Source organism: Adiantum capillus-veneris, chromosome 14 (genome assembly GCF_014529385.1).
Source record: "Adiantum capillus-veneris isolate H3 chromosome 14, ASM1452938v2, whole genome shotgun sequence".
Taxonomy (NCBI): domain Eukaryota; kingdom Viridiplantae; phylum Streptophyta; class Polypodiopsida; order Polypodiales; family Pteridaceae; genus Adiantum; species Adiantum capillus-veneris.
Window position 1 is genome coordinate 24329629 of NC_140944.1, and position 72089 is coordinate 24401717.

At 43.5% G+C, this 72089-nt stretch overlaps 1 protein-coding gene across 5 annotated transcripts; it reads right to left on the reverse strand.

The window, feature by feature from the left end:
• Positions 1-12678: 12678 nt before the first annotated feature.
• LOC147442099 (clathrin adaptor complexes medium subunit family protein) lies at positions 12679-51700 on the reverse strand. 5 transcript variants are annotated; one of them, XR_015190169.1, is made up of 8 exons: positions 51471-51700; positions 51231-51386; positions 50784-51101; positions 50409-50701; positions 49336-50240; positions 13471-13527; positions 13147-13327; positions 12679-12993 (listed from the first exon to the last, which is right to left on the reverse strand). XR_015190169.1 is itself a non-coding variant. In XM_086528397.1 (7 exons), exons 1-7 carry the CDS (start codon positions 51536-51538, stop codon positions 13208-13210), a joined length of 1917 nt encoding a protein of 638 aa, XP_086384523.1. In that variant the 5' UTR covers positions 51539-51700; the 3' UTR covers positions 12679-13207. The 5 variants fall into 5 exon arrangements, 2 of the variants coding, with proteins under 2 accessions (XP_086384523.1, XP_086384524.1); XR_015190170.1 differs by having other exon boundaries at positions 12679-12996; XR_015190171.1 differs by lacking the exon at positions 12679-12993 and adding an exon at positions 15320-16105 and having other exon boundaries at positions 13245-13327.
• Positions 51701-72089: the final 20389 nt, after the last annotated feature.

Below are 72089 nucleotides of genomic sequence, written 5' to 3' on the forward strand. Positions count from 1 at the left end.
AGATAGCTCCCTGTGGCACTACCTTGGTCATCTGGGGCCATCCGTTCTAAGTTGCACACACAGAGTTCTCCAAGCATGGTTCTGCGGAGTTGCTCAAGTGCAAGGCATTAAGTGCCATCCTTGCTGAAGATTCCCATACCCTTAATGCTCACAAGTGTATCTTGGTGGATCGAGAGGCCACATTGTATGCTTTTACAGGAAAGCACCCTGGGTCAGTCCTCTCCCACTGTGCCTTAAGCCTAGTTCAAGGGGTGACAAACCCATAGGAGATTGTCAAAAATTTTGGTGTCAAGTCGGCCATTCGCCCTATACCAAAAGATGTAATTTACAAGAAAACCAACCAGCCATGATGTAATATCCAAAGCAATATACAATAATTTTGTCTTCTGTCTTTTGTTTGTCAGTTCACGGTGGGCGTCCCACGTCAGACGGGTGCTTGGATGGTCGAGGAGGTGAAATCTAACTACTTGATTGATTCAAATACTTCAACAATAGAAAGTACACAATTAACTATTAGAGTTACACCGAATGAGAGAAAATCGAGTCGTTTATATTATATTGAAAGATTACAAATCTGATAAACAGAGATTACATGGGAAAACTAATTCTTATGGAGGCACCCTTCATTCCTCAGATTGAGCGCTAGAGCTAGATCTGTATTTTTTAATGTAACTCGCTTTGCATACACCATACAAGATACACCATCTTGGAACAATTGCACCAGAATGTCCTTGGCGGCATCCTGTGAAGCCAAAAGAGCCGCACGCTGGATACGTGTAGCTGAATCTGAATATTCCTCCATTATTTCTCTTACCACCCAATAAAAAACTGCCTTTGGTATTATTAGCTCCGTGCTCTTTTGATATTTGCATATCTCACGTAGAGCAACTTTTCCAAGCTTCCATCACCTTTTCTTCTGCGTTGTTGGCGGTGGTGGAGGAGCCGCTTGTTTGGCCCATTGAGAAGGGTCATTTTTATACTTCTTCCTCCTCTCTTCTTGGGCTTGTTGCTCTTCAAGTGTGAGCTTGTCCTTTTTCTTTTTCGCACATTGTTGTGCTCTCTGAGGAATTTTTGTTGGTCTAGAGCTCCCAGCCTTTGCTTCTTGGGCGGCCTGAGCCATATCCTCTTCCGCTCTCTTCTCGGCCTCTTCTCGTGCTTGTAAATTAGCCAAGTGGACTCTCTCAGCCTCGACTCTCTACCATTCTTCCTGCTCCCTCTGCCTTCTTTGTTCTTCATGCAATTTCAGTGCTTTTCTATCTATTGCCTCTTTCTTTTCTAACTCTCTCATTCTCTTCCTCCTTTTGGCATCTCGTGCTATCGAAATAGGATCACTGGGTATTACCTTGATCACCCTTTGTTTAATTCGCGAAGCGAATTTCCACGGTGTAGTTGCGGCTGCTTGAGCTTCATGTGTTGTCGTTGCTTGATCTCCAGTTGCTGCCGTTGCTTGATCTTCAGTTGCTGCCATTGCATGAGCTCCATGTCCTATTTCCTGTGTTGGTCTGTCTTGAGCTGCAAATGCTCCGAAATCCAATAGAGTTGTGCAATTTGCTTGCTGTAGTGGCTAGAGATCACCAAATATCTGTCGCATGGTGTTTTGATCCTCTGTAGTTGAAGGTTGGGGGAGTGGTTGGGTATTAGGAGCTAGTTCTTGTGGTTGAGGCTGTGGATTTGAAGCGGTGGATTCTGTACGAGGTTGAGGTTGCGGATTTGCAGTGTTGTCAGTGGCAGCGTATCATCGTTGTGCGTGGTGGTGTGCTCTTGTGTATCGTCCATGTTGTGCAAGATATGAGTGCATGTACGTTTGGGCTTGAGAGGATATTCTAAAATGTGCAAACAAGAAATGAACTTTGAGTTATGAGTTTTGACTTATATAGTACTTAAACTTTTAAAAAAAATTAAAAACTCAATAAAATCACTAAAAATTAAAAAAGATTCCAAAATAGATGAAACTTGAACCATGGGACTAATAATTGTCGCCTTTACAAATCACTTTGCATGATAATGCATGTTTACAATAGAAATAGTTAGTGTCAAAAGAAAATTAAATTTTCACCCAACGCCTGCCATCACGCCGCCTTGTCTCCAATCAGCGTCGAAATCGATCTTTTGCACTCGAAGCATGATATAATTGTGATCGCCTCAAGCTAACCACTTTTTCTATTCTACATTTTAAACTTCTTTGTTCTCTTGTGTTTTTTCTCTCTCTCCTTGCCATCAGTTCCCATTGAGACTTTACTGTGGCAGCAATAAATGCATGGAAAGAGGGTCATTGCACCTTGCTTGCACCCTAACATACACGAGTGTTTTCAAGTCTCCTACCAAATGCCACTCAACTTGGAACATTCCCAGACCTCAAACATGCTATCTTTGTCCTTCTTGCTGTTGTCGAATGACATCAACGATTGCTGTGTGATTGAAATACCATTTGAGACTCTCATGTGTCTCATGTGGGAGATGAAAATCTCCCAGCCACCAAATATTTTTTGACTGAACACCTAAACGAGTGTTTCCCTTCTCATTGGAATTTAGCTCCACATCAACACCCACCAAGGCCCTACTCATCAACGTAACACTTACCCTTTCAAGCCGTTGACCTTTAACAACTTGGCACTCATCAAGTTTCATAACAAATATCACTTTCCCATCACACTCTTCTTGTGTCAACCCATAAAATCTTATCATTGACTCTTGGAGCTTCAACAAGTCAACATACACATTGTTGAACTCGTTGTAGCGGAATACTTTCTTGTCATCTAATGACATGTCATCCTTCACATATTGAAATCCGCCCAACAAGCTTGCAACATCATTGTTGGCGCACTTTTTTGCAACACTGATACTGTAAGGCGTTGGCAGAAACTGAAACAAACTTTTTGTCCGATGACCGAGTGTGACACTTTTATACAAAGCTTCATAGGCCTTGAAACTTAGTCCTGCGCTGTCACACACATCCATCATCTCTTGAGGCGACACAATGTCCTTTAGCTCACTGAAATACTTCTACCGCAAAACATTAGCAGTGGCAGCATTGGATGGATCATCTAGTAGCTCAATCAACTCCTTTGGCTTGATTATATGCTGCAGCAGAGCACGTCCGGTTGTTTGAGCATCGGGATCAATTCCCATCATCATTCAAGCCAAGTTTCTGCATATTGAATTCCCATTACACAAACCTGTAGAACATATAGAAAATCAGAATCTTGTATCAGTATTCTTACCGAGTTTGTCGGACACGTTTCTTTTGAGCTCTACCACTTGAGGATAGCAAGGAAATCGCTTGTCTCTTGCACTTACAAATGTGGTAGCCGAGGGGAATGTGTGTGAGATTATCGATTCGCCGACGCATATGCGTGAAGTGTGTTGTAGTTGAACATAATTTTCTAGTCGACGCTCCTGCTCTTTTTTTTTTTGTTGTACTTTTTCATTGAGATTCGTCATCTCATCGTTCAGCTGCTTCATCTTCTTGTTGGCTTCCTCTCTAACTTGTTGTAGATCTTTCGCAGAATTCTCTGATAAATAGGTAGCCAGAGATGTTTACTTGCTTCCCTTCCATTGACAAAAGCTGAATACAATCTCCAGCAGTAGCCAAACAGTTCGCCTCTTCCATCTCCAATAAAACGCAGAAGCTCAGTGACATTACGAAAGGGTAGTGGTGCATTAGTCGTTGGATCACCTGGATAAATGTGGCCATCAGCTCATAAGTTGATTGCCTTGCACCCAATGCTTCGTAGCTGATCTGCAGCATTGGGATTCAATGTGCCAAGTCGCACAGTAGCATACGCCTGCTCCAAATCAGTGTTTAATCGATATCGTTTTGGCCTGTTAGTAATGTCTTACAGTGGAGGGAGATTGAATGACATGTTTGTTAGCTAATCAAGAAAAATAGTGAGAGAATGTGTAATGGTGACTGTTGCAAGCAGGAAAATCTGGTTATGGAGGGAAAAAGCGGAAGGTACTCAGAGATAGTAGAGAAGGATTATGTTGTGGAGGGAAGAAAGAGAGGGAGTGTAGCTCAATCTCTTTTGAATTCAAAATATTGATCATGCAGGATTTAGAGAGAGAAATGCAGCTGCACACAGAGGTAATGGAGTTCTCCATTGCTCTCACCTGAAGCTAGAATAGGAGGAGAGAGAGCCTGAGAGAGAGAGAGAGAGAGAGAGAGAGAGGGAGAGAGAGAGAGAGAGAGAGAGAGAGGGAGAGGGAGAGAAAGAGAGGGAGAGCCTGAGAGAGAGAGAGAGAGAGGGAGAGAGTGGGGGAGAGAGAGACACAGAGAGAGAGACAGAGGAAGAGAGTGAGAGAGAGAGAGTAGATCTGCAGGCTTGGAGGATTTGCACTTTCTGTCAGATGTAGGCAGCATAGAATGTCCTCTTCATGATTGGGAGGTGGAAGTGACAAGAGAGAAAAGGGGGGGAAAGAGAAAGAGTTGGCTCACATTTTAGAGAGATAATACAGAGAGAGAATATGCAAAATCTGCTTTTTGGTCGGGGGGGGGGGGGGGGGGCTGAAAAGTGCTTCTTTCAATGAGAACTAAGTGAGAGAGAGAGAGTGTTTTATATGTTAGAGAGAGAGGAGAGATGGGGAAAGACATTTTAAAATTCAGTTACGCACCTCTCTTTTGTGTTAAAGTAGCCTATTTTCAAAATACAAATGGTATTTTTAAAAATCTCAGCATTGGCCTTTTTGCCCTCTCTTTTAGGCTTGGTCAAACTTGACTTAAGCTTTAAGCATTTCCTTAAACTGCCAAATAAAGAGGCCCTCCTATACCCCATTCCCTTCCTAATGCCAACAACAACAAGGCCAAGAAGAAAGGAGCTTACAAAAGGTGAAAATAAGCTCTCTCCCAAAGAATTAGCGGCCTTTTATAACGACCATAAATGCTTTTAAGTGTGGGGAGCAAGGACATAGTTATTGTTCTTGTCCCAAAAGAAATGTACGTAATGACACTCCTAGAGCTTCCATGGTTGAAGCTCCAAAAGAGGATACTCATTGCAAAGGCTCATTCGTCTCCTATGCTTGGGAAAAAGTAAGGGAGCATGATGCCCTTATTCTCTTTGACCTTGGCTCTACTCACAACTTCATATCCATGGAGTTGGCCACTAAGTTGGGCATTCAAGCTTTTGAGATGGGAGATACTGTAATTGTTGATACAGATTTCCCATGCTTCTCCTTATGCGGGGCAAAGAGGGATTCCATAATCTACTCTTTGAGGAGTAAAAATGTATTTTTGTTGGTCTACCATGAAAAATAAACAAATAAGAGTATGTTTCAAAATGCGTGGTATACCAAAAATTGAAATTTGATCGAGGGAAGCAAATTGGATTGTTTCAATCGACAGGCTTAGCAAGAAAACAAGTATCATGGCTTGCCAACATCCATAGTGTCGGACAAAGATCCTAGAATGACCAGTAATTTCTAGAAGGGTCTCTTTGAGAATCTAGGAAGTAGATTAAATTTCTCTTTCGGCCTATCATCCACAAACGGATGACCAAAGTAAAATAACTAATCTAATGGTCCTTAAATTTACTAAAAGCCTATGTCATGGAATGAGAGAAGTACCTACCTCTTATGGAGTATGCGTACAATGACATTGTACATACTTCTATGGGGAAATCACCTTTTGAGGTTAAAGAGGAAAGATCCAAAAGTTCCTTACTACTAAAAGTACATGGGAAGATCTTCGCTGCTGATGAATATAGCCAAAACTTATAAGAATCATTTCCAAAGATTAAAAAGGTTATATCCATCTCATAGAAAAGGCAAAAAGGGTTGCTGCTAATAATCACAGAAGAGCCTTAGCCTTTAAGGAAAATGATTGGGTCTTGCTAAAGTTTCTCAAGGCTTTTCTAAGGCATACTACGGGTAAGAATCGTACGAGCCACCAAAAGTATTATGCTAAACTAGCAAAAAGATACTATGGTCCTTTAAAATTCTTAAGCCAACTAAGAAGCCCAATCATTGGCTTATTCACAATGCTAACCATGTGAGCCTAATCAAGCCTTACAAAGGAGAGCCACCAAAAGAACCAATAATGGAGGACCCGTCAGAGATCAACGATCAAGAAGAGGTATTGCAGCCTGAATCGATTCTTTGACACGAAGACAAGGTACGAAGAAACGGTAACATTATCCAATGATATCTTGTTAAGTTGAAGAATTATCCTTTTAAATATGCTAGATGGATACAAGGAACCTAGCTTAAGGATAATATGAACCTTGTCAATGCTTACAATGCTACACTAAAGTAAGCAAATGAAAATGCAGTTTAAATGAACAATGTTTTTGTCTTATAGGACTCATTCTCTTTCTTTTATTGTGCACAAAATTTAAGAATTTTGCATGCTTAGAATCATGTTTGTGGCGACGATGTCTCCCAAACACCAAGTAGAACTTGTCACTCTACTTTGGAAGTATGATATGGACTAAAGAGCAGACATGCGTGCGGCAGCTAAGTCTCCCGAGCACCAAGTGGATTATTCATCCATTCTCGAATGATGTCGTAGGGTAAAAAGGGATCCTCTACCGTGGAATAATGACTAGGCTTTATCTTCTCTACCTCATAGTTGAGGACGACTATGACTTCAAGAGAGAGGTAATGTCATAAAATACAATATCTAACTTTACCAAATGATTTTCTCATATTAAACTATCACTTAATATGGGAAGATAAAAGGGAAACAAGAGTTAGGATACAGATATGTGCTTCTAGACCTATTAGGGGACCAAAAGGAGAAATGGTTGCTTCTCAATAGGGGTCGAAAAGGAGACGGTCTACCAAAGAGCAATGTGTAATAAGTGCTTCTAGATTTACCTCAGCAACGGACCAAGAGGAGAGATGGTTACATCTCAATAGGGGTCCAAAAGGAGGTAGTCCATCAAAGAGAAATGTGTATACAATGGAGCTTAAAAGACCTTAGGGTTAGCTTCATTAAAGACCTCCAAAAGTTAGTGTTAAAAAGTCCTTTGACCTTAGGCAAGCTAGGGCTAACCTTGAGGTGGTAATCCTATCCAAGCATGAGATGCTAAGATGCTTAAAGATTGTGGGAACCTTGCCCAAAGCTTGAGGTGATTTTTAAGCTTAAATGATTAAGGTTCTTGAAGTGTTCAATTCAAAGATAAACTCTCTAGAGGCAAAAAAAGTTTCCATGCTTGATTGATTAAGTGCTTGAAGTATTCAATTCAAACCAAATGACTTAATAAGCATAAAAGACACATGTTCAAATGATCCTCCAGATGTGGCCCTCATGATGTGTTTGAATCCTATTGGATAGGTTTTAAAGGGTTCCAATGAGAATTTAAATATATAAAAATAAATAATTAAGTTCTTTCTCTCAAAGAGAAAAAAGAGGACGTATATCCAAATGAAATAATTAAATAATACGGAGAGGGAGGGAGAGAGAGAGAGAGAGAGAGAGAGAGAGAGAGAGAGAGAGAGAGAGGGAGGGAGGGAGGGAGAGAGAAAGGTGTGGACCAAGCATGAGAGGGGGGTATACTCTCCCACACACACACACACACACACACATTATCTAATTGTGTGGACTGCAAAGTGCAAGAGCTCCATCTCCTTCTCCAAGCTTGTTGAGAAGTGGAGAGCCTACACCAACACTCTTGGCTATGGAATGCAAATCAAGCCAAGAGCCATGCTTCAATGCTTAAGCTTGCTATCTTCTTCATATTCATTACTATGCTATTATGTTATGCTAAGCAAGAAGAGTGATGATAAGTGAGGAACTATTTCTTTCTCCTACGAATGATTCTTCTTCCTCTTCCCTACCCTCATTCCCCGCTAGCATTCTCCACCTTCGAAGGTGTTTGAGGCATCGGGACTGAGGCTTGGGATAGTTAATGCTTTTTGCAAAGTTTATGCTATGCTCGTGATGCATGAAGCTTTCCATCTTCATAGCATCACCAAGGTCACAAGGAACACAAAGATTGTATGGTGCCAAGTCTCTCTTGATGGGAGAAAAACACCTTTTGGAGGGGGGACTGGCTCCAAGTAAATCTGGTCCTCAACTATTGTCATATTCTCTAATACTCTCTCTCTTGCAAAAGTATTGTTCATTCCAAGTTAATTAAGTACTATGTTCATGTTGCTACCATCAATTAAGTTCACCCTCTATGTTCTCAAAATAATTTCACAACAATGCTCACTCTAATTCTCTTAATTCCGCTATTCTCAAAGTTCATAGGCCATTTCCATTACAAATTGCTTCATGGAAGATTGAACTATAGACCACAACACGTCCAAGAATCCCCATTCATGAATTATGAGCACATCACATCCCAATTTTCCTAGACACTGAACTTTTGGAACACATCCTATCCATAATCCAACCAACAACAATGTCTAGGTCGCATTGGGTCCTTGGCACATGCAAGATACATGTGCCTTGAACTCCACTCACAAGTTCAAACACCGATAACTTGAACTCCAACACATGGGTCCAAATCATACAAAGGGAGCTCCATTTACCCCTCTCTATGGCATACAAGCCTCTCTCTAGATAAAGCAAGTAGTGGCAATGGTCACCTGACTAGAAATCTATCATCGTGGCCATTGTGGCTACCACCATGTGTGCCACGTCAATTTCCTGAGTTGAATCTTTATCTCTTTTATCCCTATCAAGTTTTCTTTTCCTTTGTCCTTTATAGCTCTTTCATTTGCCTTCGGCTTCACATTTCCGAGCCAAACAAAGCATCTTTTCGCATTTAGAACAACGCCTCTCGGACCTCGTGGGTACCGAGGCAATTAACTAAGCATTTGCAAATGCCGTTTCCATAGCCAAAAGTTGATCTTGGTTCAGATCTTGGTTCACCTTCGCCGCTGAAGAAGCCGAGAACATTTTTGTCGATCGCCTCAGTGCAAACACTATATTTGCCATCCTCATCAAGCTTGCGTTTCACTTTGTCCTTTATGAAACCTCGAACCTTGCCCTTGAAGACTAAGACAACTTCCACCTCCACAAGAAAAGAGCTTCGATCTTTGCAATCTGGCATTTCCTTCATGATTTGAAGGCATAATGGCTTAGCCAACTTCTCTTACTCCCTAGGCAACTCCGAAGCAATTAACCAAGGACCTGGCAATGCACTATCCACAGCCAATTCTTGATCCAAATCGTTGAAATCGTTGGATCACACCATGGAAATAAGCCACCAATATTTGGCACAAGATTGGCCTTTAATACTGCCTGAGGCCCAATGCCACCACTACACCAATCAAGACGCTCTTGAAGAGCACTAAACTTGCACTCAAGGGTGTCGACCGCAACTCAAGATGTGTGGCGCAATGACGTCCCATCGAAGCTAGCATCTCAAAACACTATCGAAAAGCTTTCTGCCCTCGATCGAGCTAGCGTTTCAGAACATAATTGCAAAAGTGTGAAACTCCTCAAAGTTGTTGTTGACTTTAGAACTCTCGTAAACGTGCGTTTTGAAATGCTCCAATGTGAAGCAGCTACCGTCTGCACCTAGCGTTTGTATTGCCTCCCCGCCATGGGCGTCTCGAAACGCTAGAGAGTCAAAGCTTCAACTTCCTACACCTAGCATTTCGACGGTGAGTTCCGTAATTCACACACATGAAACTAAGCATGATGCCTTGAAAAAAGGGGCAAAGGATGCGTTTGGGAAACTTTTTAAATATGCAAAAGTTTCAAACGCTTAGTACTTTCCGAGCTTCTAGGCGTGAGAATGACAAGCTCATTCCCCTCGCCCTCAAATGTGAAGAGGGCTAATTTCACGAAACTAGGAAACTCATCGTGTGGAGGCTCTCTTTAGCTTTAAAGGCCACCGTCCAACACGTGATGTGAAACGCTACGCCGGCACAATAACGACTTCTTAGCCACCGACCAGCTTCTCTTGCAGCCTTTGAAACACTTCATCGAGAAGTCGTTCGATGCACAAGCATAGAACAGAGAGAGAGAGAGAGAGAGAGAGAGAGAGAGAGAGAGAGAGAGAGAGAGAGAGAGAGAGAGAGAGAGAGAGATGAACCAACCAACTAGGCAATGAAATATATTATAATAGAATGGGGTTGGGTGCCACTTATATACTACTTGGGGACCTTAAGTACCCCCTTCAGCAGATTTACATACCCAATTTCTTGTCAAATAAGTAAAATAAATACCTAAAGACAAAATAAATATTCGGATCACATTGGGCTATTCACTTGAGATGCCATAACTTTAACAAAATGTGAGGTATTTCTAACATCAGGAGGGGTGAAAGATATTCCTACACACCCAAACCACCAAAACTTGGGTGCTTCATTGACAAGACCTTTGCAAGGAAATTTGAAGAGGATACTAAAGGCCAATGAAGAGAAAGTTGGAGAAGATCAAGGGCTATAGAGACAAGATAAAGAAAAAGAGGAGGAAGAGCCCACACATAACGATGGGGGGCACGTTGATGATCAATTCATGTGAAAAATCAATCAATTCCCTTCAATGGTCCTTTAGGCTTATACCTCCAACAAAATTTGTCACAAGGAGTCATATTCAAACTTGTTAAATCCATAGAGCAAAGAATTATTAAATGAATTTAAACTTCCAAATTGACATCCTTCATAAAGTGTTGATTCTTGCTCATATGGTCTTTGCTACATCATCAAGCCTAATCACCGCGAAAAGATGGAGCAACTAATGCAAATACAACTCTTGCAAGTATTGCACACAATGCACACACACACAAAACCTTGCAAGAATCCTAGCATTGAAAGTTTTCTTCTCAAAATTCAGAAGCTGGAAAATGAAGGGAAAATTACCAACATACCCCTCAAATTTCAGATATATCCACGATCATCCTCATAATTTCCTACAATGCCGAATTTCTCCAAGGTTTCCAAATACTCCTAGTAAATCCCACAATCGTCTCCAAAGAAAAAACTATATGCAATTGTGCATAGGAAGATTCGGTCTCCCTCCATAGCAAATGTTACTAGCATTTTCGATGGTATTATGGGCTCTCAAGATGGAACGTTTCATCATTTGTCAACACAAATTCTCTTTTTGGGAGGTCATTGGTGAAATTTTGTGTAAGATAGATCTCTTTTGTCAAAATATTAGACCATGGAGGAAAAATTGATTCAAAATCAGTACAAGAATCTCTTGGGAATTTTCAAAAGTTTAGGGGCATTTTGGGAATTTCGAAATTTCATGGGCTTTTTGGGTAAATTTCCACCCCAAAAAAGAAACACTTGAAATGCTTACGACAATGTGTGGAAATGTGTTAGTGAGAAATGTGTTAGTGAGAAATGTGTACAATATGTGGAGAAGACAATTGGGGTCAGGGCTAAATCGATTTTGACTGGTTGATCAATAATGGAAAGAAATCGAACATATTGCCATGCCATTATATTGTGAACTCGTGTCAAAAAGCAATGAGAGAAAATGCGGATGAAAGATTAAAACTTTATGCATTCGAACTAGTTCAGCATCATGTGTGTCATCTTGATCAAGTTACACGTTACTAGCATGGAATTATCAAAGAAGATATTTGCAGTTGGCACCAATTCTTAGTGAAGACCTACTTATTAAAAGAAAAGAGCTTCTCTTGATAGAAAGTTCCCTTTTCCTTGCTCTTGAAAAATGTCAAAAAAGATTTCCATCACTATTTCAAGTCAAAGATAATCCTGCATCATAACTTCTACTGCTTGATATTTGGGGCTCAAATTGACCAGCTATAAGTGAATATAAGGCTCGGTATTCCACTACGCATGTGAACGTAGCAACATGGCTTATAAGAATATTAAAACGGAAACACGCACATATTTTGAACAAGGTGAAGGTTCACATTGGCATTCTACAAAAATAAAATGAAAGAAAAGTCATCTAAGGCTGTGAAATAATGAAAAGATAAATCAATTGACAAACTCGACACTAAAAATTTTCAACTATTCACGTGAAAAGGTAGGTCCAATCAATACTGAAGATAATATAATTTCAATTGTCCGCCTTATCTCTTTTCCTCTTAAGGCTTCTTTTAGGAAGCCAAAAAGAGCAATTGAGACCTAAAAACAAACTTCTAATTCAACAAGTAGCTATGCTTCAAGATTATAATCTTGAGAGGGCTTCTAAATCTAGAATTCCTTAATTGGTCAATCAAGTTGTGATTTGATTGATATTGGAAAAGTTGTGCAAATCATAGCTGAAACAAATAAACCTCCAAAAGGCACGAACTTTTCTGTGACTTAAAAACTCTCATTAATCTGCCTTTTTTATTAAGCAATTATGTCAACAAGTATCCACCCTAACTCTCACTCGGAAACTTGTAACTATACTGATAGAACCCTTGATCGACCTAGCGAGGTGAAAATACTACCATACACAAACAAAGGTGCCCCGGCCACAAGGGTGCAACCACCCCATGAACTGTTTAACCAGTCCATATTTCACTTTTGAAAGGCTAGCTCAAACACCTGCCAAGGGCTAAATTGCTCCATGTTCTATTGTGAAGGTTCGCAGCTCATCTGAAATGTGCATCTAAGGTTTCCTCTCTATCTGCATTTGCTTCTACTGTGGTGTCATACAACCACTCTTGACATGAGAGTTTAGCACGTGAGATCCTGTTACAAGGAAGATAAGCAAAAGAGATGTGAAGGCTAACTTGGGGTTTGGCATGCTTGAATGCGACTTTGAAAAAACTAAAAGCCCTGTGGGCCTGTTTAAACAACAACCCCCCCCCCCCCAAAAAAAAAAAATTGTATACATAAAAGTACACATTTTTGTGTAATAATTATCATATGATACACATTTTGAAAAGTGATGGCCCCAGGGTTTTGGAAGCGCCTTTGAAAAATTAAATCAGAAGTCCCCAATTTCATTCAATATGAACACCATTCTTCTAGTTTTTTTCCGCTTTCTTTCAATACCGACACGATTCTTTCACTGGGAAAAAACCACGCCAGTTTTCTATTATTACAAACTATACAATGCCCATTTATCTTGGTATCTCATCCACCAATTTCTGGATGGTCCCTCCAGAGCAATCCCGCAATTTCCACCTACTACACGCAATTGATATCAGTGTGCCAAAAACTCCATATGCAGATGCTAGCATCGTCATCAGAATCAAAATCCCAACATCTTCATCAACTGCAGCTCACATCACATGACCTTGAATGTATGTACATCACTGATCAATGGAAAAGGAATACCTCAAGAATGACGGAGAAAAAATGAGACGATTCTTCCGCAGCCTACTTAAAAAATTCCTGGTCAACTTTTTCTAGGGGCAACATGAGGATATCTTCCCAGTGAATTCCATAGAATGTAATCTCCTGATAGAACCTGTGCTGAGACCTCTGCAGGCACTTTCACAGCTGGATATACGCCCACCTGAAATCATAAACCATACAAAAACAAGGAATCAACATCACACTTCATCCAGCAAGAAAAATGCCAAACTTAAAGACTTCACCAAAAGATAACCAGTCGCTTTAGAAATTCCGCATGCTGCAAAGGAGAAAATTTTAACTTACATTCTTTGGGTCTAGTACTAATCCAGACATAGATCCTCCAACTAGTCTAAATGATACCTGTCACAAAGAGTATGAAAAGCTCAAGCTCTCTCTCTCTCTCTCTCTCTCTCTCTCTCTCTCTCTCTCTTCTTCTAGGGTGTGTGTGTGGGGGGTGTGTGTGTGTGTGTGTGTGTGTGTGTTTTGCTAATAAGAAGAGAAAAATGGTATAACCTTTCTATCACCCAAGTATGGTATGCCATTTTCCTCTTGACTAACGGGTCTTGAGTTCAACTCTCCTCGTCGGATAGATCTTTAAGGACTCTTGGGATAGTTTCCTACAACGTTAAAATTCTCTTCTTCTTCTTCTTCTTCTTCTCTCTCTCTCTCTCCTCCTTGGATAGATCTTTAAGGTCTCTTGGGATAGTTTCCTACGACGTTAAAATTCTCTTCTTCTTCTTCTTCTTCTTCTTCTTCTTCTTCTTCTTCTCTCTCTCTCTCTCTCTCTCTCTCTCTCTCTCTCAAAAGAAGGGGGGCTTGATATCCTTTTGTATTACATAATAAAATGTAAGGTGCAACGGATGTGAATGTTGAACTTTGCTCAAGATGAGTGCTCCAAATTGTGCTCAAGGATCCTTTTACTTACGGAAGGGAGAGCCTTCCGTTCCTTTAATGAGAGTGCAAATGATCACAAACAAAGTGGATAAACACTGTGAATGAAGGTGCTGAGACTGAGAGATAGAGAGAGAAGAATACGACACCAGAATGTTGTCAAACCCTCCTCCAAAGGCCCCACTCTCTATGGCGAGAGCGGTCTACTATTAATTGCATAAATCTCTACAATGCAATGGATTTGCCGACAATGTCGACGACGATGATGACGACGACGAGACGGGCTGAAATCTGAAAACGGTAAGGGCTGAAATCTGCAGATCTTGTATCTGTTGAATTCTAACTCTATGTCGGCGATGACGACGATGCGAAGACGACGCGCTGAAAACGCAAATGCTGAAATGTGCGTTTTCCGGGCTGAATCTGCAAGTGCTGGCAGATTTGCAAGTGAATGCAAAAACGCTAGGGGTTCTAGGCCTTTCTTGCAAGGATTGCGATGCGGCGAAGAGGCTCTGCAGCAGAGCAAGGTCTCTTTGTTCTTTAGGCTGAAATCTGAAGGTTCTGTTGCGTTAGTGGATGATCCCAAAAACGGTGGCTGAAACTTGTACTTGGCTGAGTTCTGCTAACGATCTGCAATGCAGCAAAACGCTAGGCTGGCTGAAATCTGCTAACAATCTGCAATGGAGAAAAACGCTAGGCTGGCTAAAATCTGTCGCGTAGAATCTGCTAGTGCTTGGTGATCTTGCTTGTCCAAAAACATTGAGGCTTGAAGATGGTTTGCAAGCTGAAAATGTTGGACTTCTTATTGGCTGAAAACGCTAGGTTGACTGCTCGGGGGGGTCTTGCTGAGAAGGTGCACTATTGAACACTCGGTTCCTGCTGCCTCTTTTGCCTGACAGTGCTAGCGCTAGGTTTTCTTATACACATGCTTGTCAAAATTGCCCTACCCAATTTCCCAACAAAGACACTTATTAATAATAAGTGATAAATGGCTAAAATAAGGAAAACAGGTCTATGCACTGTAAAAATGCTCTTGATGGTTCTGATGGTAATCTGAAGATCATGATGTGTGCAACCAAAGGTTATGCATCTACTCTAAGTGCCTAAACATGCACGGTCCGCGGACAGACTCACAAAAGTGCCAGAACACTTCTTAAGCTAACTGAACTGAACCCTAGACATGAAGTAGCTTGTCCACGTTACACATAGGGTTAGAATGTGCACGTGACATCCCCTCCTTTTCAAAGTGAGGTACTCGTACCGAACTCTATGGCGTCGAGGGAGATCGCCAACGGTGTCTGGAATCCTCTGAAGGACTCTTCGCCGGCCTACTCCGATACGTGGATCGTGCGATACTTGAACTTCATAAAGGTCTGCAACGCTTGCTTCTTTGGGCCGCGCCTAAAGCGACACAAAGTCATCTGTGGCTCCTTCAATGCTTCAACTTCGTCTATAGTCATGCGTCTACCTTCTTCAAGAAACTCCGAGGATGAAAATTCCTGAAACCACTTCCAACACAAAAACATGAACATACCCATTACATGTAAAGTGACTAGAAAAACTAGTCTTCTTTAAAGACTGTGCATGCAATGTAGATGAATATATAGACAGAGTGCCAAACCGTTCATCAAACACACGCAAACAATGGAATCGAAACTTGTCTTTCTGATCTAAATCTATCAACTGTGGCAAATCACAATGGAAATGCCGATGCTTGATGCTCAATCCTTCTTGTGCTCTTTCGGATTTTGTGTCATGCCAAGGAAGAGACATGGAATGTGAATTCCTTGGGTGCAAACATTTTATCTTTTCATGAGTAATCCGCATACATCCGTGCTCATTTATGAGTGAATGGTGTTCATCGTACCATATGGCATGCTTGTGAAAGGGATCACATAAGGACGGTGACTAAAATACACAAAAACATCACGAATGAAACACTCGAACAATGCGTGCTGACTAATCATTCGTACACATAACACTTCCTGTGGGGGTTCTTTGGACCTCGACTCGAGAGCCAAGATCGGTTCTTCGTGATTGATCGTATCTGCAATGAGGTTAGCTTCATTAGACAAAGTATCAACTAAACCATCATCCTTGTAAACAATCACATCTATATCATGCAAATCATCATGCTTGTGAATAATCACATCATTTTCATGCAAATCATCATGCTCGTGAATAATCACATCTTGATCATACAAAATATGTGTGTCGTGCTTTGGAGAAGAAAAGACTGAGAGTCTTCTTCTCCTGATTCTTTTTAATCTTCGCCTACACATTAGAAATGAGAGATGAAGAATGAACAACTTGCTCTCCACGAATGACAATGGGAGAGTCACTCTTGGCATTGAAAGTGAAAGCATTAGCTGCCCAATAAATGAGAGGGTTATGCTGACGAAACCATCGAATGCCTAAAAGCATATCACATTCTGAAAGAGGAGAGACTACAAATTATCTGCGGAACGACGCTTGTTGAACAGTGAACAAAACATCAAGGCACTCTTGCGTGTTGAGGGAGTCCATACAGCAACGAAGCCCGACACCTCGAAAGGAGATGTCTTGCTAACCTCCAAGCGGGCTCTTTCGACAAGAGAGTCACTAATCACATCATGCATACTACCTGGGTCAAACAATATGACAAAATGTTGACCCTTCACATGACCATAACACTTAATGAGAGACTCATCAATGGGAGGATCATGAGAAACCTGAGTCACACTCGTGTTCTCATTTATTGCATTGACAGAGGAAGTGGGTATTGTGGGTTCTTTAGATTCATTGGAGTCAAGCTTAGGACATGTGACCCTTGATGTGACAATAATAAGAACGACCTTCCTTAGAATAAATGCTTTGTTCTTCCGACGTGATGTATTGTCACAAAGTGATGACGTGGCGGACAGCAGAAACCCTAATTTCTGGCTGAAACCCTAAAATTCCTGCAAACCCTAAAATCTGCCAGAAACCCTAATTTGCAGCAAACCCTAATTTCAGGCTGAAACCCTAATTCTGCTGGGGGTGCCACGTGGCAGCAGCAGTACGGATTTCCGTGATTTGCGGTGGAATTTGCGCTGGCAGCTTTTCTGCTTTTTCTACGCAAATAGCAAGAGAAAGAGAGAGAAAAAGTCTTTTTGCTTTTTCTTAGGGTCTCTCAGAGAGAGAGGAAGGGCAGATGCTTTTGGCTTTCAGAGCTTTTGATTTTGAAGCTTTTGGGGCTCTGCTTTTGGGCATCCCTTGTAACCTTTAAATAAGTGGTGAGGGCTTCACTTCTCAGAGCATCTGGACGGCAGAGTCTGAGAGTGAAACCCTAGCCACTCTCTTGTACTTTGATCTGATTAATATAAAAAGAAACAAAGATGATGCTCGATTTTGCCAGGGACCCGAAGATGGCAAAATATATGAACCAGACCTCTTTGGAAGAGGTACAGACGGAGTGGCAGAGAACCACAACACCACTCCCGAAACCCGCTCTCAAGAAACCTTCTGCATGCAAGAAATATACGGAGAAGGAACTGGAGAACGTGGTTGATACACGGATTGCTCAGCTTTACGACGAGCAAAAGAAAGACAAAAAGCACGGCAAAAAGCAAAAGAAAGGCATTGACTTCCCGGGATATTTGGGTCGTCGGTTGACATTCGACAAGCCAAAGAAACTGAAGAAGCATGTCAAGTTTGAAGGCTTACCCAGTTCTTCTTCTTCTGACAGTTCTTCTAGCTCTTCAGACTCGAGCGAAGAAGACACAAAAAGCAAAAAGCGAAGCAAGAAACAACGCTTCGGAAAGGGCAAGAAAAAGGCAAAGAAGTCTAAGTCTCGCCCAATGAGTGACACTTCTACAGAGGACTCGTCTACGGACAGTTCAGACTCTGACAACGGAAACTTTTATGCGAACAAGAAGAATTTTTACAAAGCCAACCAGTATGACTTTCTCGAAGATAAAAGCAAGAAAGTCCGAGAGTTTAAGGAAGGTGGCCAAGCACTCAAGTTTGATACTTTTTCGGGATACTCCGATGCTTCGAAGGCTTTGTCTTTATACAGCAATTTGACATCGCTTTCGCAGGAGGACGCTATTCAGAGCACTCCAAGATTCGGAGAGCTGCCTCTTATTTTAAGGGGAATGCTCGCACTTGGTGGTCCACGTTTCTATTAAGAAAGATTGTGCCAGTTACATGGCTGAAATTCAAGAGGCTTTTTATTTCTTCTTGGTTGACTCAACAGTTTGAACGAGATATACGAGCTGCTTGGAACCATCTCCGGATGACCAAGAGCGATACAGTGAATTCTTATTGTGAAAGATTATGGAGCTCTTTTCTACCCGCCTCTTCATTCAAGAAGATCTCGTTCATAGAACAGATTGAGCGGTTTACCTTGGGTCTACCTACAGAGATTTGCGATCACTGCTTGGAACAGAAGTCAGCTTCTATTCAGGAGTTGATGAGTCATGCGAAGCGGGGCTTTGCCATTCACTCTGGCAGTCTGACCTACCCCACAGATGAGGCCATGACACAACGACCCAGACAGACTTCTGGGAATGAAAGTAGAAAGAGAAAGAGCAACCCAGAGAGAAAGGATGTACGACCCAAGCTTACTCCTCAGGAGAGACCTCGCTTCATCAGGGAGGGGAAGTGCTTTGGATGCGGGAAACTTGGACGTATCTCCACGAAGTGCCCTAAAAAGGCACAAAAAGAACGAAATGACAAGGACGACGAAAGGCCTGAGAGTTCGAGAGCAGCTGAGGACCGTGTGCGAAAAGGCAAGATGAAAACAGGATTCGTTCCAGATTGTGTGGGTACTGATCCCGACACCATGGATGAGAGTACAGAACTTTGCCGAGCTTGGGGTAAAGTGAAAGATCAAGAGGCCCTGATTTTCTTTGATGGAGGAGCCAAGGCCAACTTCATTTCACCGGAATTGGCGGCACGGCTCGAGATTACTCCCGATCGGATGGGACCACTTGCAGAGGCAGTTCTAGCGGCACCCGGCAGGGACATAGCCATTACACCTGTCATTGGCAAACTTCGGTTGCATTGTCAGGGGTATTTGGGGCATGAGGACTTCTTCATAATGCCTTTGGAGGGTTGTGATGTTCTCTTAGGGATTCCCCGGTACCACAAGAACAACGCCATGGTCGATTATCGGGCGAGAAAAGTGACTTTGACTACAAAAAAGGGCAGAACAATTGTACTTGATATTAAACTGAAGGGCGAGTCTGTCCATATTGTATCGGCTTCGGCCATTTCAAAATTAATGAAATCCAATCTGTTTGTTTACTCGATCTTTATGAAAGAGTTGAGTGATGATGATAGGACAAATATGTCTAAACTTGATAAAGAACGCCAAGATTTTCTACACCCTCACGCCGATTGCTTCTGAGAAGGCTTGCCAGGTAAGTTACCACCTGCTCGTCCTGAAGATCATACCATTGATCTGATGCCTGGAAGTACACCACCGAACCGGCCACCCTACCGGGTGAGCTGAGCACAGAACGAAGAGATTATGAACCAAGTGAAAGACCTCTTGGAAAAAGGTCTTGTCCAGCCTGGTACTTCACCGTATTGCTCTCCAGCGTAGTTGGTTTTGAAGAAAGACGGATCTTGGAGAATGTGCATCGATTATAGAGCTCTCAACAAAATCACCATCAAGAACAGATTTCTGATTCCTAGGATCGATGATACACTCGACAGGTTATAGGGATCCTTGTGCTTTAGCAGGATTGACTTGAAGAGTGGATATCATCAGATCGGGATAGCGCCGAGAGACATCTACAGGACAGCTTTTCGGACGACTTTTGGGTTATTTGAGTTTTTGGTGATGCCTTTTGGCTTAACCAATGCTCCTGCGACATTTAACCGGATGATGAATAGGATTTTTCGAGAGTACAGGCTATTTGTTGGCACTTTCTTTGACGACATCATTGTTTTCTCCAAGAATGAGATAGAACACAGAGATCATCTGCTTCAGGTCTTTCAGGCATTACAAGATCACAAGTTAGTGATTAATGCAAAGAAAAGTGAATTTTTCCTACCAGAGATGCACTTTTTGGGACACATTGTGTCAGCAGCAAGGGTGCAAATGGACCCGGCCAAGATAGAGACTATCCGTTATTGGCCCGACTTGAGGAATGTCCATGAAGTTAGAAGCTTCTTGGGACTGTGTTCGTACTACAGGCGGTTCATACGAAAGTTTGCAGAGGTTGCTTCCCCTTTGCATATCTTGACACAGAAAGGAGTACCTTTCTCGTGGGGATTCACAGAGGTGACTGCCTTTCAGACATTGAAAGAGAAATTGACTACGGGACCAATTTTGACTTTGCCGGACTTACAGAAGTCATTTGAAGTATATTGTGATGCTTGTGGTCGTAGTCTGGGTGCAAGAAGGCCATATCATAGCTTACGAGAGCCGTTTGTTCTCTAGGCCGGAGATGACAGCACAGATCTATGAGAAAGAGCTTTTGGCGGTTATCCATGCTCTTACTCAGTGGCGGCATTACCTACTCGGAGCGGATTTTACTATCTTTACAGACCATCAGAGTTTACGCTACTTCTTGTCACAGAAGCAGCTTTCGGAAAAGCAAATGCGGTGGGCGAACATCTTGTCACAGTTCCACTTCGAGATTGTCCACGTGCAGGGACAGAAGAATGTGGTGGCAGATGCTTTGTCTCGGAAACCGTTGGTCCTGGCTATTTCTGCGATACATCATAGGAGCTTCGAGGATATGGTCAATCAGTATGCCACACATACAGATTTTGCAGATATTTTCACACGGATACGGGATGGGGAGACAGTAGCTGGATACTCCCTTCGGGAAGGCTACTTGATGAAAAAGACTATGTTGTGCGTTACACAGTCGTTGAGGGAAAAGGGTATGACTGAATGCCACTGTCCACCTTTTACGGGTCATCGCGGCATTGCTACCACCATGAAAGGGGTAGAGAGATACTTCTTTTGGTCGAGACTCAAGAAGGATGTGGAAGAATTTGATAGTTGCTTGGTATGCCAGAAAGTCAAGTTTGACAGGCATAAGGCACAGGGATTGTTACAACCTTTACCCATACCCACCCGCCCCTAGGAAAGTATAGCGATGGATTCACAATGCATTTCATGTGTCTCTTGAAACCTTTTAAAGGTGATGTGCCTAATGATGGGGAGCCTGATGAGCAACCCAAAGTGGAAGAAAACGAGGAGATCCTTGTTCCTGAACAGGTTTTGGCACATAAGGATACAAAGAATAAAGGTAAAGTCCGAAGGCGATTCTTGGTTAAGTTCAAGAATTATCCTGCACTTGATGCGAAGTGGATGGAGGAGGAGGACCTAGCAGATACTCCTCAGATTGTGAAACTTTACCTCGATGCTTTTGGTTTAGCATAGTCTACTCCAAATGAAACCCAGAATTCAGCTTGGTCGGAGATCTGGTGCAGTGGGATGCACAAGAGGGGAGTCGCTCCACTCCTTTGTCAACAGATGCCTTGATTTAGATACTAGAGTCACTGATGTCTCTTTGAGCTTCAGGGATACTGAGAGCTGGCAGGATTCTGCTGTATGACTTTATGACATGGAATTCCTGATAATGATACTGATTTGTTCTTGACTTCTTTTGAGTGCAGGAACTGATAGCCGAAATGACTGCAACATTTTGGTCTGATTGATCTCGAATAGTATGGTTGCAATAGGGGTTAGTCAATCGGACATCGATGAGGTCCCGATTGGACCTAGATGTGATTGCTAGCTACATTGCCGATAAATCATGGTCTAAGATCCGAAAGAATGTTGAATGTCATGTGATGTCCTGTGATGTCCTGTGATGTGACTGTCGATTTGGTACATGTGCTAGATGTGTGTTCCTAGTATGTAGGTACTAATAGTCAGTGTCTACTAAGACGGTTTATGGCTTTAGTCGGTTTTGCAGGCGTAATCGCGGTTGATTACAATGCTTTCAAGAGGGGGGTATGTCACAAAGTGATGACGTGGCGGACAGCAAAAACCCTAATTTCTGGCTGAAACCTAAAATTCCTGCAAACCCTAAAATCTGCCAGAAACCCTAATTTGCAGCAAACCCTAATTTCAGGCTGAAACCCTAATTCTGCCGGGGGCGCCACGTGGCAGCAGCAATACGGATTTCCGTGATTTGCGGCGGAATTTGCGCTGGCAGCTTTTTCTATGCAAATAGCAAGAAAAAGAGAGAGAGAGTCTTTTTGCTTTTTCTTTGGGTCTCTGAGAGAGAGAGAGAGAAAGGGCAAATGCTTTTGGCTTTCAGAGCTTTTGATTTTGAAGCTTTTGGGGCTCTCCTTTTGGGCATCCCTTGTAACCTTTAAATAAGTGGTGAGGGCTTCACTTCTCAGAGCATCTGGACGCAGAGTCTGAGAGTGAAACCCTAGCCACTCTCTTGTACTTTGATCTGATTAATATGAAAAGAAATACCGAAAGGGGCGCTAGTCTTTGGGGCCAATATCTCTAGGCACGGAACTCCGCCGAGCCAGTGCAAATCTATTGTGATCTGTGAATTGTTTTGAAGTGGTTATTTGGTGCTGTCGCGGTTGATTCTTGACTTGGAGTGTCCAAGTCTCTTACATGTATCCTCCTAAAATTCCTGTTCTCCCTTTTCATCTGGAGTGAGCTTAGGTTTAGCGATTGTGTTTGCTTTACCCTTAGGTTAATTTTGAGTGTTCTTTTCTGAGAGACAAGAGGAAGATTGGTTAGAAGAGTTACCGTTCTTACCGTTCTGAGGATTCTAAGAGCTACTTTGAGAAGTCTTGTTCTCCTTAGGCTTTCCCTTGTTGTGCTTCATCTCTTGGGAGAGAGCAATTGCTACCGCCTTGTTGAGATCCACAGGGTCAAAGATTTCTACATCAAACTTGATATATTCGTCCAACCCAAAAAGAAAAGCCTCTTTACGCTCATCATCCAATTTGCGTAATTGGGTGTCGGGCTGCAAAACACGGTTATAAAAGGACATGACTAGCATACCATTCTGCTTGAGGTTGCGCCAACCCTCTTTCAACCGCGCTAGGTATTGTGGTGGCATAAACCGTGCCTTCAGCTTGTCTTGGAGCTCGGCCCAATTGAAGGAAAGGGACGCGTCTTCGTCGGCTGCCTCAAGGTGCGCAGCCAAGTATGCCTCTTGCCATGCGTGGTACCAATTAATGGCATCACCAGCAAGGTACATGGCTACGTGAGAACCTTGCTATTCCATGTCTTCTTAGTTGTCACAAAATAAGCAATAAATTGATGCAACCAAGAATGAATAACACTAGCATCCATCTTACCGTCATACTTACTAAATGTCAACTTCTTGGTGACGGGGTTGTTGGAGTCCGAATCTCTGCTTGCACCACTTGATGAATCACCATCTTTGGCTGGCTCGGGTTTCGAGGTGAGAACCTGTCATACCAACTCTTGCATGCGTAGGTCTCTCTGCATCTCACGCTCTGACTCCAATCCTGCTCGTGTTTTCTTCGGGCGCCTCCTTTCTTTCTTCGGCCACCAAGCGCGCTTGCTCGCGCTCACGCTCAATAGCTGCCTCTCTTTTTGATTTTCTTTCTTTTCGTTCCTCGGCCGCCAAGCGAGCTTCGCGATCCAAGGATGCCTGTCTGTCTTGGCGCTCACGCTCCAAGGTAACGCGTTGAGGTATTGGTGTAACATCATGTCCATCATCGACTTGACCAAAGCCTCCATAGGATTTGGTGCAATCCTTGGCGTAGTTGGGGAAGGGGGATGGTCAGAAAAAACCTCCTGGTGGGGAAAATTCTTCTTCGCCACTACCATGCTCATCATCTCCATGCGAAGTATCCATTCTGCTTGGGGTAATGACCATACACTAAGGTCTTCGGTTCTGAAATTCACGAGAAACTTGGATTCTTGTGGTTCTTGGGTTTGTGGGTTCTTGAGTTCTCGAGTTCTTGAGGTTCTTGAGGTGCTTCTTTCGCTTGGGATGTGTGTTAGAGAAACATCTTCTCTTACCGAGCTCTACTCTTTCCCACGGGCGCACCCCTTCGCGACCTTGCCCCCACACCAAGGTTGCTTTTTCCCACCTCTCGTCGATTGGCCGGCCGCTAAGTGCACGCTCCGCTCTCAATGAGTGAAAAGAGGCACAAGGGGAGGCTGGTCAAACCCTTCTTTCTAGGGTTTCCTATCACTCTTCAAAAACACGATTAGGAATCGACACGCCCAAGTAGACTTGGGTTACATGCGACCGCAACAAGCAAAAAAAAAATTATGTGGTTCTTTCCTTGAGTGATACAGAACACTGCCAAAGCTCTGATACCAATGTAAGGTGCAGCAGATGTGAATGTTGAACTTTGCTCAAGATGAGTGCTCCGAACTGTGCTCAAGGTTCCTTTTACTTAAGGAAGGGAGAGCCTTCCGTTCCTTTACTGAGAGAGTGCAAATGATCACAAACAAAGTGGATAAACACTGTGAACGAAGGTGCTGAGATTGAGAGATAGAGAGAGAAGAATACGACACCAGAATTTTCAAACCCTCCTCCGAAGGCCCCACTCTCTATGGCGAGAGTGGTGTACTATTGATTGCACAAATCTCTACAATGCAATGGACTTGCCGATGATGTCGACATTAAGACAAGCTGAAAAAACGCAAAGGGCTGAAATCTGCAACTCTTGTATCTAATGAATTCTGACTCTATGTCGGTGACGACGATGCGACAACGTCGCGCTGAAAACGCAGATGCTGAAATCTGCGTTTTCCGGGCTGAATCTGCAAGTGCTGGCAGATTTGCAAGTGAATGCAAAAACGCTAGGGGTTCTCGGCCTTTCTTGCGAGGATTGCGATGCGGCGAAGAGGCTCTGCAAGAGCAGGGCAAGGTCGCTTTGTTCCTTAGGCTGAAATCTAAAGGTTCTATTGCGTTAGTGGATGATCCCAAAAACGGTGGCTGAAATCTGGTAACAATCTGCAATGGAGCAAAATGCTAGGCTGGCTGAAATCTGCTAACAATCTCCAATGGAGAAAAACGCTAGGCTGGCTAAAATCTGTCGCGTAGAATCTGCTAGTGCTTGGTGATCTTGCTTGTCCATAAACGTTGAGGCTTGAAGATGGTCTGCAAGCTGAAAACGCTGGACTTCTTATTGGCTGAAAACGTTAGGTTGACTACTCGGGGCGGTCTTGCTCAGAAGGTGCACTATTGAACGCTCGGTTCCTGCTGCCTCTTCTGCCTGACAGTGCTAGCGCTAGGTTTTCTTATACACATGCTTGTCAAAATTGCCCTACCCAATTTCCCAACAAAGACACTTATTAATAATAAGTGATAAATGGCTAAAATAAGGAAAACAGGTCTATGCACTGTAAAAATGCTCCCGATGGTTCTGATGGTAATCTTAAGATCATGATGTGTGCAACCAAAGGTTATGCATCTACTCTAAGTGCCTAAACATGCACGGTCTGCGGACAGACTCACAAAAGTGCCAGAACACTTCTTAAGCTAACTGAACTGAACCCTAGACATGAAGTAGCTTGTCCACGTTACACATAGGGTTAAAATGTGCACGTGACATCCCCTCCTTTTCAAAGTGAGGTACTGGTACCGAACTCTATGGCGTCGAGGGAGATCGCCAACGGTGTCTGGAATCCTGTGAAGGACTCTTCGCCGGCCCACTCCGATACGTGGATCGTGCGATACTTGAACTTCATAAAGGTCTGCAACACTTGCTTCTTTGGGCCGCGCCTAAAGCGACACAAAGTCATCTGTGGCTCCTTCAATGCTTCAACTTCGTCTATAGTCATGCGTCTACCTTCTTCAAGAAACTCCGAGGATGAAAATTCCTGAAACCACTTCCAACACAAAAACATGAACATACCCATTACATGTAAAGTGACTAGAAAAACTAGTCTTCTTTAAAGACTGTGCATGCAATGTAGATGAATATATAGACGGAGTGCCAAACCGTTCATCAAACACACGCAAACAATGGAATCGAAACTTGTCTTTCTGATCTAAATTATCAACTGTGGCAAATCACAATGGAAATGCCGATGCTTGATGCTCAATCCTTCTTGTGCTCTTTCGGATTTTGTGTCATGCCAAGGAAGAGACATGGAATGTGAATTCCTTGGATGCAAACATTTTATCTTTTCATGAGTAATCCGCATACATCCGTGCTCATTTATGAGTGAATGGTGTTCATCGTACCATATGGCATGCTTGTGAAAGGGATCACATAAGGACGGTGACTAAAATACACAAAAACATCACGAATGAAACACTCGAACAATGCGTGCTGACTAATCATTCGTACACATAACACTTCCTGTGGGGGTTCTTTGGACCTCGACTCGAGAGCCGAGATCGGTTCTTCGTGATTGATCGTATCTGCAATGAGGTTAGCTTCATTAGACAAAGTATCAACTAAACCATCATCCTTGTAAACAATCACATCTATATCATGCAAATCATCATGCTTGTGAATAATCACATCATTTTCATGCAAATCATCATGCTCGTGAATAATCACATCTTGATCATACAAAATATGTGTGTCGTGCTTTGGAGAAGAAAAGACTGAGAGTCTTCTTCTCCTGATTCTTTTTAATCTTCGCCTGCACATTAGAAATGAGAGATGGAGAATGAACAACTTGCTCTCCACGAATGACAATGGGAGAGTCACTCTTGGCATTGAAAGTGAAAGCATTAGCTGCCCAATCAATGAGAGGGTTATGCTGACGAAACCATCGAATGCCTAAAAGCATATCACATTCTGAAAGAGGAGAGACTACAAATTATCTGCGGAACGACGCTTGTTGAACAGTGAACAAAACATCAAGGCACTCTTGCGTGTTGAGAGAGTCCATACAGCAACGAAGCCCGACACCTCGAAAGGAGATGTCTTGCTAACCTCCAAGCGGGTTCTTTCGACAAGAGAGTCACTAATCATATCATGCATACTGCATGGGTCAAACAATATGACAAAACGTTGACCCTTCACATGACCATAACACTTAATGAGAGACTCATCGATGGGAGGATCATGAGAAACTTGGGTCACACTCGTGTTCTCATTTATTGCATTTACTGAGGAAGTGGGTGTTGTGGGTTCTTTAGATTCATTAGAGTCAAGCTTAGGACATGTTCTTTTTATGTGACCCTTGATGTGACAATGATAACAACGACCTTCCTTAGAATAAATGCTTTGTTCTTCCAATGTGATGTATCTTCCTAAAATTCCTCATTCTGACTTTTCATCTAGAGTGAGCATAGGCTTAGCAATTGTGTTTTCATTACCCTTAGGTTCATTTTGGGTGTTGTTTTCTGAGAGACTAGAGGAAGATTGGTTAGAAGAGTTACCGTTCTTACCATTCTAAGGATTCTGAGAGCTACTTTGAGAAGTCTTGTTCTCCTTAGGCTTTCCCTTGTTGTGCTTCATCTCTTCGGAGAGAGCAATTGCTACCGCCTTGTTGAGATCCACAGGGTCAAAAATTTCTACATCAAACTTGATATAATCGTCCAACCCAAAAAGAAAAGCCTCTTTGCGCTCATCATCCGATTTGCGTAATTGGGTGTCGAGCTGCAAAACACGGTTAGAAAAGGACATGATTGGCATACCATTCTGCTTGAGGTTGCGCCAACCCTCTTTCAACCGCGCTAGGTACTGTGGTGGCATAAACAGCGCCTTCAGCTTGTCTTGGAGGTCGGCCCAATTGAAGGAAAGGGACGCGTCTTCGTCAGCTGCCTCGAGGTGCGCAGCCAACTGTGCGTCTTGCCATGCGTGGTTACCAATTAATGGCATCACCGGCAAGGTACATGGCTGCCGTAAAAACCTTGCTATTCCATGTCTTCTTAGGTGTCGCAAAATAAGCATTAAATTGATGCAACCAAGAATGAGTAACACTAGCATACATCTTACCGTCATACTTACTAAATGTCAACTTCTCGATGACGGGGTTGTTGGAGTCCGAATCTCGGCTTGCGCCACTTGAGAATGACCAACATCTTTGGCCGGCTCGGGTTTCGAGGTGAGAACCTGTCGGACCAACTCTTGCATGCGTAGGTCTCTCTCCGCCTCACGCTCTGACTCCAAGGCCGCTCATCTTTCTTCGCGCGCCTCCTTTCTTTCTTCGGCCGCCAAGCGCGCTTGCTCACACACGCTCAATAGCTGCCTTTCTTTCTAATTTTCTTTCTTTTCATTCCTCGGCCGCCAAGCGCGCTTCGCAATCCAAGGATGCCTGTCTGTCTTGGCGCTCACGCTCCAAGGTAACGCGTTGCCCTTCTTGGTGTAACATCATGTCCATCATGGACTTGACCAAAGCCTCCAAAGGATTTGGTGCAATCCTTGGCGTAGTTGGGGAAGGGGGAGGGTCAAAAAAACCTCCTGGTGGGAAAATTCTTCTTCGCCACTACCATGCTCATCACCTCCATGAGAAGTATCCATTCCGCTTGGGGTAATGACCATACACTGAAGTCTTGGGTTCTGAAGTTCACGAGGAACTTGAGGTCTTGTGATTATTGAGTTTGTGGGTTCTTGAGTTCTTGAGTTCTTGAGGTGCTTCTTTCTCTTGCAATCTGTGTTAGAGAAGGATCTTCTCTTACCCGAGCTCTACTCTTTCCCGCGGGCGCACCCCTTGGCGGCCTTGCGCCCACACCAAGGTTGTTTTTTCCCACCTCAGGTCGATTGGCCGACCGCTAAGTGCACGGTCCGCTCTCAATGAGTGAAAAGAGGCACAAGGGGAGGCTGGTCAAACCCTTCTTTCTAGGGTTTCTTGTCACTCTTCAAAAACACGATTAGGAATCGACACGCCCAAGTGGACTTGGGTTACATGCGACCGCAACAAGCAAAAAAATATTTATGTGGTTCTTTCCTTGAGTGATACAGAACATTGCCAAAGCTCTGATACCAATGTAAGGTGCACCGGATATGAATGTTGAACTTTGCTCAAGATGAGTGCTCCGAACTGTGCTCAAGGTTCCTTTTACTCACGGAAGGGAGAGCCTTCCCTTCCTTTAATGAGAGAGTGCAAATGATCACAAACAAAGTTGATAAACACTATGAATGAAGATGCTGAGACTGAGAGATAGAGAGAGAAGAATACGACACCAGAATGTTGTCAAACCCTCCTCCAAAGGCCCCACTCTCTATGGCGAGAGCGGTCTACTATTGATTGCACAAATCTCTACAATGCAATGGACTTGCCGACGATGTCGACGACGATGATGACGACGACGAGACGGGCTGAAATCTGAAAATGCTAAGGGCTGAAATCTGCAAATCTTGTATCTGTTGAATTCTGACTCTATGTCGGTGACGACGGCGATGACGACGATGCGACGACGACGCGCTGAAAACGCAGATGCTGAAATCTGCGTTTTCCGGGCTGAATCGGCAAGTGCTGGCAGATTTGCAAGTGAATGCAAAAACGCTAGGGGTTCTAGGCCTTTCTTGCAAGGATTGCGATGCGGCGAAGAGGCTCTGCAGCAGAGCAAGGGCACTTTGTTCTTTAAGTTGAAATCTGAAGGTTCTGTTGCGTTAGCGGATGATCCCAAAAACGCTGGCTGAAACTTGTACTTGGCTGAGTTCTGCTAATGATCTGCAATGGAGCAAAACGCTAGGCTGGCTGAAATCTGCTAGCAATCTGCTTGGTGATCTTGCTTGTCCAAAAAAGCTGAGGCTTGAAGACGGTCTGCAAGCTGAAAACATTGGACTTCTTATTGGCTGAAAATGCTAGGTTGACTGCCCCGGGGGGGGGGGGGCTGGCTGAGAAGGTGCACTATTGAACACTCGGTTGTTGCTGCCTCTTCTGCCTGAAAGTGCTAGCGCTAGGTTTTCTTATATACATGCTTGTCAAAATTGCCCTACCCAGTTTCCCAACAAAGTCACTTATTTTAATAAGTGAAAAATGGCTAAATTAGGGAAAATAGGCCTGTGCACTGGAAAATGCTCTTGATGGGTTCTGATGGTAATATGATGATCATGCTATGTGCAACCATGCATCTACTCTAAGTGCCTGGACATGCACGGTGTACGGACAGAATCACAAAAGTGCCAGAACACTTCCTAAGCTAACTGAACTGAACCCTAGACATGAAGTAGCTTGTCCATGTACACATAAGGTTAGATGTGCACGTGACATCAAATTACAGAATTACATCGGCCCAAAGTCACAGAGACTAGAACGGATCTGATAGTGAAAAGACCCCTGAGCTATTCAACATCCACACACAATAGGAAAAACTACCAGTGATACGAAGTTACAATAGATGGGTGATACATAAACCTCCAAAAAGGGCTAGCGAGAGAATCCTATATACATTGCTCGCTGCAGCCCCCCCCCCCCCCCCCCCCCCGCCTCGTTGCCCTCTGCCCTCCCTCGCTCGTTGCCCAACCCTCTCCGCTTCCTTGCCCTTCCCTGTTGCCCCATCCATAGTTTTTTTCTCACCCGTGAGAAAAGTCAACCAGGCTTCCGGATACGTCCGCGTGAGGATGACGTGAGAAACGTTTTTTCTCATTTGGCAGGGATTTTTACACGTGGACATTTTTTTTGCCCCAAATGTGAGCTTGGGTCCTTATGAGTGAGGGTGCCTGTGAAAATCTGAACCTCCGCACCCAACTGTAGCCCTATGCTCCATCAAGCCTCACATTGAGTGCCTCACCTCCTCTCTTCACCCACGAGCCGCTTCGATCCTGCCTCCCATTGTGATGCCCTAGATTCTAGTCGTTTGGAGTCATTTCAATCTAAAGTCTTGTTGGTTTTGGAGGGTCCATATTTTGCCATCTCTTGCTTTGCTCTAGTATCTATTGACCTTTGTCCCAACTCCCGACTCCTTGATTCAACTAGATTCTACAATTTCTACGGTGTTTTCATGCATTCTGTGGTTTTGTGCTGCTCTCCAGTGTTTTAATTGCAAGTTGGTATATATATAGAATATTTTTTAGGGTGCCGTATGGTATTCCACGCATGGAATCTTCACGGGGTCTGAATTGGGCTTATTTCGGGCTTACATACCCGCCCGAGTGAAACGCATGGTTGATATATGGAAAAACTATGGCCCCATCACACAAGCATTATATATTTGTTGCATACGATCATCTTATGACCGAAATTGACTCATGGTTCAAAATCTCTATCAAATACTAGAATCCCCAACGCACACCCAACACATACCTAGGATAAGAGATCAAAATCACAAACCAGCCCACTAGGACAATTCACTGGCCAAGACAGTTGTGTATCGGTCACTCAAGGCCAAGCAAACCCCAAAACAGCTCTCATACCCTACTATTCACTCTTGAGAAATATCGAAGCCCACATACAAAATGTGAAATGGTGAAACTGACACCCTTAATTTTTGCAACAAAGCGGTGTTGCAATATGGTAAAACATGCTCTTAAGGAGTTCCAACTTGTAAGAGGATTCCAATGTAGAGAGACTTAAAAAACATTGATTACTAACCAACTTTGAAAATGTTGTCAGCTTAGAAATTGAGATAGCCTATAGGGAGTTATTTTCAGTCAGAGTTCTACAAGTGGCTCCCCGGGAAGTTGTACAAGTGAAGATCAATAATTAAAAAATACCCCACTGCATCTGGGAGTGGAACTCCGCCACTCCGTGTCTCGACTAGAGCGTGAGATTCTCTTTTCGGTTCCAGTGCTTAAAGTGTTAAAATTTTTTCCAGTAGTCATTTTGCATTGGCACGTGGTGTCCTTCTGTTTACATTCTCCTTGGAGCTGCTCCTTTGCTGCACCTTGGGCCTGACTCGCCACTACCTCCTGGAGTGACAATTCTAATTCACAGCCAGTGTTGCCTTGTTTACACACAATACCATTAACGTGAATAACTGTCATTCAACTGCGCTGATGGGACAGAAATCTTCTGCCACCGGCACCCCACCACGCACTGCGTTGCTTCTCTACCTGCTGCGCATGCCAAGCAAATGTTGACATTGTTTTGTTAGTAAGGCTTTTGTTTTAGCTTTGGATCGTTTTTGCTTTTCAGTATTATTTTTCTTCTGTTGTGTTGCTTGTTTTCTGTTTTGTCCTCTTCTTTTGTTGTTTTTCCGTCAGGGTGAGCTCAGGTTAGGGGGGGCGAGTGGCAGAGCTCTATCTCCAAGTGGTATGGATGCACATCTATATGCTCTTGGAAGTACAATCATTGCCCCGAGATGGCTGCCAAGGTCATTTCGAAGCGCCCGCTGGCCATCCGAGCGGACAGGGATCATTTCAGACAGTGGCGCCATGGTTTCAACCCAGCTACAAATGTTCTTACCTAGGAAGCACATCTGCCCATTTCGGTTTGCTTCCCCGGCATGAGGAGAGAGTACCTCCCGCTTCTTTCCAGGATTGGTTCCGAAATCGGGATAGTCTTCCAGACCCCGCGCACAGCAGCTTCATTTGCTGCCAAGGCTGCGGGTATTCCCACAGTATGCGTTTTGGTTCAAGACACCCACACCCTCCCAAAGGTAGCCCTTCTAGCTTCGCCAGAGGGTGGAGTATTCGGGACTCCTGAACCAATGCTTCATTTGCAGACAAATGAGCCACTTAGCGAAGGCCTGTCCTCGTAGGAGATCTCGACCCGCGTCGCATGCTCAAACCCCCAAGGTTGCCCATGCACAGCACATAGGTACCAAGGACACACAGGCTGACATCTCGTCAAAGATCTGCTGATGGCTAGCAGCAAAGTGCACGGCCGACGTCAACAAGGAAGGGCTCGCCACACACGCACCCCCCCTCCCCCTCTCTGGTGGCTGCCCTTCCGTAGCCCCATCAGCATTGGGTTCCGCCGACACGGAACTGTTTTGTAGCAAGATTCCCCTAAGGAGCCTCCCTCCACCTCAGCTTCCCATGAGGATTGTCTCATGGAATGTGTAGGGTTTACATGGACCCCAGTTTCAACGCCAGAGGGGTCGCTTGCGTCAAGAGCTTCAGAGATGCCTTGTGGGTGGTATGATTGACATACTTATGATTCACGAGCACCATCTTTGTGAGAGCCGCATTCGGCGTTGTGGTCAAATTCTGTGTGTCCACTATGAGACCTTTTGGTCAACTGCTTTTGGGCCTAGAGGCATCCAAGGAGGTGTATTTATGACTATTGAGGACTCGTGGCAGCAAGCCATTGTGGGCAAAGATATCCTCGTGCCAGGTAGAACCCAGTGGGTTACTATGCACGTTCACGGTAGCCTCATGGGCTTCCTGAGCATCTATGCGCCCAACCATGCAAGTGCACGAGCTGAGTTTAGCTCTCACATTGTGGAGTCTTTGCCTCATGCAAAGCAGTGGTGTGTTAGGGGGGACTTCAACATGTTGGAGGACCTCTCGGATAGGATAATGAATTGAAGGCAGCCATGCTACTGTGCACGGGGCTGAGTTGGCAGCTTGGGAGTGCTTATGCATGACCTTGAGGATTTCAGATGTTTGGCAACATGTAGGCTTTGTGCCCCTATCTTTCTCTTAATCTGACCGAAGAGTAGGGGGCGTGAATCTATCTCGGATAGATCACTTCTACACCAGTGACTACATTTGTGACATGGGAGGATCGATATGCATTTTTGCAAGGACTATCTTTTTGGATCATGCGTCAATGGTTCTTACTGTGGTAGACAAACAGAAGAATGGGAGTGCCATGTTGCGCATCCCCGAGAGGATGCTTTGGACAGAGTTTGGGCACTCAGGGCACCTCTGCTAGTAGAGTGGCCATTGGACTTGTTGAGCTTAGTCCTTTCTTCCTCCAGAAGTTTGTAACTCACTTGGTTGCAGCCAAGGAGGAGGAGAAGCGTCTCCAACGGGGCATTGCTTCCCTACAGCGGGTGCAAGAGAGCCATCCTAATAGTTCTTGGTTGCAACAGACTCGACAGGAGCTTATCACCATTGAGGAGCAGCACCATGAATTTGCCTTCCATCGTCAGGCATCTCAATGGACCCGGGTGGGAGAGACAGTTACTGGTGGGTTCTTTGAGATTGTGGGTCCTCCCTATGCGTGCACCAGTGTTTGTCAGTTGAGGAGACCTGATGGGTTAGTTGCCACAGAGCCCGGGGAAACGCGTGCAGTTGGCACTAACTTTTACCGTGAGTTTCTTTCAGCGGAGCCATAGTCAGAGCGTCAGGATGCATGCAAAGAGCAGGTTTGGGCGTACATGCCTTGCCTAGTTACTGAGGAGACGCACCAGAGACTAGTGATACCTCTCCAGTTGGAGAAGCTCCACGAGGCCCTCAGGGCACTTGTGACTTCCACGGGGTAGCCACCCAAGGGAGAATGGTTTGACTCCCAGCTTCTTCTTGGAGAACTCGGAGCTGCTTGGTCCAGATCTTTGCAACGCTTACCAGCACATTCTGCAGACTGAAGAGATGCCTGACAGCATGAGTGAGGGTCTGATATACCTTATCCCCAAGGAGGGCGGCTCCTTGGATGAGATTCGGTAGTGGCATCCCATCATCATTCTCAACTCAACCTACAAAATCTTAGCAAAGGCTCTGAGTTTGAGAATTCAACCGCTACTCAAGAGCATTATACATGAGACGCAGACAGGTTTTGTCAAGGAACGCAGTTTCCTTGACAACATCTTCACCTTTTGGGAGGCGTCTGCCCTCGCACGTCTCCGTGGAGAAGATCTTGTGATACTCCTTGATTTTGAGAAGGCATATGACATAGTTGACTGAGATTTCCTGGAGGGCACCCTGCACAGGATGGGGTTTTCAGATACTTGGATCAGAGGAGTGTCAGCTCTCTACAGATGTGCACACAGTCACGTGTTTTCGGCAAGGGGACGAGGGGAACACTTCATGCTCATGCATTCAGTTAGACAAGGTTGCCCTCTTGCCCCCTTCCTTTTTCTCTTCTATGCTAAAGCGATGAGCAGATTTTTGACCTCACAGAAGGTTGGTTTGCGTGGTTTAGAACTTCCTATTAGGATAGATGAGTTGTTGGGCATTGCGTTTGCTGACGACTCAGGCATGTACTTGGAGGGCCAGGAGGACAATCTACACAGGTGTGAGCAGGCTCTTGAGGTGTTTTGTTGTGCATCGGAGCACCGATCAGCTGGAGGAAGACAGTGGCTTTCTGGGTTGACAGTGCTCCTACGCCCAATCGGTCGCTTGGAGAGGGCTTCAAGTGGATCCCCCTTGGGACTCCTGTACGTTCCTTGGGTTGTCAGGTTGGTTTTCATCTGTCTTTAGAGCAGCAAATTGCTCCTCTCCTCCTTTCCATTAGGAGGAAACAACTACATTGGAGCTCGGCACGACTCTCTTTGGCTGGCACGGTTGTAGTGGCCAACCAGGTGCTTTTGGCTACTATGTGGGACATCACGTCTTCCTGGATCTTCTCAAGCTCCTGCATTCATAGCTACCAGGGAACGGGATTCGAGGGGGGTGGAACGCTGGGACGGCGTTCCGGGGGTGGAGGATCATATAGAACGGCCAGCCGTTCTGAACAGCCTGGCCAAACTGGAATGGGGCTGCGGAACGGCTGGGCAACAATCAAAAACGGCCAAAATTTGGGGGCAGAATTTTCAGCTCCCCATAATAAAATGCAGCCCCCCCCCCCCCCCCCCCCCCTCCCGTACCTTCACAAGTGACAATGCACAAGGTTGCCATTATGACATTATGTATCACTATCTCAAGCTCCCTCACTCAAGTCTCAAGCTCTCATGTATCTCTCTCTCTCCGAATCTCTCAAGCTCTCTCCCTCCCTCTCCCTCTTCCTACCTGTCTTTCTCAAGCTCTTAAGGAGTCAAGCCTACATGAAACACATTTGCCATTGAAGATTTGAGAATCTCTCGAGTCGTCTCAACTTTCAAGTCTACGAGGCTCAAGGCTCAAGCTCTCTTCTTCTCCCTCTCCCCCTCTTTCTCACATATTCCATGGCCTCATACTACTTGTATTTAGACAAATAGAGCTAAAAATTGCATTATTTGGATGTTTTTTATGCCTCCTGTTCCGCGTCGTTGCCGTTCCCGTTCCGGAACGGTAGCCTTGGGCGTTCCCCCGTTTCTCGGGGAACCGGTCGCCATTCCGTGTTCCGGGTAACTATGCCTGCATTAGCCAGCTAGAGAGGCTGATCAGGAACTTTTTGTGGTCATGGCCCGACATCCAATTGACTCGGGCCAAAGTGTCTTGGCAGGTCATCAATTTACCATGTTCTCAGGGAGGGTTGGGGATTATCGACCCAGTGCGACAAAGTAGAGCCCTCCTTGAGAAGCTTGTGGTCAAAGGACTTCTTCCAGGGGAGGATCCCTAAAAGGAATTGTTGCTACATTGGATTCGTGGTTGAGTCCCTCATACGGGCGGCCCTTGGAGCCCGTCCATTAGGTGGATCTTCACAGAGATGCGCAGAGTTGGCCTGAGCAAGAGTTAGGAGGACTGCTTTGCTGCGAGCCTGCTTAGGTCCTGGGAGAAGCTGCGGAGCAGCCTTGAGCAGCACCAACCCACATGTATTGAGGAACGCTTGAGAGGCAGCCTCCTGTTTGGAACCCCATGGTCAACACACAACGAGGCCACCTGGTTGGTAGCAGGCCTCATGTTTCTTGGGTCCCATGGCAGAGGGTCCAGTCCGTACATTAGAGTCTTGCTACAGTTTTCAGGCCTTCCCGAGGAGATCTAGAGCATCCAGCTACGAGGCATGAGGGGGGTGCAGAGCATGTGTCAGGATATTACAAAGGCTATACCTGTTTAGTGGCATACCCCTCTTGAGACAGCAACTCCCAGTTGGATGGGGGCTTTCACGCGTTTGGAGGTCCTCATTGCAGTTAGGGCTTGCTCAGAGTCAGGACCCTGCATGTTTTTCGAGGTTCAAGGAGAGGGTCGTCTTCACACTGTCTTAGTAGAGGCACCACAGGTGCGGAGTGCTCTTTTTAGAGAAACCGAGTTGTGGGCATCTGGGGGAGGACTTGTCATAGTCTCGACCCGGAAGATCTTGAGTCAGAGAACACTGGCGGCTTTGGGCTTGGGAGAGCTGCCCTTTGGTACAAAGTGCAGTGCGACCCGGGAGAGTGGTTCTGGCGAGATCCTTTCTCTTCAGTCCATCACCCAGGAACCCCTTTCTTCCAATACACAGCTCGTTTGGGGAGCCACATATTGAGAGCACGGAGAGAGGCTCCCCCTGCTGCAGCACTTCACTGGCAGGAGGAAGGTCGCACAACCGAGTTCTTGTTAGGGTTCTGGGAGCGCTTGTGGGACAGCAGATAGCCGAGGAGAGTTACCATGTTTCAGTGGCTAGTTGTGCATAGAGCTACTGCAGTTGGGAGTTGGTTGGTACACAGCGCTTCTCAGTAGCATGTGCAGCCTGTGGCCACCCATTGGAGACTCAGCGTCTCTGTTTGTGGGACTGCCCCATGGCACAACAAGTTTGGCTTCGGATTCTTCGGTTGATGCCAGCACTTTCCACAGCCTTCCGATACACTTGGGGTACTGCAATCCGGTCCACACTCACGAGCCCACCACTCCAATTTGAAATGGCTTCCATCAGCAGGATGATAGTGATTCAGGTGGGTTGGCCTACACTCCAGCCTACCATAGAGCTCATCCCCCAGGAGTGGTGCAATGATGGAGAGTGGTGTTGGGAGCTCATGCGGCCTAACACCCTGGTTCATCTGGCGGGCTTGCTACTTTTGCATCTTCGAGACTCGTCCTGTCCCACCGACAGAGACTGCTCGTGACATATGGTTGGAGCAGATCCATACACTCAAGGGCCAATTTGAGAGACTTCCGGGCAGCTTCGACCGCATGCAGGAGCGCTACGTGCGACTTTGGCGCTCAGGGCCCTTCTTCATCATGGTTCAAGGCATGCCTAGATAGCATTACAGGCCACCAGTGTGGTTGTTTCCTCCTCCCATCTCGTGATTTAGCCTTCCCTGTACCTAGCTTGTCTTTTCATTGGGAGAGTCTTCCCATGTTTCTGATGCAGCCCTCTCTAGCAGAGGCCGGTTGTAGCCCTTTGGGCAGTTTTATTAACTAATGGAAGGATCTTTTTCTTGTTAAAAAAAAGATGAGTGATACATCAAAGGCTGGAAGCAGGGGAGTAAGGGAAGAAGGTACAGAAGAGCTGCAGCAAACATAGGCTGCCCAAGCTTCGAGTAAGTGGCTGAACCTCCACCAAAAAACCTCCAATATCTAGCTCCACGTCTCCAACGCCAGATGGCGCATCCCAGCAAGTAAGCATCACCACCGCCACAAACTCTGCACCAAAATCCGGGAGAGAGAAAAGCCGTATACCATCCCTACTCGTGATCAACAAGGCTATGGCCCTCTTCAACCTGCAAAAGCAAAGGCAAGAAGGGACAAGTCGAAGAAGAGGCTGAAGACCTACCACTTAGCCCATCCATCCGTCTCTCCCTAAAACACCATGAGGTACCACTCAAACACACTGTTCATCATCTGGTTAAATGTCGCGGGAGCATTGGTCAAGCCAAAAGGCATCACCAAAAACACAAATAACCCAAAAGTCGTCCGAAAGGCTGTCTTGTAGACGTCTTCTGGCGCAATTCGGATCTGATGATATCCACTCTTCAAATCAATCCTGCTATAACACGAGGATCCCTGTAATTTATGGAGTATATCATCGATCCTAGGAATCAGAAATTTGTTCTTGATGGTGATTTTGTTGAGAGCTCTATAATCGATGCACATTCTCCAAGATCCGTCTTTCTTCAAAACCAACAACACAAGAGAACAGTACAGTGAAGCACTAGGCTGGACAAGACCCTTTTCCAAGAGGTCTTTCACTTGGTTCATAATCTCTTCGTTCTGAGCTCGCTCACACGATAAGGTGGCCGGTTCGGTGGTGTGCTTCCTGGTATCATATCAATAGTATGATCCTCGGGACGAGTGGGTGGTAACTCGCCTGGCAAGCCCTCTGAAAAGCAATCGCCATGAGTGTGGAGAAAATCTTGGCGTTCTTTTGTTCAGGTCAAAACATATTCGACCTTCATCCATCATTTAGTTCTCTCCCAAAATTAATGTGAGTAAAGAAATTGAAGTTCATCGAGTACAATCTCTGAGCCCTTCATTTGTCAAAGTCGTATTCTTGGCCCAGTAGTCAACCACGACGTTGTTCTTGTGGTACCAGGGGATTTCGAGTAGAACGTGACAACCTTCCAAGGCAATTACGTAAAACTGTGCGTGCCCTAAACACCCCTGTCATTGCAAACGAAGTTTGCCAGTGCTCGGTGTAATGGCAACATCCCGTCCGAGTGCCACTCGAACTACCTCCGCCTGCGGCCTCAGCCTGTCGGGCGTAATTCCAAATCAAGCCGCCAATTCAAGAAGTTGGCCTTGGCTCCTTCAAAAGAGCTTCCTGATCTTTCCCTTTGCCTGGCAAAGTTTGTACTTTCATTCATTTGATTCGGTTCAGGCCCCACGCAATGTGGTACCAGTTCTGCTTTTTATCTGCCTTTTCTGCCACGTCTCTCAACTGCTTTAGAACTTTTTGGCCTTTCGTCATCTTGTTCATTCAGTGCCTTGTTAGGGCACTTTGCGGAGATATGCCCAGTTTCCCCGCATTCAAAGCACTTCCCCTCCTTTATGTAGAGAGCCCTCTCTTGAGGAGTAAGCTTGGGTCGTACATCCTTTTCTTTCTGTTCTGGGTTGCTCTTTCTCTTTCTACTTTCATTTTTCGAAGTCTGTTCAGCTCTTTGCGTCATGATCTCATCTGTGGGGTAGGTCAGACTGCCAGAGTGAATGGCAAAACCCCGTTTCGCATGACTCATCAACTCCTGAATGGAAGCTGACTTTTGTTCTAAGCAGTGATCTCGGATCTCTGTAGGTAGACCCAAGGTAAACCGCTCAATTTGCTCCTTGAACGAGATCTTCTTAAATGAAGAGGCGGGTAGAAAAGAGCTCTAGAATCTCTCGCAATAAGCGTCCACTGTATCCTTCTTGGTCATCCGAAGATGGTTCCAAGCAGTTCATATGTCATGTTCATACTCTCGAGTCAGCCAAGAAGAAATAAAAAGCTTTTTAAATTTCAGTCATTTAACTGACACTGTCTTGTTCAATAGAAGCGTGGACCACCAAGTTCGAGCATTCCCCTTAAAGTAAGAGGCATCTCTCTGAATCTTAGAGTGCTCGAAGTAACGTCCTCCCGCGAAAGCGATGTCAAACCGCTGTACAAAAGACAAAGCCTTCGAAGCATCTCTATATCCCGAAAACGTGTCAAATTTAATTGACTATCCACCTTCCTTAAACTCTCGGACTTTCTTGCTTTTGTCTTCAAGAAAGTCATACTAGTTGGCTTTGTAAAAATTCTTCTTTTGCCTTTTTCTTGCCCTTTCCGAAGTGTTGTTTCTTGCTTCGCTTTTTGCCTTTTCGGTCTTCTTCGCTCGAGTCAGATGAGCTAGAAGAACTGTCAGAAGAAGAACTGGGTACGTCTTCAATCGAACACGCTTCTTCTGTTTCTTTGCCTTTTCAAATGTCGACTGACGACCCAAATAGCCCGAGAAGTCAATGCCTTTCTTTTGCTTTTTGCCGTGCTTTTTAGCTTTGTTTTGCGCGTCAAAAAGCTGAGCAACCCGTGCATCAACCACCTCTTCTAAATCCTTCTCTGAATACTTCTTGTGAGCAGAAGTTTTTTTGAGAGCGGGTTTTGGGGGTGGTGGTGTGGTTTTCTGCCACTGTTCGTGCACTTCCGGAAAGAAGTCTTGCTCATATATTTTGCAAATTTTGGGTGCTTCGCAAAATTGATCATCATCTTTGTTGCATCGCCGATCAATTGTCGACGCTCCATCCGCCTGAGTAGGCCGAGGCGGGCCATACTCCTTGCCGGAATCTTCGTTGTGATCCCTTGCCGCATCTCCGGTTGCAGAGGGAGTTGATTGATCCTTGCGTGAAGCCATGGGTGCCGCGGAAAAAAAATTGGGATCGGATTTCCCGTAGAAGAGAAATTGGCAGTGCTCTGATACCATTGTAATAGACTTGGACACTCCAAGTCAAGAATCTACCACGACAGTACCAAATAACCACTTCAAAACAGTTCACGTTTCACAATTTATTCGACACTGGCCCGGCGAAGTTCCGTGCCTAGAGATATTGGCCCCAAAGACTGGCGCTCCTTTCGGTATTTCTTTTTGTATTAACCTGTGTTCAAAGTACAAGAGTGCGGGCAGGCACTCACACTCAGACTCTGCGTCCAGATGCTCTGAGTTGTGAGAGGCCAACCCGCGTATTTAAAGGTTACAAAGGGATGCTAAAAGCAGAGCCCCCAAAAGCTTTCAAAAGCTGAAAATTAAAAGCTTGTTTTAAAAGCCCTCATAAAGCAAAGGCTCTTTCTCTCTCTTTCTCCTATGCTTTATTAAAATAAAGCAAGAACTTCTCCCTCTCTCTGGCTGCATTGCAGAAAAAGCCAAAAGCTGGCACAAGCTGCCGTAATTCACGCCGTAAAACGCAGAGATCCGTACACGCTGCCACGTGGCATCCTTTCCACAGATTCCGAGTGCAGCCAGCCACGTCAACCATTAGGGTTTCTCTGCAACCAACCAGGTCACCATTTGTGTAATGGGCAGCCACGTCATCATCAGCAGGGAATGTATGTGTGTGTGTTGTGGCAGGCCATGTCACCAGTTTGTGACACCTACACGTTAGAAAATAGTAGGACCAACTCTTGCATGTGTTGGTCTCTCTGCGCTGCCGCCAAACGCGCTTGCTCGCACTCACGCTCTAAGGCTGTAATTCTTTCTTCGTGTTCACGATCCAATTCTACCTTTCTTTCTTCGTGCCACGCTTCTTGTTGTCTCATCATGTCCATCATCGTCTTGACCAAAGCCTCCATAGGATTTGGTGCAATCCTTGGCGTAGATGGGGAGGGGGGAGAGTCGGAAAAACCTCCTGGTGGGGAAAATTCTTCTTCACCACCTCCATGCTCATCACCTGTCACAAACTGCTGACGTGTCAAAGCCTTGAAGAATGGAGCCAACTTACAGAAACCGGCCGAGGGGCCTAAACCCTAAGAAGAACAAGTAACAGAAGAAGAAGTCCTACCAACTTATGGGGACCCCGTCCGATGGGACCCCAAGTGACATAAAGGATTAAAATAAAGCAGGATCCACACACACAGAAGACTGGCATAGCAGCTGATGACGTGGCAGCTGTATGGAAATTCCAGTAATTGCACTGATATGATAACGTGGCAGGCTGTATAGATTTCCGCGTTTTGCGTTGGCTGCTGCATGGAAATTCCGTGATTTACGCTGGCTGCTTTTTGGCATTGCTTTTGCACCAGATGCTTTCGAGTTTAAGGCTTTTCATTGTAAACTGCTTTTGGGGCCTAGGGTCTTTAAATATGAGGTTAGGGCTCATTCTCTGGCATGCTTCCTGGAGAAGGTGCAGAGTCTCGAGTACCGGCTTGTACTGTGTTGATGCAATATAAAGAAATACCGAAAGGGACGCCAAGGTTTGGGGCCAATACTCTTTGGGGTGGAATTCCGCCACTCCGTGTCACGCGTCGTCTCTCTCAGTTCGGTTGTTATTGAAGTGCTAAAAGTCTGTTCAATTCGTTCTTTTCTATTGGCACCTGGTGTCCGTCTTGTGACATCACCTCCATGCGAAATATCCATTTTGCTTCGGGTAATGACCATACACTGAGATCTTGAGTCCTTAACTTCACGAGGAACTTGGATTCTTGTGGTTCTTGGGTTCTTGGGGGTCTTGAGTTCTTGAGGTTCTTGAGGTCCTTGAGTTCTTGAGGTTCTTGAGGTTCTTGTGTAAGGTGCAGCGGAATGAATGTTGTATTTTCTCAAGATTAGTGATCTTTATTGCTCAAGGTTCCTTTTAGTTCTTAGGGAAAGAGAGAGCTTTCCGTCTTATGGAGAGTGCTATGATCACGAACAAAGTGAGTGGATATTGTGCGTGCAAGTGAATGAGACTGAGAGAAGGAGAGAAAAGAGATACGACACCCGAGAGGTTGTAAAACCCTCCTCCGAAGGCCCCACTCTCGTCGGCAAGAGTGGTCTACTTTGATTGCACAAAGGTGTACAATGTGAATGCAATGGGACTATGCCGATGACGACGACGGTGATGAAAACTGTGGATCTTCTATTGGCTGAATTTCGTGGTCGTCTTGGTGGCTGAAAATGACTGTTTTCTTGTTGCTTTCATGGCTGAAAATCCCTGGTTTGGCGAGGGACTTTAGGGCTGAATAAAAACGCTGGTCCAAACAAGCTTTTGCTGTGTTTTTATAGCTGTAATTGGCTGTTGAAAACGCTGAAGGACTGCTGGCTATGGCTGCGTTTTATGGGCTACAAACCTGCTGTAAACACACTACAAAAGGCTGCGTTTGTCAAGGCTGATGGGCTGATGAAAAATGCTGGCTCCTGCTGGTTATTATGATCCAAAAACGCTGGCCCTGCTATGTTGCTAGCGACCAAAAACGCTAGTGATTGGGGCTACTTGAAGGGGACACAAACGCCGGGAATGGAGGTTGTGGGCGATGGCTGGCTGTAGGGGGGAAACACCAAGGAGATGGAGTCGATGGCGATGCTGATGCTTGGAAAACGCTAGGGATGCTATGGGGGGGGTACTGCTGAGAAGTTGCCTGTTGAGCGGGAAGCTCCTGCTGCCTCTTCTGCCAGAAAGTGCTAACTTGGGTTTGCTTATATATTAACTTAGCAAAAATTTGCCCTACCTACTTTTGTTGGAAAGTCACTTCAAAATAATAAGTGAAAATAACCAAAAATAGGAAAATAGGCTAAATGCACTGGAAAATTCCCCTAACTGATGCTAATGGGTTCTGATGGGAATTCCGATGATCATGCTGTGTGCAACCGGAGGATATACATCTATGCTAAGTAACTGGGCATGCACGGTCTACGAATAGACTCACAAAAGTGCCAGATCACTGCAAATCTAAACAGACTTGACTGACGGGAACCCTGCTATGGTGTAGCTTGTCCACGGACACATAGGGTTGGGATGTGTCACGTGACATCCCCTCCTTTTTCAAATTGAGGTACTGGTACCGAACTGTATGGCATCGAGGGAGATCGCCAACAGCATCCGGAATCCTGGAAGGGACTCTTCGCCGGCCCACTCTGATGTGTGGGTCGTGTGGTACTTGAACTTCATAAAGGTCTGCAACCCTTGCTTCTTTGGGCCGCGCCGAAAGCGACTCAAAGTCTTCTGTGGCTCCTTCGATGCGTCAACTTCGTCTAGAGTCCTGCTTCTTTCGTCTTCAAGAATCTCCATGGCTGAAAATTCCTGAAACCATCTCCAACACAAAACCATGAACATACCCATTCCATGTAAAGTCAAGGAAAAAAATCTTGTCTTCTCTAAAGACTGTGTATGCAATGTAGATGGACATAGAGACGGAGTGACAACCCGTTCATCAAACACATGCAAACAATGCACTCAAATCTTTTCTGTTTGATCGAAATCAATCAACTGTGGCAAGTCACAATGAAAATGCCCATGCTTGGTGCTCATACTATCATGTGATCTTTCGGAAACTGTGTCATGCCAAGGAAGAGACATGGAATGTGACTTCCTTACATACAAACCTTTCAGCTTTTCATGAACAATCTGCATACATTCGTGCTCATCCATGAGAGAAACGTGCTCAACATACAATATGTCATGCCTAGTAAAAGGGATCACATAACGATGCTGACTAAAATACAGGAAACCATCATGAATGAAACACTCGAACAATGCATGCGTATCAATCACACGAACACATAATACTTCTTGTGATGGTTCTTTGGACCTAGGCTCGATAGCCAAGATCGCTTCTTCCTGAAGGGGTTCTGTGGACCTCGACTCGAAAGCCAAGATCGATTCTTGGTGATTGATCGAATCTACAACGAGGTTAGCTTCGCTAGAAAAAGCATCAACTAACACATCATCCTTGTAAACAATCACATCTTCTTCATGCAACTCATCATGCTTGTGAGAAATCACATCTTGATCATGCAAATCATCATGCTTGTCATTGGCATCCAAATCATCATACTTAGCAATATCATTCAAATCATCATGCTTCACATAATCATGCAAATCCTGTGTGTCATGCTGTGGAGAAAAAGAGATTAAGAGAATCTCCTTATCTCGAATCTCTTGCATCGATGTCCGCACTTGAGAAAAGAGTCGCAACATCTCTTGCAGTTGTGCTTTGTTCTCGCGATAAAATTCTGCTTGTCTTGCTTGGTTCTCTGCTTGTCTACGTTCCATTTCTGCTTGTCTTTCTTTGAATTCATTATCCAATTTGGCTTGTCGTTCTTTGGCTTCCAAGCGTGCTTGCTCGCACTCGTGCGCTATGACTATCATTCTTTCTTGGTACTTACGCTAGATGGCTGCCATGTCTTCTTTCTTTCTGCTTCTCGTTCGGCATCTCTTGCTTTGTCTTCGACCTTCTTGTCCATCATCCTCTTGTCGAAAGCCTCCATAGGAGTTAATGCAATCCTTGTCGTAGATGGGAAAGGGAGAGGGTTGGAAAAACCTCCTGGTGGGAAAAATTCTTCTTCGCCTCTCTCATGCTCATCACCTCCAAGCGAAGTATCCATTCCGCTTCGAGTGATGATCATTCCAAAGTCGTGGGTTCTTGTGGGTTCTTGGGGGTCTTGGGTTCTTAAGTTCGCGAGGAACTTGGGTTCTTGACGGTCTTGAGGTTCTTGAGGTCCTTGATTCGTGAGAATCGTGGGTTCTTGAGGTTCTTGAGTCTTGAGGGTCTTGGGTTCTTGGGGTTCTTGAGGTTTTCTTTCGCATGCAAATCGCGTTGGAGAAGGATCTTCTCTTCACCCGAGTTCTACCCTTTTCTGCAGGCACACCCCTTGGCGGCCTTGCGCTCACACCAAGGTTGCTTTTTCCCACCTCACGTCGATTGGCTGGCCGCTAAGTGCACGGTTTGCTCTCAATGAGTGAAAAGAGACACAAGGGGAGGCTGGACAAGCCCTTCTTTCTTGGGATTCCTGTCACTCTTCAACAAAACACGATTAGGAATCGCCACGCCCAAGTAAACTTAGGTTCGTGCGATTGCAACAAGCAAAAAAATTCTTGTGGTTCTTGTGGTTCTTTCCTTGAGTAATGCAGAACACTTCCAAAGCTCTGATACCAATGTTAGGTGCAGCGGAATGAAGTTGTATTTTCTCAAGATTAGTGATCTTTATTGCTCAAGGTTCCTTTTAGTTCTTAGGGAAAGAGAGCTTTCCGTCTTATGGAGAGTGCTATGATCACGAACAAAGTGAGTGGATATTGTGCGTGCAAGTGAATGAGACTGAGAGAAGGAGAGAAAGGAGATACGACACCCGAGAGGTTGTAAAACCCTCCTCCGAAGGCCCCACTCTCGTCGGCGAGAGTGGCCTACTTTGATTGCACAAAGGTGTACAATGCGAATGCAATGGACTGATGCAATGGGACTATGCCGATGACGACGACGGCGATGAAAACTGTGGATCTTCTATTGGCTGAATTTCGTGGTCGTCTTGGTGGCTGAAAATGACTGTTTTCTTGTTGCTTTTATGGCTGAAAATCCCTGGTTTGGTGAGGGACTTTAGGGCTGAATAAAAACGCTGGTCCAAACAAGCTTTTGCTGCATTTTTATAGCTGTAATTGGCTGTTGAAAACGCTGAAGGACTGCTGGCTATGGCTGCGTTTTATGGGCTACAAACCTGCTGTAAACACGCTACAAAAGGCTGCGTTTGTCAAGGCTGATGGGCTGATGAAAAACGCTGGCTCCTGCTGGTTATTATGATCCAAAAACGCTGGCCCTGCTGTGTTGCTAGCGACAAAAAACGCTAGTGATTGGGGCTACTTGAAGGGGACACAAACGCCGGGAATGGAGGTTGTGGGCGATGGCTGGCTGTAGGGGGGAAACACCAAGGAGATGGATTCGATGGCGATGCTGATGCTTGGAAAACGCTAGGGATGCTGTGGGGGGGGGGGGGGGTACTGCTGAGAAGTTGCCTGTTGAGCGGGAAGCTCTTGCTGCCTCTTCTGCCAGAAAGTGCTAACTTGGGTTTGCTTATATACTAACTTAGCAAAATTGCCCTACCTACTTTTGTTGGAATGTCACTTAAAAATAATAAGTGAAAATAACCAAAAATAGGAAAATAGGCTAAATGCACTGGAAAATTCCCCTAACTGATGCTAATGGATTCTGATGGGAATTCCGATGATCATGTTGTGTGCAACCGGAGGATATGCATCTATGCTAAGTGACTTGGCATGCCCAGTCTACGAATAGACTCACAAAAGGGCCAGATCACTGCAAATCTAAACTGACTTGACTGACGGGAACCCTGCTATGGTGTAGCTTGTCCACGGACACATAGGGTTGGGATGTGTCACGTGACATCTTGAGGTTCTTCTTTAGCTTGCAATCTGTGTTAGAGAAGGATCTTCTCTTACCGGAGCTCTACTCTTTCCTACGGGCGCACCCCTTGGCGGCCTTGCGCTCACACCAAGGTTGCTTTTTCCCACCTCACGTCGATTGGTCGGCCGCTAAGTGCACAGTCCGCTCTCAATGAGTGAAAAGAGAAACAAAGGGAGGCTGGACAAGCCCTTCTTTTTTGGGTTTCCTGTCACTCTTCAAAAACACGATTAGGAATCGACACGTCCAAGTGGACTTGGGTTACGTGAGACCGCAACAAACAAAAAAAATTATGCGGTTCTTTCCTTGAGTGATAGAGAACACTGCCAAAGCTCTTATACCAACGTAAGGTACAGCGGATGTGTATGTTGAACTTTGCTCGAGATGCGTGCTCCGAACTGTGCTCAAGGGTTCCTTTTACTTACAGAAGGAAGAGCCTTCCATTCCTTTAGTGAGAGAGTGCAAATGATCACAAACAAAGTGGGTAACACTGTGAATGAAGGTGCTGAGACTGAGAGATAGAGAGAGAAGAATACGACATCAGAATATTGTCAAACCCCGCTCCGAAGGCCCCACTCTCTATGGCGAGAGCGGTCTACTATTGATTGCACAAATCTCTACAATGCTATGGACTTGCCGACGATGAGGACGACGACGAGACGGGCTGAAAATTGAAAACGCTATGGCTGAAATCTGCAAATCTTGTATCTGCTGAATTCTATGTTGACGACGACGGCGATGACGACGACGCGCTGAAAACGCAGATGCTGAAATCTGCTTTTCCGGGCTGAATCTGCAAACGCTGGCTGATTTGACCGTGCGGTGAGGATCTGTTGCAGGAGGTGAGATCTGCGAGGTTCGGGACTTGATCTGCGGAGTCTAGATGCTGAAAACTGAAAACGTTGATGCAGAGAAGGTTATAACGCCGGGAAAAAAAAACTAGGGCTGATCTATTGTTTCTGCTAACGCTAGGGCTGATCTGCCGCGGAGGAAACGATGCAGTGAAGATTTGCTACCGCAGGGGCCATGTCGCGATGTCATAAAGCTGAAATCTGCAAAACGCTAGAGCTTGAGGCTGATCCAAAAACGCTAGGGCAGATTTGGTGTCTGTTGCAAAACGCTAAGGGATCTGCTCGGGTCTATTGTCGACAGGCTGATCTGCAACTGCAAAACGTTGGGGCTGATCTGCACTTGAAGAAAACGTTGGTTCTTGGTGGTTGAAAACGCTTTGTCTTCTTGCCGGGGGGTCTTGCTGAGAAGGTGCACCGTCAGACGACGGGTCCCTGCTTCCTCTTCTGCTAGAAAGTGCTAGCGCTAGGTTTTCTTATATATTGGCTTGGTTGATTTGCCCTACCCAGTTTGCCAACAAAGTCACTTATTAATAATAAGTGAAAAATGGCTAAAATAGGAAAAATAGGTCTGTGCAATGTAAAAATGCTCCTGATGGGTTCTGATGGTAATCTGATGATCATGCTATGTGCAACCAGAGGATATGCATCTACTCTAAGTGTCTGGACATGCACGGTCTGCGGACAGACTCACAAAAGTGCCATAACACTTCCTAAGCTAACTGAACTGAACTGAACCCTTGTCATGAAGTAGCTTGTCCACGTACACATAGGGTTATATGTGCACGTGACAAAGAAATACTAGAAGGGGCACCAATCTTTGGGGCCAATGCATCTGGGTACAGAACTTTGTCGTCTTGTGTCGACTCTCCTCTTCTCTCTCTCTCTCTCTCTTTTGAAGTTAGTTCAGTTATTGTCCAGGCTTGTAACAAAACCGCTTGTCAGATGCAGCGGAATGTTATAGATGTAGAGTTGGACTAATGTCTTACCGTTATATAGATTACATGTGACAAGTAAGCAAGGCGTAATTTTATTGCCATACTCTGAGCTTCCTAGAATGTATGCTATGGTTCACAAAAATGCGGAATGCAGACATTCTTCAGCAAACAAGAAAGATAGGCTTTAAGAGCTTGGGATTTGAAGCAAACAGAAGATACACATGAAAGATAGCCAGTCACATTTGTTGCGTTCACATGAACTTTACAATACCTTTGCATAGCTATAAGCTTCCCAACAGAATGGTTCTTCAAGATCAACAGCAGCAAGATTGAGGTCCTCCTTCGTCATTCTTTCCTGTAGTGTATCTTGAGCCTGATTCTTATCACTGGCAGTGTCACTCTCAATGTCAAATTCGTCGCTATATCCATCTATTGTAAACTGAGACCTATTAACAACCTTTGTCACCTGTCCAAACTTTATAGTACCAGGGAAAGTGACTTCTGTGCTCTTAGATAGTGCTCTTTGACTGACCACCAGCTTCCACTCTACAGAGTTTTCAAATGCTGAAAGAGTCCCAATAGAAGGATTACCATCTAAAGACAATATTTTTCTCCTTGGAGACGGAATGGTGATCGTGCAATGTTCCATAACAAATGGAGACTTATACCCTTCCAGAAGCCGCAGCTTGAACAAAAAAGCCCCTTCATTTTCTGATACCATGGACAATTGGTAGAATCCCTGAACAGGAGGCTTCATGCTAGAACGAAGAGCATGGTATTGTAGCAATATGAAATTGCCTAGAGGGGGTGAGAACATAACAGTTTGCTTATCATGTCCCTGTTCGAATGCTTGTGCTTGGCAACACGGGTGATAGCTAAAAGACTCGAGCTTGGTTGAGTTGGGGTAACTCAATGGGACAGAAACATCAGGCAAACCTTCCAATTCTGCCCTGCAATTAACTTGCCCAGCAAGAGAAACGGTATCAGGAACATCATCTCTGTCATATAGAGCGACGGACACTGTCTCTGAAACAGTGAATAGTATCCTTTGCTTGCCTTTGTACAGATAGGGTTTCCATGCTGGCTGGGTCTGGTCTATTGGTGGTACATCTAGAACAGAAAATCCATTGGATCTGATAGAAGCAATGGTTGAAGCAGCAACAGAGAGAGGAATGCCTGAAAAGTTTTTCCATCATGTGTTCAAACACGATAGACTCTCTCTCTCTCTCTCTCTCTCTCTCTCTCTCTCTCTCTCTCTCTCTCTCTCTCTCTCACACACACACACACACACACACACACAGGGACATGCATAAATCACAACAATCAGCCAGTAAGAAGTTGAACCAAAAGGCATAGAGCTGCTGATGAAGCTCCTCAAAGCATCTTTATCTGCCGCCTTCAAAACAGTTTTTCCTCCTGCCACAGCTAAGGATGAGGCAGTTCCTGGGTTTGCAGATGTGGGTGGTGGGGCCGCTTGTGCTTGAACAGAGATAGGTTTGGCTCTTGCCGCAATGCCAATCTGCACAGTCAGAGTATCCAGCAACCCTCCTCCAGTAGGTACAGTACTCACAAACACATCTGGCTCATTTGCATCCCCAATTATGATATCGCCTAAGGTTTTTGCGACCAAAAACGCCCTAGTATCCAAAATACTGCATTATTGCATGCAACCTACACTCATAATATCAGAATGAACAACATCATCCGTGATAAACATACCCAGTAATGCAAGGCAGCTCAAGAAGCATAGATGAAAGCCCCTGATCCGATTCATACAAACTCCCGCACGATCTTCTTCTACAAATGCTTGCATATCCTCCCAGATGCATTGGTTCAACTAAAGGCAACACCACAATCTGGAAGTTTCCCCTTAAGTGCAGAACAAGCGGCCACAGTAATGATGAAGATGAAGCATCTTCCTCTAGTCCTGATATTTGAAGACTTATAATGTGACGTGTAATCGGATCGTCCACCCAAGAGTCGGAACCTTCAACCGAATTTTTGTCACGCAATCCTCGTATTTGACTAGGGCTTTCCCTGAGCCAAGACATGGTCATGTTTGCTTAATATCATGATGCTCGTCATCCCAGGTATGACCATTGCCACCGAGAGAAAACCCACCACATATATCAGTTAATCGAATTAGGCTATCAAAACATTGAGTACCTCGATCTCCTGTAGGTAAGGGCCTTCTCTATTTGTGCATCGCTTGGCAGGGAGATCTGAAGCAAGCTTGCTGAAAGGCCGTCCTCGTGTCCCACTTCTGCCTTCTGTTGCCTTCGCCAAGCAGCCTGCCACCTCCTATCAACTGTTGGAAATCGCCTGAACAGACCATCAAACAGGATGAACTTGCAGACAGCATGGAGTGGAACAATTAAGTAAGATGACGCCATTCACAACAAGGACCTGGAGAAGAGCACATTGTTGTTGGATGTGTTCACGACCCACAAGGCTCGGATGCTACATCCTTGCATAGTAGAAGAGAACCTGTGCTTTGGGTGCTCTCTCTCTCTCTCTCTCTCTCTCTCTCTCAGCAGAACCTGGTCTCTCACACACTCGCTTTCAAATTTTGGTTCGACGTGTCATCATGCAGGCACTAGCTGGTGGCTGGCGTCGTCTCTAGGGTAAAGGAGCCAGTATAGAGACACTCAAGAAAAAAAGTGTAATTTTGGGCGAGTGTAAATACATGATATTTGTATAGTTTCTCCCTGCTTCCTTCCCCTTCCACTTCCCGCCCGTGGTAAATTTATTATAATAATAAAAAAAGTGTAATTTTTGGCAAGATTTTGCAAATTTGGTCAGATTTGAATTTTGAAAATTGCATGAGATTCCTCATGCAAAGGCAGATCAGGTAATACCAAGAGTGCAATCAATTTGAGAAAGTTTAAATTTTGAGATCTTTTAGGGATTAGAGACACCCAAAGCCCAATGGTGGGACAGTCTTCAACAAATCACAATTGACACATAAGCAAGATTCATAATATATTCCAAATTTGTCTTTAAATTGACGCGTGTATGACGTTTAAAAGGCACCCGTGTTACAACTGGCTCCTTTACCCTATATCACAGCCAAAACGGGACATGGAGCGACTTTGATCTCAACAGTCCGATCATTCGGTGAACTAGGGGTGAATTAGGGGTGGGTAAACTAGGGATGAACCCACATCGTCATTGTGTGTCGTGTTGACAAAGTCATCAACGCACGCTAGCATGGCAATAATGGTTTCCTAGTAGTGGTTTCATGTGGCAATCAAGAGGTCTCGAGTTCAACACGTGTCCCACGAGGCTACTAAACTAGAGGTGAACTCGGGGTGCGTAAACTAGGAGTGAAGCCGAGGTAAACTCGGGGCGTCGTTTTTGCCCCTAGTTCTTCGTGTGATCAGTTGAGAGTAAAATGGCAATTGGTAGATTCAAAAAGTTCATGCAGAAAGAGAGCTCACTCACCACGCCGAGCATGCACGCACTCTTCACAAGTGGTATCAGAGCGGATTGGTTGTTGGCGAGAGACCTTCATCATCATGAGTGCTTCATGCACTATTCAAAGCTTATTTGCACCCATTCTTGAGTGCTTATGGAGGAGAGTATTCAACCAAAGTGTTGTCCTTTGTTTGCACACACATTGGAATGCGTTGGTAAGTGCTTAAAACAGGTTTTGAAGTAGAAAATTTGGAGCCATATACAGGATTGTGGAGCTAAGATCTTCAGCTTGTGTTTAGCTCATTTAAGAGATAATTTTGTTGAGATTTGGGACCATTTTGCAATAGTTATTCAACCCACAGTGTGGTAAATTAGCAGAAACAAACGTCCGTAGGTGCATTTTTTTGGCCCGAAAAACGTATTTTTGGTCATGATTTCCTCGTAAAGACTCAGATCTGCGCAACCCTAGAGTCATTTCGCAGGTTTTGGCACGTTCCAAATGCATTGGCAACTGTACTGAGTTCATGCTATGAGGTGTTAGACATGTGCCAAAGCTAGCTAGGAGCTTGGTTTCAGAAGAACAACTTGATGATCTTGGATACGCTACAAAGTTTGGCAATGGTTCCTAGATTATCAAAAAGGTAGCTTGGTCATGCTCAAAGGCCAAAAGTCTAGCTCATTATCCCTTGTATGTATCTTTTTGTGAAAGAGAACTCTATCTATGTAGGCCCAAACATCATCTACACATATTGATGCTAACCATGTGCAACACGATAGTCATGAAGGGTGGACAATATCAAAACACGTTATGATTTGAGATGTGTGATGCACATTTTGTATCTTAATTCATCCAACTAACATTGTCCATGGAAGATCACACATAGTTCACATTGCAAGATGGTCTATAGTAAAAGGAACGTGTTGGCCAGTTGGCAAGCCTCATCATATCAATGGTAGCAAAGTGAGAACCACACACACTAATATGTGGATCCATCGGATGTAGCTAACCCGATTAGTGCATGGAGGCTACAAGAGGTTTTCAATCCCTCAAAAAACCCAGTCACAACTTATTACTCTCAATTGTCAATCTCTGGTGAGTGTCAACCACCAAAAGCTAGTCTTCCACCCGCAAGCACACATGCATATTTCACTAAGCTAATTTGCTTCAAATGGAACCAAATTTTTTAGGAAGGTAGACAAGACCAATTGGAACCTCTCTATGGTTTCAAATCTTTGATCCAACACTCAAAAAAAATCACGCCTACTATCAGTGGCTTTATTTTACCAGGCCGATTTTGATGCTTAATACACTCAGTTACTTCATCTAAGGGAGCTATATCTTCTCCTATGCTCGGAATTTCAAATGGATGCATAAATCAGGTAAAATGGGCCAAAATAGCAAGAAGATGGCCAAAAAACACTTTCATTATCCAAAAAACTTTTAAGCTCAACTTACAAAAGTTGGCCTTTGGAATTCTAAATGGATGCATAAATCAAGCAAAAGGAACCAACATAGCAAGAAGATGGCCAAAAAAGCACTTTGATTATCCAAAAAAACTTAAGTTCAATTTACCAAAGTTGGCCTTTTTACTTTGCAAGTGGTCAAAATCTCATCCTCTGGCCGATATGGCTCATAAAATTGGCAAACTAAGTGCCTTGGGTAATTAAGTTACATGCTGAAAACCATTGGCCCCAATCTACTCAATAGAGGCTCACATATACAATCATAAAAATAAGTGTTAGCTTAGTTGTTAACATTTTCCCATTCTTAGCTCATGTTGTCCTGTGACACGACAATATGTAGGTTGGTATTTAGGCTGATTGTGTTTGGGAGAGGAGCTTCAAAATTCTTTTTCATTTGATTTTATTTGAGACTTGCAATCCTTTCCTTGATTGATATCTTCCTTGGGGTGTTCTTGCTGGTTATTATCATGTGATGATTAGACTCCACAAATCCAGAATTCAAAAATTAGTGCTTCTCGCCAACTTCAAAATTTAACATACTGATGCATAACATGTCCTAAACGCATAAGGGAATGCATGGGACTTGTAAAAATTGAAAATTGACACATTAGATCAATATCCACATGCCATTGATGTTGTACATGAATTCTTAGATGATTGGGAGCATGAAAAGTCAATGTAAGGCCCCAAAACAAGATGACAGACGTTGAAAATGGATTATCTTATGATTTGTGAGGATGTATAGATCCAAATGAGTTGAGATTTTACGAGGGGAATAAGCAAACAAGTGCCCACACTCTAGTGATTAAAAATTCCCTCTTTGTGAAGAAAAGTCCATTAGTGGGACACAAAACAGTTGCTCAAAGCATGGTATTTTGGCATTAGGAATTGGATATAAATGTTATTACGAGGCTATTTTGTCAATTCTTGATAAGTTTGGACCTCTTAATGTGAAATTAGGCACATAATTGGCTTTGAGGCTCTGAAGTTAGACTTCATGGGGTCTTAGGGTAATTTGCATAATGTGAGTACTTTACAGGACCCACTAGTGACCAATTTTGAGGATTAGACAAGTATCGTGATACTGTACAATCTTTCCCAATTTCACTAATACTTGTCCCACACATCCCCCATGGTTTATAAAACACATACATGCAATCACAAGCAAATTTGAAAATTGAAACTTGTCCCTTGTGTAGCAGTTTTTGATTTGAAATCCTTGAAATACCAATTGTTAGCCTTGTGTGATGCTTCCATGTCCACGTTGACCCAAAAGTGACACCAATGGGCTTGGTTCAATCTGTAGAATTATCAAGTGGTACAAACTTCCAAATGTGCCAACAAAGTCTAATAGTGCAATCTTGAACAAGTTGGTCAAAAGTGATTTTTTATGGCTTGGACTTGTCCTTTGAGCTATTTGGAACTTGTTGGTACCTCTTATGAGAGATTTGGAGTTGTAGATCTCCTATAGGAAGTATGCGTGGCCTAGCAATCTCTGAATTTTGAAATGAACTCCTTTGCCTTTGACTTGACCATATTTGCTTCTTTGTCTATTCCCCATTCTCCTTGATGGAGCATTGTTGTTGACCTTGAATCCTAGGTCTACTCTTGGCAAAGCACATGTATATCCCAATTTGATTGTTTTTCCAGTGAGCACATCTAGTAAGCCTCTTCATTATTGTTGTAACCATGTAGAACAAATATGTACAAGAGGATAATGGTGAGAGTTTCTATACTAGGGTCTAAAACCTAGATGACCAAAGGGAAAAAGGCAGTGGGAAAAAGTGCCTTTGGTACACACTCTTATTCAAGTTAAGCAATGGACATTTAAGTGTCTGTTCATGCAAGGTGTGAGTCCCTAGGAGAAACAAGATAAGAGGACATAATGCAAGTGCTAATTATGGGACACTATGTGAGGGCACGTAAACCATGCTGATTGTGCAAGGAGGTGGAAGGAGAAGAGGAGAGTAGGCACTTTGGGGGAAACACACAACACAATCAAGAAGGCTTGTGTGTGTCTCTTTATTTCTTTGGTATATAACAATAAGGATTAGTGAGTTATTAAGTGTAGGGGAAGTGATCGGGAGGCCGACCACATGGCCTTTACCGACAATCTCCCACTTAAAGGCCAATGTGGCCATAAGTGGTGACTAAAACTAGTATGTAGGTATGGTTGTGAAGCACGACAGCTTCACCCTTGTACAAATATGTTCACCCTACAGCCATTAACTTGATGCAATGTGCAAACTACTTTGTAGCTAAGCTCTTTGTAAGAGCATCTGCAGGGTTGTCATCAATGTGTACCTTGACAAGCTTCAAACGCTTATCCTTCATGCATCCCGAATGAGATGATACCTAACCTCAATGTGTTTTGACTTGGAGTAAAACACGTGATTCCTTGCCAAAGCACTGTCACTCTGACTATCACAATGCAAAAATGGAACATGTTGAATTTCTAGGTCTCCCACTAAACATGCCAACCATATAGCTTCTTTGCTAGCATGTGATGCTACAACATACTCAGCCTTTGTAGGGAAAGAAGACATAAAATCTTGGAGAGATGATCTCTAAGAAATGGCTCTTCCTACTACAAAGATGAAAATGTAGCTAGACGTAGATCTCTTATTGTCTCTGCAACCCACATAATTTGCAACTATGTAACCAACAATAGATGCATCATTGTTGCCAAGCGTAAACACCTGTTTGATGTACCCTTCAAATATCTAAGGATGTGTTTCATCGCTATCCCATGCTGCTTGCCAGGATTAGCCATATACCGACTAACCACTCCCACTGCAAATGCAATGGCTGGTCTTGTAGTAGCTGCCATAACATACATAAGACTGCCTATAGCAAAAGAGTATGTCACACTTGCCATTTTTGTTCTCTCAGCATCTGACTTGGGAGAATCTTCCTTGCTAAGTTTCAAATATGATGGGCAATGGGATACTCACTGCCTCCCCCCCCCCCCCCGCCCCCCCACACACACACACATATTGAAATGCTGCAAGACACTGTGGATATAGGATTCTTGAGATAACTCAAGAATGCCTTTGTTCTGGTCTCTCTTGATACTCATACCAAGAAAATGATTTGCTTCGCCCAAATCTTTCATAGAAAATTTTTTGATCAACATTTGCTTCAATTTGGCAATCTCCTCAATGGACTTTCCTGCAATGATCATGTCATCTACATGTAGAATGAGAATAACCGAAGAACCATCACTGAGTTTCTTATATACAAGCAGTGATCTTCTTGACTTTTTCTAAAAACCTTGGACCGTATAAAAGCGTCAATTTTTTTAATACCGCCGTCTAGAACCTTACTTTAAGCCATAAAGTGCTTTCTTGAGTTTGCATACAAGCTCCTCCCTGCTAAGTTCTTCAAAACCTTTAGGTTGCTTCATGTATACATCCTCGTCTAGATCCCCATAACGAAAGTTTGTCTTCACATCCATTTGGACAAGCTCCATGTCCTCTATGGCTATTAGGCCAAGCACGATACCCAATGTAGTCATCTTGACCACCAGCGAGTAGATTTCATTAAAATCAACTCCTTTTTTCTACTTGAATCCCTTAGCGACCAATATAACCTTGTACTTAGGCTTAGGATCATAAGATGTAAACTTCTTCTTGTGAACCCATTTGCAAGGTAAGGCCTACTTGCCTTCTGGAAATTCAACCAAGTCCCATGTCTCATTATTCACAATCTGATTGTACTCAAATTGCATGGCATGCTCCCACTTCACCTTGTCAATTATTTGCATGGCTACTTGATAACAAGATGGCTCATCGTAGTTAGTCAACATGACATAGTCCAACCTGGTTGAAACTGCTCAGGTGGATGTGAGGATCTAGTAGATCAACTCAAAGCCTGACTGTTACTCTCTGGCCTATCAATTGGAGTGCTACTAGTGGAAGGTACATCATTAGGCTTCTGAGTTGTCACAGATTTCTGAGGCAATTTCCTCAAATGTGACCCTTCTCTATTCAACCTCTTTAATAGGTTTCTTATGCATCTTTGATTCAATGAAAATCACACGTGAACTACAAATTACTTTGCGTGATTTTGGGTGCCAAAGACGATAGCCCATCTTTCCATTTGTAGCATAACCAAGGAAAATGCACTTATGTGAATTTGGGTCTAGCTTTTTTTTTAACTTTTTGGGAACATGTGCATATGCCTCACATCCAAAGACACGTAAGTGATCATAATGTGGCTTCTTGCTAGACCACAAGTCCTCTCGAATCTTGTAATCCAATGGTGTACTAGGTGACATGTTGGTAATGTGTACCATTCTTAGTACTACTTTTGCCCAAAAATCTTGAGTCAGAATTTCCATAGAAAGCATGGCTATGACTCGCTCCTAAATCGTTTGATTCATTCTCTCTGCAATTCCATTTTTATCTGGTGTGTAAGGTGGTGTAAGTTGCCTCTTAATACCTCTCTTACTGCAAAATTCTCAAACTCCTTGAGATGTATTCTCCATCATTCTCAGTCCTCAAGCATTTGATCTTCTTGCCAGACTCATTCTCTACCAATGCTAAGAATTTTTGGAAAGTAAGGATAAACCCACACCTTAGTGGAATCCTCTATAAAAATCACAAAATAGCTAGCTCCCCCTAGAGACTTGATTGGTATAGGACAGCAAACTTCACTATGGACAAGCTCTCAGTGGTTGCAAATGCTTCCTATTCAGTGGCGATGAGGTCGTCGTAGTTTGATTACCATAAATGCAATGTTGACAAATATAAAAATCAAAATAATGCAACACAGGCAAGTACCCAAAATGATCTAGTGTTTTCATTCCCTTATGGCTCAAATGACCTAGCCAGCTATGCCACAACTCAGTAGAGGATAGCTCGTTGGCTATGGATATACAATTATCTTTTACACACAAAACAAAAATAGAGTAAAGTGTTCCATGTTTTTGACCCCTGAGAATCACAAGATTTCCCTTCTTGATTGACCAGAACCATTCCCAAGTATGATTCTCTGTAACCCAAATCGTCAAGCTGACCAACAAATATCAAACTTTTTGCTAACTTGGGAACATGTCTGACATTTTTTACTATGAATTTTGTGCCATTTTGCATGACTAGCTTGATGTCTCCAACACCATGATCTCAAGCTCATAGGCGTCACCGAGCATGACTTTGCCACTAGTATGTGCATACGTAGAGAACCATTCTCTATGATGTTTCACATGGAAATTAGCTTTAGAATCTATGACCCAATTCTGATCAAAGCTAGCATCTCATGCAAGAAGAGCATCTGGACTAAGATTTGCTGTAAAAATGAGAACATCTAAGGAACTATGAACCTCAGGCACATCTGCAATTTTGGGAGACCACATTGAGCTCCTCAATCTTAGCTTTTCCCTTGCTATCATTGTCATACTTTTTGTTTTCTTGAAACTTTTTCTTCTCTTTTTGCCATATGCCATAATCTTTCTTTACATGTCCCTTTTTATGGCAATATTGCACTCAATGTTGCATGAAGAACCTCTAGATTTTCTACGAGATTTCCCATAATCCTTACTTTTGGCACAGTATTGAGTGTGACCTCTATGACTTTTACCACTGGCAACATATGCATCACCTTGCTTTGTAGATTCCATAGACTTCCTACGTATTTCTTCATTGAGTAGACTGGAAACCACAACATCATAAACCAACTTGGCTTCAGGTGCATAATTGCTAATCGTTGGGCAAAAGATATCCCATGAAGAGGGTAGAGAGCACAATAAGAAGATAGACCACACTTTGTCATCAAACTCCAGTCCCTAAGATATCAATTGACTAAAAAGTACATTGAATGCATTCAAGTGTTTGAAATTGTATCACCTTCCTTCATGCAAAGCTCGAAAAGCTTCTTCATCAAGTACACTTTGTTGCTTGCACTTTTGCTCTAATAAGTATTGCATAGCTTATCCCATAAGGATTTAGCAGTAGCTTCATTCACTAACATGAAATAGACAGATTCTGCTAAGTTTAAGCAAATAGTGGACCTTGCTTTTGCATTTAACATCTTCCACTGTGCTTTTGTGTAGCCATCTCCCTCTGCACGCTCAAAGATGGGCTCTAATTGACCTTTTTGGGTTAACACATCTTGAATTTGTTGTTTTCACATAGAAAAATGTGTGCCATCAAACTTATTAATATAGTAAATGTTCTTGTCAGCATATAGTTGGAATGCCAAAAGTTATGGTCAGAAACCTCACAAGATTTTGAGAGAATTCTCTTTGTAACGAGGACAAAATCTCAAGCCAAAAGAGTGCTCAAAGGTGCATGAAACGCATAAACGGACTCGCATAAAAAATTCGCCAGGGTCTTCTTTGTTTGGAAAGTGAAAAAACAGCCCAATGACGCATAAAACGCATGAAAACCAACTCAAAGGAGTGAATCAGGGTGTATACTTTCAACTATTAGTGCTAAACGACCACCATACTTGGAGTCAAGCAAAATGTCCGATCAGATACATAACATGTGGCGAGGGTACCATAGTAGGGAACTCTAGAAAATTGTATCACCAAAGGTATCTCAACATTTGAGAATACCCCAACTCAATAAAAACTCACACATGACCCTTCAAAAGGCTAAATTAGACACAAAGGACTAGCCACAGATTTAGAAAGGACTCTTCTGGTCTGAGTCTCATAAACGATCGAGAAACTGCCAAAAAAGGCCAAAGAATGGCTCCACACGGTATACAATGGGTAGTATTCGCAACTCAATGTACAAGAGTGATCGCACTGTTGAGGATAATGGGTTTGCGAGGTGAGCCGGGTTGCTCGCTATGGCAAAATAAGAGAGACAAGATGCACGACACAAAGCAAAAGTCTTTGACGAATGCTTAAATGCTTAACAAATTTGACAACTCGAATGCTTTAAGTTGCTAATGATTAGCCAAAGTGGAATTCGACTACAAATGTTTGACTTTACCAGCATTGATAGAGTTAAGAGAGTTTAATGCTCCCAAATTTGACCAAGACTCCAAATTTTCCACTTGTGTCTGCCAATAGCAGTTGAAAAGTGGTGTCTTTCTTCATGCCATCCTTGACGATGTCGAGGTTCTCTTCCTTTACTTGCTCCTATTCACTCCTTCCCTTTTCTTTGCTAAGTCAAGACGCAAAGAGTGAGAGAACCTGCTTAGTCGAAAGAGCGAGAGAGATTACAATTCCCTTTCTCTCTTCCTTGTCGAGCTTTTCTACCTTTGCTCCCTTTACTAAGTTGAGAGAGAGAACTTGAACTCGAATTCAAGCTCACCTTGGTTGTTCCTTGCTTCATCAAATCGAGAGAGAGATAATCGACCAATCCCTTCTTCCTCTTCTTGTTCTTTACTTGATCTTGCTCCCTACAAGCCTTGAAAGACCTTTGCTTTGTTAAGGCGAGAGGGAGTGAAAGAGCTTCCTTCCTCTTCTTCTCCGAAGCCGAGTGAAAGAGAGATTATCGATTTGAGAGAGAGATTAAGAGAGAGAGAGAGAGAGAGAGAGAGAGAGAGAGAGAGAGAGAGAGAGAGAGATTCCCCCGCTCTTTCGCTCGAGCTTGCCTTTCACTTCGCTTTCTCCGTTCGTCTTCACGCTTCCCTTTCGTTCTCCTACTTATATCCTTGCCCTTCATGCTATTACCCCCCTGCTACACCCCTTTTAAAAAAACCCTTTCCCCTAAGCAACGACGGCGCTGTTGTTGCTAGGTGCAAAGTGAAGAGATGACGTGGCAGGTCGACTGCAGCACCACACCAAAACTACCGAGAGCATGGCCAAAAAGAGGCGCCAGGACATGCTGAGCAAGTTCTCCTTTTGATGTGAGCTCATTGGAGCGCTATACGGCTCTGCGTGAGTCCACCTTGCTCCCACCACGCTGCTCGCTACTGCGTAAATCCATTCTCCATCATACGTCTCTTCAGAAAGACTTCAAAACACAAGCATGAGTACCACAACTTGCATGTAAATGAGAAGTGGTATAGAACTTTAAGCCCACATCATCATTAGTGGTGAGCATATCCTCTTCATCTTCATATCTGGCCCTTGAAAACATATCTGCTATAGGGTTATCTCTGCGTGCAATGTGACAAAACTCAGGGTCAAGAGACTTAATAACCATCACAACATTGCAATGGGCGGAGTAGTGCAGTTTGCAATCATCCCTATCAATGGTAAACAATATGCCTCTACCACAATTAAAGCACTTATGAAATATTCTTTGTCAAACCTCAAGGCATTAGCAACACCCCAAAGTTCTCTCTTAACCTGTGGGTAACCTCTTTGATGAGCATTAAGCACTTTTTCTTCAGATTGGACATCATAATTGTGACCATCTTCATCATCTTAACTTATAGCCCACCCGATACATGTTGAACTAGTGTCAACGGTTAAGATCACTGGACTTCCACACTTATAGTCAACCTTTCTCAAGGTAGGAGCCTCAAGAAGCATCATTTTCAATGTTTTGATGGCCATCGTATGAGCTTCTTCCCATAAAAACCGTTTACCCTTCCTTAGCAATTGATAAAGCACCTCTGCAACATGAGCAAAGTGCGGCAACCAAATATGATAAAATACAAATGCCCCCAAAAACCTCTGAACCTCAGTAACTGATGTGCACGTTTCTTTCATCTTCTATATAGCTTCAACTTTAGCCGGCGGACTCCGTCGTCTTCCATTCAGGCCACACTTATGCCCCACAATTAAAACCTCTTTAGCACCAAAAATTGATTTTGGCCCTAAAAGTGTCAAGTTAACTTCTTCAAGCCTAGATAAAATGGCATCATAGTTAGCAATATGTTGGGCAACAAACTGTTGGCACTCCCTTTGTTTTATTACCTCATCTTTGAACCCTTCTTCAGATCCCTTGATCGATAGATCATCGATGAAAGGCATAGTAACATGAGGAATAAAATCCCTTAGTACCTTATTCATGCCATTCATCATGTGGGCTACAAATTTTGTAGCACCCTGTGCTAGAGTGAACATCCTCACCAAACTGAGAGGTGTATGCATTGTAGTAAGATCCCTGCTCTCCAAAGCAAGCTGAAATTGATTATATCTCGAGTAAAGATCACCCATAGAGTAGATAGATCTTCTTTCAAAGGCTTCAACAAACTCGTCCACTATTGGACCTATTCCAACATTGCGGATTGGTTGCATATCTTGAATGAACCTTAGGGTACCATTCTTCTTTGAAACTTAGCAAATCAATGAGCTTTGGCAAGTGAGCTTTCGGTACTGGAATAGGGCATAAACTCCATGGCATATGAGGGACAATAAATATAAACATAGGAGAAACAACATTTGGATCTACACATCCAATCTCACTTGGCTCAAAATCAAAGGCTTTACCATGATTCCCAAGCATCTCTTGAAAGCATTTGATCTCCTCTTCAGTAAGGAAATCCTCCTCTCCAATCTTGAGCTGCTTCAATATCTCTTTAGTGAACTTATGCCAATGTTCTTTGGATCTCTCAGTATAGGCCGGCGAGAAGCTTTCTCCATTACTCCATCACTTCCTTTGGGCAAAGGTGTAGCTGGTGTAGCCACCGGCCTCACCTTCTTTGCAACATATTTATATTTTGTCTCTACTTGGACTTCAATTGCTTCACCCAAATCCTCCTTTATATGTGTAAGTGCTTCATATAATCCAGTTCTTCATACATGTCCATTGAATGCACTTTAACAATGTTAGTTCCACTTTGTAACCTGTATTGCATGATCTCCTCTAGCTCTGACATAGTATCCACATAAGAGACCTCTTCAAAGATCCCTGAAATCACATCATCTGGTTCAAGCACATCACATCCCTGCAATTCACTTTGAATACCTCACACATATTTCTTTTCCCATTTAGGTAGCTCATTAAACTTCCTGTATGACACCAAACCCTCAGATAAACCTAAAACAGAAAGTCTCTCTTTGCAAGAACTTTCCCACCTTTGTACCACCATAGTCCCGCTTTATAGTGTCACCCCGAGAAAATCCTATGAAAACCTGTGTTCTTTTAACTCTTTGCCTATCTTTGGCAATGGATGATCATGTAGGCTATCTTTGTTTTTGGCACGATCTCTACACACCATAAAAAATTAAACAATCCTTTTACCATCCCTGCTTCGGATCCTTGCATAGGCCGAGCCATCATCTAACACCTTTGTTTCCATGCTCACGACCGTAATGTAGGGTTGTCCCAGTATGAGTGGATAGGATGAGTGCTCCTGTATAAAAAAGTTTTGTGCATCACAAACATCCCCAATCGTTACCTTAACATTTGCACATGCACCATAAAGATCCCCTGGAAGCATATTGGCAGCTCGAATCCGCCAACCTTGATCAATACCAATAGGCCATTTCCCTTTCTTGTGCAAGCTCTTTGCCAGAAGATTGATTTCTGACCCATGGTCCACAAGACCTAAGACTGGCTCTTCAATGTCCCAAGCTTCACAATGGTTCTGTCGTTGCTCTAGCCCAATGAGTCCTAGAAAAGTGAATCTTGGGCACAATTTCCTCATCTCCATCATCATTGAAATGAACATGCCTTACCTTAGATATAATTGGATTTGAAACCACCACTTCCTTTGACTTTTCATCTTTAAATGCCTCTTCATAAGCATCCAAAATTGACTCAATGTGATGTATCATTTGGCTTTTAACCGCATCAGGTTTCTACTCACTTGGTATCTATCATTTTTGTTTAATGATGTCAATAATCTCCTCATGAAACTCACGCTTCGCAATTCCGTGAGCTCCGCATTGCTATTGAGATTGCGCTCTTCAAAAACCTTCTTTAGATCTATAGCCAACTCAATGTCAGATTTCAGCTTATAGGAAGGTCCCTTGGGCTTACCATGCTTCTTATCTTTCGATGCCTCTTCCATAACTACTTCAAGAGAAGGTTTGGGAACAGGCCCCTCATCTTGCTTACTTCATCTCTTTTGTGCTTCTCTTCTACTATGGCTTCATTAGCTTGAGACCTGGAAATCAATGTATATATTGAAAGTGAAGTGCGTGAGTAGGAGCGTGTGTGAGTGTGTGCAGCAATGGAGAAGAGAGGAGAAGAGGAGACCTTGTGTTTGGAGGGGCTAAAAAATCACTCTCAATATGTGAGCCCCCTTATTCTATTATGTACATAATGAATAAGTATAGTGAGTAGGCACATGGCCTAACCAACCACATGGGGCTTTACCCCAACAACCTCCTACGTAAAGGCCAATCTGGCCATGAGAAAGAAAAGAAAATCGTACAACCTGCACAAGGTCATCACAAGTATGACCCTAGCCAATGCCCACTGGCTCACTAAATTTGTGTGCATCCAGCTCTAATTGTAGAGAAAGTATAGAGCAATCGACACCATACTCCTCTCACCAAAGCCGCACACATCTTGCAGGTATCTCACCATACACTGCAAAGTCTCGAGGTACTGATCTCGAGACTCGAGATTGCATAAGTTTGTTGAAAATATCAACCCACACTCTCTTCATTGAGAGAAAAACATCAATGCACAAAACAAGAGAATGATGAAGCTCAATCCAAGCTCTTTGAATGTAGCAAATCACCACAATAGGCATACATAATCTTCAACTTTCTGAATACCCTGCTGCGGGTCAGCCCATATTTCTCAAACCGTTTAAAATTTGCACAAACTTCCTTCTGCAAAGTTGTAGACCATGCGAAAACAGTTAGAAACTGAGGGAATGGACCTAAAATGGGTTGTTTTTACAGGTCAAAACAAATCTATAAGCTTGTACTTCACGACCTACAGGCAGTCTGAGTGACGTATCTCAAAATTGGTGAGAAAATTTTCTTTTGCAAAGTTGAAGAGGACAAAAAAACTGGTCAACATTTGCGTGAATTGGCTTGAATGAAGACATTTTGACATGCCTAATAGATCTGCAAAAACGTGTTGCAGTTTTTGTTGCTTCTCTGTCTACTTCCCCACTGAGTTCCAATGGTGCTTTTAATCCTTGAGCTCTAATACCTGTTGAAGCACGCGAGCGGGAGCATGTGTGAGTGTGTGCAACAATGGAGAAGAGAGGAGAAGAGGAGACCTTGTGTTTGCAGGGGCTAAAAACTCACTCTCAATATGTGAGTCCCCTTATTCTATTATGTACATAATGAATAAGTATAGTGGGCAGGCACCCGGCCTAGCCACATGGGGCTTACCCCAGCAAAAAGTGAATCTACCAGACCTACCCATCCTATAGTTTCGCTAATGCAATTCCCAACTTGACATAATTTTCCATGAGTCACCTTGCTTGCTTCTGCAGTCTTCAAAGCATAAGGCCACAAATCGCCCTTAGTTCTTGCACCTTCATCATCAACATTATTGTATAACCCATATGTAGCTGCTTCTACCATAGCAACATTATGTTGTATTTACTCCGCTAACTTCTTCATACCACCCCTCCCAAAATTCAAGCGGAGCGGCTCACCTGTTGCTTTAAGATGAATCTTCTTGTCTTTCCAAAACACCACATTTTTCTTGTAAGCTTCATCAAAATCTTCACAGTCTTTGGGTTCATGATCTTTACTATCACACCACATGCAGTGGTCATCCCAATCCTTGCATGAAGGTCGTTGCATGGGCTCTAAAGTGGAACCCCCGATGCCTACCCCTTTAAGCTTAATTTCTTTCAAATTTAGATTAATTCTTGTATACCTTTGATCATCTCGTCAAGAACAAGCTCCCTTAATTTTTATTTTCCACAGGCTGACTTTTCCTTAATTTCTTCATCCATTGTCTCCATGGGATCAACCATAATTAGCTTATCCACCCTCATATGCCGCTTTACAATCATGTTAACTGCTTCAAAAACCAGCTTCTAACTAGATGTTAAGCCCAATTCACCTCAAGTAGATGCACCAAGAACTTTTGAAGCCGTGGGTCAGCAGCTTGGAAAAATAACTCTACCCATTTTGGTTTTAATGATCGCTGCTCTCCTATAGATAGTTGCTCAAATTTCTTTTCAAATTCTTATAGCAGCTCTCGTGCAGATAAATCCTTGTTTTTCTGTTGGATCCACTTCATAAAACTTTGCTTAGCTACCCTTTGAGAATCTTCAAGGAAATACTCCTCGTGTAATGTCTTTTTAAAATTCTATCAGTTTGGTCCTTGTGCAGCCTGTATCTCCCCAATTCAAGCCCTAAGCTCTGGCACAACAATAAGTGAAAACCTTCAACTGCTTCATGAGCATCAATCCCATTATCCTCCATGGATTGCTCATAAACTTGGCAAAATTATGAAACATTTCGACCTTCAAACCGTTGCAATTTTTGTTACTGTTTGTCGAGCTTTCCGTATTCACTCATGCAAATTAAATTGCTATTGTGCAGTTTGTTGTTGTTGCATGTAGGCAGCAAATTGCTGCATCATCTACTACATTGCCGCCTCTTGCGGTGTAGTCATCTTTCCCTGTAAAATTTTCCCACCCCAGCTCAGTTTCACGTCGAGCTCACCTAAGATGTCGGGGATAATGGGTTTGCGAGGTGAGCCGGGTCAACACCAGCAGGCTGCTTGCTGCGGGAAAATAAGAGAGACAAGATGCACGACACAAAGCAAAATATCTGACGACACCTTAAATGCTTAAAAACATTGACAACTTGAATGCTTTAAGCTGCTAATGATTAGCCAAAGTGGAATAAAACTACAAATGTTTGCCGTTAACAACACTAATAGAGTTAAGAGAGTTTAATGCTCCCAAATTTGACCAAGACTGCAAATTTTCCACTTATGTTTGCCAATAGCGCTTGAAAACTGGTGTCTTTCTTCATGCCATCCTTGATGATGTCGAGGTCGAGAAGGAGAGAGTTGTTACCAAGATTTTCCCTTCCTTTACGTGCACTCCAATTCACTCTTTCCCTTTCTTTTCTAAGTTGAGAGGCAGAGAATGAAAGAACCTGCTTAGTCAAAAGAACGAGAAAGATTACAATTCCCTTTCTCTCTTCCTTGCTGAGCTTTTCTACCTTTGCTCCCTTTACTAAGTTGAGAGGAGAGAACATGAACTTGAATCCGAGCTCACCTTGGTTGTTGCTTGCTTCATCAAATTGAGAGAGAGATAATCGACCAATCCCTTCTTCCTCTTCTTGTTCTTTACCTGCTCTTCCTCCCTACAAGCCTTGAGAGAGCTTTGCTTTGCTAAGCCGAGAGAGAGGGAAAGATCTTCCTTTCCTCTTCTTCTCTAAAGCCAAGTGACAGAGAGATTATCGAATCGAATCGAGAGAGAGAGAGAGAGAGAGAGAGAGAGAGAGAGAGAGAGAGAGAGAGAGAGAGAGAGAGAGAGATTCCCTCGCTCCATAAAGTGTTGTGTAGGTTCACTGATTGGAGAGAGAGAGAGAGAGAGAGAGAGAGAGAGAGAGAGAGAGAGAGAGAGAGAGAGAGAGAGAGAGAGAGAGAGAGAGAGATTCCCTCACTCCATAAAGTGTTGTGTAGGTTCACTGATTGGAAGCATCTTGTAGATGTATCCATCATCTTCTATGCACTCTCGAATTCCATTGCAAGCTATCGTAGCTTTATGTGAATAAGGAGAGTTGCCACATATCTTGATATATTCCTATCCATCCTCATCTTCATAGATGATTTTGTTATCCCAACTTCTACCAACCAACAACAAGTTTGAAGTGAACCCTATCAATGGGTCCATATAGAGGGTAGCTTTTGATGATCCTACTTTATATCATCTGCGTTTATTTGGTGTTGTAAGCCATTGACTTCATTTGCACACCCCTCGTATGAATGGAAGTTTCACACTCATGATGGAATTGAACCTTTTGCTTGGCCTAATTCACATAGACAATGTGCTTTCTCATCCATGGTCTTCTAAGAAAACCCAATCTACTAGCTTTCCTGTAGGCAACACATAAAACTTGTGCAATGTAATGTAATCATTAACATTGACCTCGATCATTAGTGATCCAAGTACATAAGACAATTCACCTAAAAAGGCTTGACATTTGATTTTCCTTAATTTAGCAATTGGTTTTTAAAAAGTATACCATGTCTCAAAGTTAATGAGGTTTAAAGAAATTTCCCCATCAACATAAGCATCAAAGATAAGCTTACCCTGCTCTTAGCCTACTTGAATGAATGGCTCCATGTCTAGTCCACGATAGTGATGAAGGTTCATTCATTATTTCTGCCATTATAGCTATTATGTCATATCCTTCTTGTTGGCTCCTTTGTTGGTTGATAATTTTTATTAAAAATCCTCTCTATTTCTATTCAACATTAGTGTCCGTGATCTTTTCTTTTGAACTTTTGTTTCAATTGTTCTTACAAGTGAAATGATCTGAATGGGTATGATTGCATTTCCTTCTTCGTCACAAAACGGGATTTGTCTAGATTCATTGACTCATATATCCAAAGTAACTAATATATTCATACATCCAAATGGCTTGAATAAGTGCTTCAAAAATGGTTCAGAATATGTGTGTCACCTGCCACCCTTCTTCATAATCTCCCAAGTATGAGGGTAAAGTTTTGAGGGTATTGACCTTTGAAGCCTCAAAGGGTTTTGATTGCATCTCTACTTCCATTGGAGGATAGTCTATGTATAATTCTTCAAAGGAAGCTGACTATATGATTTGAATTGTGTCATTAGCACCCCTTACTTTTTCCTACAATTGTGTTGGCCAATCATCCATAATGGGTGGAATCCCCCCCCCCCCCCCCCCCCCATTTCATTTTCTATACCATGCACTATGTGAGTTGTTTCCTTTTTTGAAATTGTTTGCTCTCTCATAGGCAGGTCTTTTTCTCTGATAGTCTCCTTTGTTTTCATTTCATTAAGCTTTATGGTTCTTATTTTTGGGATTCCCAAAGCTCTTGTGTTACCTTGACTAATCTCTAAAAGGCTTCAAGTTTTGCAGCTTCAAGCTTTCGATGTGGGTAGTGTTTTTGTTTGTCTTCTAGGGTTTGTCCCACTTGTAATCCTGCTTGGTATGCTTCTAGGTAGCATTGAGTGGCATATACTTTATCTACCAAGACAGATCCTCTACATTCCTTTTTTGATTCCTCTATCTTGATAGAAGTGGATTTGGCTCTCTTTTGAGACAATTCTTTAGCCTTTCCTTGAATTTTTGCCTTTGGATTTTAGTGAGTTTCTTTGCCTTCTGTCTCCTTTTGTAGCTTGTGATGACTTCTTACTTGCCTCAATATCCTTGGCACCATTTTGTTTCTAGAGCTTTGTTTGAGCTTTTGTCACAACATTCACATGCACTAGTGATTCATCTTCACATGAGGTTGATAGATTCGACTCTACCACATTAAATGCCATTTTGTTATGATTGTTTGGGTTTCTTGGATAGTCCTCTAGAAAGTGATGCACTTTCTTGCTGCAATCATGACAATATATATAGCAGGAGGTACCAAGTTTTGTTTCAGATCTCTACACTCATTCTTCCATTGATCATGGTCTCCACATTTATGACAACCCTCTAATCTTTTTTTTTGGTTGAGGCCTAGTTGCACTCAAGTAGATTGGATTCACTTTGATAGGCATATGATGGGCTAGTTCTAACCTAGACGATGGCACATACCAATCTTGATTAACTAGAATGAAAGAGGTACTTGCTCCAGTGGACATGATAGGAACCATGGCTTGTTTGCTTGCTTGTTCTTTAGGCTGCATCCACTCAAGAGAAATTGGATTCCCACTAGGTGGGTAGTGTTTTTTTTCCTTGTGTCTCCATGGGTATCTATCGTAGATCTCCATTGTACCATGGCCTATAGGAACACTCGTGGGTTTCATGGTTTGTCCACTTGCCTTCTGTGGCACACCATTTAAGTTGTTTCTCTTGAGCCATAAGTTGTGCTTGAGGAGGTCCTTGTCCAAACAAACTTTGTCTTTGAAGAGTATCCATGAATTGAGTCATTTTTCTCAATGCTTTTTTGTACTCTTCCATAGTGGAATTTTTTGTTGGACCCACTTGCGTAGGCATAGAAACTTCTGTCTTGCCACTCCCTATATCCACTTCTTGAGCATCTTCCCCATAGATCTCACAATAATCCCTTATCTAAATAGCACCATGTGTACAATCCTCCAATGTGATATGTTCCATTAGATACAAGCTTGTATGTAATTCTCTATTTGACAAACCTTCCAAGAAGGGTGAAACAAATCTCTCTTGTTTAGGACGTTCTCTTCGGACGTCTCTCTACATACTGTTGCATCCTACTCACACAATCTCTGATGGTTTCTCAATTCTCTTGTTTGAAGTTGTAGATTTGTGCAAATGTATTGTTTTTTATTCCTATTTTAACAAATGAAGCAAAAAAACTTTGTACTAGAGTGTGAAGGTCATGAATACTCCCAGATTTTAGATTTTGGAACCATGTTAAGGCCAACGTCATTCAAAAGCCCTTGTATTGTGTGTGAAAATCATAAACTCTTTCAGCTCTAAGTACTTGATCAAATCTTGTCAGGTGATCTTAAGGATATCCTAAGATCGAATCTTGTCAGGTGATCTTAAGTATATCCTAAGCCATTGTACATTTTTACAGATTTCCAAAAATCAATCGATCTTACCTCCCTTGCATGGTGAACCCATTCTTGTTAGTGATTGGCATCCTTAATCTTGTTCTTCAAACCCTCATATTGTGTGTGAAAATCATTGACTCTTTCAACTCTAAGTACTTAATAGAATTGTTTACGTGGTCTTAAGCCAACGTACCTTTTTACCCAAATCCTCATATTGTGTGTGAAAATCTTTCAACTCTAAGTACTTGATAGAATTTTGTCAGGTGATCTTAACGATATCCTAAGCCATCGTACCTTCTTACCCATTTTCAAAAATCAATCGATGTTACTTAGAGCTGAAAGAGTCTATGATTTTCACACACAATATGAGGGTTTTGGAATAAGAAATTTGCAAAGTTCTTCATTCCAAAACCCTCATATTGTGTGTGAAAATCATAGACTCTTACTTGATAGAATTTTGTCAGGTGATCTTAAGGATATCCTAGGCCATTGTACCTTTCTACCCCATTTCCAAAAATCAATTGATCTTACCTCCGTTGCATTTTCAACCCCTTCTTGTTAGCGATTGACATCCCTAATCTTGGATCGTCAAAACAAGTTGGGTCTAACTAAGTTCCATTTGGACTCTTTATGGTTTGTTGGTCATTGTGTCTTTCCAATATTATGTTCTTGTTTCCTCCA

Coding starts and splice junctions, on each gene's coding strand:
- LOC147442099 (XM_086528397.1), bottom strand. CDS start 51,538: ATGCAAGGATGTAGCATCCGAGCCTTGTGGGTCGTGAACACATCCAAC. Junction 50,702..50,783: donor GAGCTGCCTTGCATTACTGG/GTATGTTTATCA, acceptor TTTGGATACTAG/GGCGTTTTTGGTCGCAAAAA. Junction 13,328..13,470: donor TAGTACTAGACCCAAAGAAT/GTAAGTTAAAAT, acceptor TTATGATTTCAG/GTGGGCGTATATCCAGCTGT.